This window comes from Rutilus rutilus, assembly GCF_951802725.1.
Source record: "Rutilus rutilus genome assembly, chromosome: 11".
In the NCBI taxonomy this organism is placed as follows: Eukaryota; Metazoa; Chordata; class Actinopteri; order Cypriniformes; family Leuciscidae; genus Rutilus; species Rutilus rutilus.
Genome location: NC_140216.1, coordinates 35,592,599 through 35,664,687, shown reverse-complemented (window position 1 = coordinate 35,664,687; position 72,089 = coordinate 35,592,599). Strand labels below are relative to the sequence as shown.

General features: G+C 40.8%; 4 protein-coding genes across 4 annotated transcripts; all 4 read right to left on the bottom strand.

Moving 5' to 3' along the window:
* Positions 1–4,145: 4,145 nt before the first annotated feature.
* Positions 4,146–9,148, bottom strand: LOC311299465 (E3 ubiquitin-protein ligase TRIM39-like; the record flags this gene model as incomplete). The annotated part of the gene is made up of 6 exons (XM_084423038.1): positions 4,146–4,693; positions 4,849–4,875; positions 6,857–6,995; positions 7,087–7,254; positions 8,371–8,466; positions 8,579–9,148. The coding sequence occupies 6 exons, from the start codon at positions 9,146–9,148 to the stop codon at positions 4,146–4,148; spliced, it is 1,548 nt and encodes a 515-aa protein (XP_084279164.1).
* Positions 9,149–21,183: 12,035 nt separating this feature from the next.
* On the bottom strand, positions 21,184–30,598 carry LOC311299451 (E3 ubiquitin-protein ligase TRIM39-like). The gene is made up of 8 exons (XM_084423024.1): positions 30,486–30,598; positions 29,640–29,731; positions 28,748–29,319; positions 27,352–27,447; positions 26,538–26,771; positions 26,308–26,446; positions 22,038–22,073; positions 21,184–21,890 (listed from the first exon to the last, which is right to left on the bottom strand). The coding sequence occupies exons 2-8, from the start codon at positions 29,710–29,712 to the stop codon at positions 21,343–21,345; spliced, it is 1,698 nt and encodes a 565-aa protein (XP_084279150.1). The 5' UTR covers positions 29,713–29,731; positions 30,486–30,598; the 3' UTR covers positions 21,184–21,342.
* Positions 30,599–35,494: 4,896 nt separating this feature from the next.
* LOC311299448 (E3 ubiquitin-protein ligase TRIM39-like) lies at positions 35,495–43,335 on the bottom strand. The gene is made up of 8 exons (XM_084423020.1): positions 43,218–43,335; positions 42,310–42,401; positions 41,377–41,981; positions 41,122–41,217; positions 40,308–40,541; positions 40,078–40,216; positions 36,349–36,384; positions 35,495–36,196 (listed from the first exon to the last, which is right to left on the bottom strand). Exons 2-8 carry the CDS (start codon positions 42,380–42,382, stop codon positions 35,649–35,651), a joined length of 1,731 nt encoding a protein of 576 aa, XP_084279146.1. The 5' UTR covers positions 42,383–42,401; positions 43,218–43,335; the 3' UTR covers positions 35,495–35,648.
* A 6,771-nt stretch (positions 43,336–50,106) lies between these two features.
* On the bottom strand, positions 50,107–65,003 carry LOC311299346 (E3 ubiquitin-protein ligase TRIM39-like; the record flags this gene model as incomplete). The annotated part of the gene is made up of 6 exons (XM_084422863.1): positions 50,107–50,734; positions 50,874–50,900; positions 52,963–53,101; positions 53,874–54,107; positions 54,953–55,042; positions 64,458–65,003. The coding sequence occupies 6 exons, from the start codon at positions 65,001–65,003 to the stop codon at positions 50,184–50,186; spliced, it is 1,587 nt and encodes a 528-aa protein (XP_084278989.1). The 3' UTR covers positions 50,107–50,183.
* Between the last annotated feature and the right edge of the window lie 7,086 nt (positions 65,004–72,089).

Genomic DNA, 72,089 nt, shown 5'->3' with positions numbered 1-72,089 from the left:
ATCATGTAGGGTTAATATTGGACGCAATAAAACAGAAACAACAATTAATTACAAAAAATGATGTCTTTATTCAGATGCTGTAATAACTTTAATGTAAAGCAGCAACAACAAATGATTCTCATCCTTTGAGTAAGAACACATATTTTTTGAAGCACGGGCTGCTTTCTCCTTCTCTGTGTTTCTCTGATCAACCGGGTCAATAAACGAATTATTAGTGGTGTTTGTTAAGAGAAGAATCAATGTTACTACACTACTTATACTTCACTGTATCATGTGCGATACTTTAAGTGATTAAAGCAAAAATGAATAAAAAGCAGCACGTAATCATGATTTCGATATATCGCTTTATACAGCAATTCACTAAACACAAATTTAATATTTGGTAAGTTAGTATTGACAGTTTTGTCTATTTTTGCTTTGCCAGTTTTGTAACTTCCAAACAAACTGCAGCAGAAACAACTGTTAAACATGTCTGAGCAACACATACAGGACTGTTTCCATGTTTGTTTCGCTCTTTTGTTTAAACAAGTATTAAACCAAATCAATTAAGATTTATGATTCTCTCAAAAAGATTTTCAATCAAAGATTCTCTCATCTGTCGCCACCTACTGGTGAAACGATGTAACTTGTAGAAAGAGTCACTGTAAAACACAGACTGACAGACTGTCTGGAACAAACACAGACAAGTGACGATACAAACAGTGAAAAGTCCCCTGAACTTACTGATGTAAATATTTAAGAAAACTGAATTACATAATTTAACTCACTTTTCTGACTTCTGCTGAGTGTTTGACGTCTTGAATCTTCTTGATTCTGTCCTGAATCTTCTGCTGTGTGTCTTTCTGTGTCTTCATCAGTTGAGTCTATCGACAGAGAACAACACAGACACATTTATAATAACAGAGATTTACTGTCTTCTGAGGAAATATGCACAACTGTTTTCATAACAAGTTTCATAATCACATATCAAATATGATGTGTTTCCTCTTGATTTGAGCCCTTCAAAAGCCCATTAAAAGTAGATAGTAACTTCTACCTTCTTCTCTTCACTCTCCTCTTCTAAAAAGTGTTGTGGTTCTTGTGGTCTCCGTCAGTGCAGGCCAGGCACACACATATCTGATCATCTCTACAGAACAGCTCCAGAGGTCTCTCATGTTTCTGACATATATAGTCCTCCAGATTACTCACAGGATTGATCAGTTTGTGTTTCTTTAAACCTGCCACTCTCAAATGAGGCTCCAGGTGAGTTTCACAGTAAGAGCTCTGACACACCAGACACGACTTCAGCGCTTTCAGCTTTCTTTCCTCACAGACGTCACACAGAACTTCAGCTTTTTTCTCAGGACTTTTCTTTCTACAGTGATCTACGAGCTCTCGGAGTGTGGTGTTAATCTTGAGATCAGGTCTGTGCTTGAATGTTTCTTTACAATATGGACAGTTGCAGGTCTGGCTGTTGTCCCAGCACTTATTCAGACAGGTCTTGCAGAAGTTGTGTCCACATGGAGTGCTGACTGGATCAGTGAACACGTCCAGACATATAGAGCACTGAAGCTCCTCAGTCAGTGGACCGCTGGAGGAAGACATCGCTGGAGAGAGAAGTGAAGATAAATCACCTGCACTACTCAAATATATAAGAGATTATGTACAGTCAGCTGGTTATTACTGCAAAATGAACCAGCAAAGCTGATCAGAACCCTAATGTGAAGCTCATTACACGAACACTTACTGTATCAAATAAATGAATTCGAATGATAATATTGATTTGAAACATTGATTTTAGAACAGTGAAAGTTATTCATGCACTAATTCATTCTTCTTTTTTTTGTTTTTTTATTTATTGACTTACATGGAGGTGTATACTCAATACTCCGTCTCCTGTTTTTTCTTTCTTTGGTTGATGTTGATGAAGATTCTGCCATCTGCCCCTTCTTCAAACCTTGTCAAAAAAAACAAAAAAAACATTGTATTTCACAGTGTAAGGCAGTGTATATTGGTCCAATCTCGGTTCGCCAATACACAGGGAAGGTTATCACGTGTTCTGTCCTCACTCATGCAAAGTATTGGTTGGTTAAATTTGTAATACATTGATCAAATGTATTTACTCGTTATTCATCTGACTCCATAAATTAAAGGTTTTAATAACATCTGTGCCTCACTAAAAGTGAGCGTATGTATGACTATTCCTTTTAACCATTAAATGAACAATGTCAAAATCAGTTAGAATAATCACATGTAACAATTTAATATTTCAGATATCAGAGATCAATTCCACAATCAATTCAAATATCTAGAACATGGTTATACATTGAATCTTACCCAGCTTGTACCTGAGATAGAGAGAGAGAAAGGGAAAGAAAGAGAGAGAGAGAGAGAGAGAGAGAGAGAGAGAGAGAGAGAGAGAGAGAGAGAGAGAGAGACAGAGAGAGACCTATCCCTTTCGTGTCCAGCAAAGAAGAGCCCAGAGAGAGGGCGAACACCTTCTTTTATCCTGTTTGACCAGGTGACATGGGGGATGGGGGCGACCACTCTCAAATGCAGGTGACATCATGGGGGATGGGGGAGACCACCCTCAAATGGCTCTGAACCAGTTTTCTCTAAACTTCTCTAAACCTTATTTCCTTTTATTTTATACATAATACATACACATTTGTATTCTGGATACATACACATTTATGTATCTGGATTTGTACCACTCACTTTGAGACATTTCAAATGACACCAAAAACATAACAGTCAATGATAAACATTCACATTAAACCATGTTCTTGTGTGAGTTCTTAGTTGTTGTGAGAGGAAGTGAGGTTGTATGGGGGAGGTCGAATGTTAATTAGCCAGCAGTGCCCTTTGTCTCATTAGACCAGGCCCCAACCAGTATTTTCAGTCTTACAACAGTAAATTATGAACAATGGTTTGCTCCTTGTAATATTGAGTGTTTATTTGGTCACTGACGTTTAAATTAAATTTACGTAGTCAGATTGTGGGTTACTTATTCGTATTATTTAAAAATAGATCATTTTAAGGAGCAGTATTTTCGGCTGCGGTGAGTAGTAGGTTTGTGTTCGGTCTGTCTACAGACTGCGGTCAAGCCAGCCTGCCTAACCACTTCCTGCAACCACAAGCAAACACCTGCCCCAAAACTAATTGACTTCAGAATGACAGGTGACACCCTGTCAAGGCACCGGCTGCCTCGACACCTGCTGCACCAACTCAGAGACCTGGACTTGGCTACTGTCTACATCACCTGATGGAACGACCACCGCTCCAGGAAACACAAACAACCATAGGCCACCATGGCCTTCCAGCTTTGTATGACAGAGGTGTGTCTGATCTTTCTGTACTTTCAACGTCACTCGTGGTTGTCCTTAAGAGGGACAACAACGATCGAAAGGGGGGAATCTGTAACGACTGAGACAAGTCAGACACAAGTATTTGTTATAGTTTAACAAATGATATTTAGAATTCACTCTGGGATCTGTGGCCCCATCCCCCCCAACAGGGCAAGAAGGTCTTAGTTACCATGACCACGATCAGATAAGTTGGTTTTATGACTGTTAGCAATGTGAACAGGGGCCTCTGCCACAAGACCTACAGATATTACAACAGACTCTCCTGCATTAATTTATCGATGAACTGATTAACATGAAATTAACATGCATTCCAGAACATTTTGTGAATGATTTACTGTCTTGTGTTGTGTCTTTTAATACTATTATCTTTTGATACTATTATCTCTTTGATACTATGTATTTTATTATAGAACCAACGGTCAATGTAACCTCAACAATACCATGTTTGGTCTCTATAAATTGGTACTTTGGCTAATTAATTTAGCTACCTCAAGTTAATCCAATTAACTGACCCAAATATTAATAATTAATCATAATTGATAATTATGAGTTATTATTAATATTTCCCATTTGAGCTAACTTGTTACACAGGGTTAATATTAGACATAATAAAACAGAAACAACAATTAATTAATTAAATGTACAAAAAAATATTTATTCAGATGCTAATCACTTGTAAAGCAGCAACAACAATTTTTTCTCATCCTTTGAGTAAAAACACACATATTTTTGATGTTTATAAACATTAATTAGATTAAGCATTATTTTCATCAAGTATTTCATAATAGGGGTATGAATTCATTTTTTGTATTTGACAGGTGTGATGACCAGTGGAGTTGAGTTTTTACCTCCATAGTTTAAGGATGGGCTAAAATATGGATAGAGTTTCCCAGTGAAATACTGATCAGTGAAAGAGTAGATATGAGAGCTGGACTCCACATCATAAAAGGAGACCAGACCCTCCTCATAATCCACAAACACACCGACCCGCTGCGGCTTCACTTTCACACACAGAGAGACAGCAGGATCATCACAGGCTTCATATTCATTCTCATTCCTCAGCCACACAGTCCAGTATCCATCAATGGGACTCAATGTGATCACTCCCTTCCTGTTAATGGATTCTCTGACCACTCCTAAATCCCATTCAGTCTTTCCCTTCACCTGCACCTCAAAATAAAATCTCCCTGAGGAGAATCCCTCCTTTCCCAGGACATCTGGACAATAATCAAATCTCTCTGGTTTGTCTGGGAGTTTCTGTCTAATGTCTCCATGTCTCACTTGTTTTCCATCTTTAGACAGGATGAGTTTAGGATGAGCTGTATCAGGATCCAGAGTCACATCCACTGAGAAAACAGAGAATATGAATCACAAATTCACAATACAGATATTTAGTGATGATGTTTGTAATATGTAATCAGTGTTTAATCATACTGTCGGTCAGTGATGAAGCTGTGAGTATCTGAATGTAATCTAGTGTAGTGCAGACAGCACACTGTACCTGCATACTGCTGTATCCTCTTCAGTTCTGTAGAGACTAGTGACAATAAAACATCATCAGATCTTTGACATGTTTATGTGTGAATTATAGACAACATTTAAGGTTATATTTAAAGAAATGTGTACAAGATCATGTTTTATCTGATTAATGTGTGTGTTTTTAGCACTGCTAAGCTTTTAGAGCTTCAGGCCTGATATTTCACACACATCCCTCTTCTCATGAAGATCAAATCTGCCTCTTAAACACATGATGTCTATTGATTAGATTTTCTGCCTTTGTGGTTTTGGTGAAACATTTAAAATTATTCTCTGCTAAATTGATTTGCACACAACTGTTTATGGAAACCCTTAGGAAATATATTCAAATATATTGATGGAACAACTGAAAGGACAAACAATCTCAGAGTTAATTGAATATTAATGTTTCTCTTTACAGTTTCCCCTCTTCACAGTTTATATGTTTTCTGAAATCAGAGCTGTATACAAATGTACAAATTTGTGTACAAATTATTTGTATTTTTTTTATCTAAGTCTATTTCTATGTATGCATGTAGCCTACATAAGTGTTTTAATTACTTAACTTACTTAAATGTATTATTGTGAGTTTGCATTGAACAGTTGAGCTGCGTTTTCTAAATTCTAGGTGGCAGTTGAGAGAGAAGAGTTACCATGACAACTGCAGCATCCTAACACTAACACTCGTCTCTTTCTCTCGTTTATTGTTAGTTATAAATTTCATAGCATGCTGTAACTTATATGCTTTAATCTCCAATTCATTTGTTTCAGTTGTTATCTATTTTATTAATAATTTTTTTCTTATGTCATGAAGAAGTCCATTAGTAGAGTATCGCTTTACCGAAAACCAGTCAGTATCTGGTGTGACCACCATTTGCCTCATGCTTTGCAACACATAGGAATTCAATAGGAATCTCGTCTAGGGTGCCAAAAAGGCTAGAAACGGCCCTGGGCTAGGATGCCGGGCCGCTATTCTCCTCAAGTTGTCATGGATAAAGTGGACAAGCCGCGATGCTGAAGCCGCCGCCCCTCGCGCCTCAGACCAGAGAGACACCGCCCCCTCACCTGGACCCATCCCATCTCTACACTACCCATCCTTCACGATTCCCTGGCACAACACGGACACCAGATCGGGCAGATCCCCTTTTATTTAAACACTTTAATTCCCCTGTTTTGGACATTTTATGTTTATTTCAGTTAATAAATGCCTCTCTGAGGCTTGACACCACTCCCACTGTGTCTGTCGTTTCCTCCTCCCGCCACAATATATACATGGATATATAGTAGATGTTCATTTTTCTCAAGGAAAAAATCTTTCTCAACTAATGTTGTGAACTACAAGGAACTCTGTCAGCTAGTACATTATTATTAAAGGTTATTTAACAACTGGTTTGTGTACAACTGCATTTCAGAAAGTTTTAATAAAGTTATAATATAACATTTTAGTGGTATTTGTAAAAATATAATTAATATATATAGTGCTTTTTTTGCTCCTGTCTTGAGTACATTTTCTCGCAAACTACTGGATATTGAATGGCTTTCTGAGGTAAATGTTACGTGACATAATTTGATTGAGCGTTTTAATGAGACATGATACATTTCAGTAAGTTGTACTGGTTCTTTCAACACCCTTTGATGTTCATTCATGTTTGTTTTGTACTGTAACTAGTAATAAAGAGGAAGAGATGATCGGTTCATGTGCCGCTTGAACTAAGGCGACAGCAATATATGTCACGCCAAACGGTAGGCTATTTATTGTTTGAATTTCTTAAAACTTACAATATTTGAAAGTTAAGACTTTTTTTCATATAAAAAAAGTAACCTGCTCTTTTCTTGTCTGTCCATGTCCAGTGTTTTTTCACTGTGTGAGAATATGGATGTGTGGCGTGAGAACAGTGTCAATTGTTAGTCTCACACTGAATGCCTGAGTTGTCAGCCCTGATATAAAGAAGATAAATATGTCTATCTGTACGGTGTGTTTGATATTGCTGTACCAGTTAGCGTGAGTTTCTCCTGTAGAGAGTCCTGCAGTTTAGTAAGAGCTCTCCTCAGAGTCTCCAGACTCTCATCAGTCTTCACACTGATCTCAGACCAGTTCCTGGTGTTTCTAGAGCTGCACAGGGATGAGTAAATCTACAGCAGGAGAGAGGAGAAATCCTTCAGCATGGGGAGTGTTATGGTGTCATATACTGCATTATCATTGATCAGAGAGATGTTGACTGACCTGTAGGAGGTGGAGGTGATCTTCAGTGTGTGAGAGCTGCTCCAGCTCAGTGTTTCTCATCTTTAGCTCAGTGATCTCCTGCTCCAGCTCTTCAATGAGCTCTTCCTCCTGTTTCTCTGCTGCTTTCTGCTGCTCCTCCATCATCTCCAGCAGTTCAGTATAAAATATCTAAAGCAAGAGTCAGTATTACTATTGATCATATTTCAGTGTTTTAGGGAGTGTTTTTTCCAGTTTCATCTGCACTGTTTGGACTGAATAATTCCTCAAATCATGTACCTTGTAGAGGAGAGTTGTGCTGTCACTTTAAGTGATCTGAGTAAAATCGAATGAAATGGCAGCAGGTAATCACAATTAGCGCTTTTATACAACAATTCACTAAACACAGATTTAATATTCATTTATACGTTATAGATACAATATTGACAGTTATGTATACTTCATATATTTTTGCTTTGCCAACGTAAATTGCCCCATAAGCATGCCGTCAAAAAAACGCGTCTGAAATCGGCCTGAATGGGCCTGAAATCACTGATACCACCTTTAAGTCGTGGGAACGTCATAATATCTCGTGGGCTAACATAACATCAATATGTTGAGAGAACGACATCCGTTTCTCGTGGCTAGGAGTTTTATAACATGTGGGAACTGATTCTACACACGCGACACAGGCTCTCCTTTTACCCCGGGCATAATTTCCTTTACTTTTTGTTAATTTAAGTTTTTCATAATTTGTTTTTGTTTATTGCCATAAACGGGACTTTATTTGTGACCCGAGTATTTCATTCAAGCCAGCAAATTTCCGACAAAAAAGCCCATTCAACTTAAGAATGCGCTTCAGGTGTCTTTCACTAACGTTCCCATGTCTTAATTTCAGCAATCACACTATGTATTTATATGACATTCCTTATTCAAAGTTAAATGTTATTTCATCAGTCATCTCCATCTCCGACTGCTGTATAGGCTATATGGTTAGGCTACAGTATTTACCGGTGTGGTTCCCTCAACATAACTACGAGAACTACATAACTACCTGGCACGAGAAAAATATATCGTTCCCTCAACAGATGATCTCGAGACCACGACTTACATTGCGTGGCCATGACATAATGATGTCCTTACCTCAACAATGATCTCATGGCCCCGATTTATTATCACGTTCCCACGAGTTTATGTTGTGGCCACGACAAAATTAAGTGAACCGAACATATCCCCTCCCATTGTATTAAGTCCCCTGAACTAATGAAATAAATATTTAAGAAAACTGAATTACATAATTTAACTAACTTTTCTGACTTCCGCTGAATGTTTGACGTCTTGAATCTTCTTGATTCTGTCCTGGATCATCTGCTGTGTGTCTTTCCGTGTCTTCATCAGTTGAGTCTATAGAGAGAACAACACACAATATGTTTTCCTAAATGATTCATTTATATTAAAGAACATGTGATTCCTCATGATAAGAGCCATTTAAAATCAGTTTGTCAGTAACTTTTACCTTCTTCTCTTCACTCTCCTCTTCCAAAGAAACAGTGTTGTGGTTCTTGTGGTCTCCGTCAGTGCAGGCCAGGCACACACATATCTGATCATCTCTACAGAACAGCTCCAGAGGTCTCTCATGTTTCTGACATATATAGTCCTCCAGATTTCTCACAGGATTGATCAGTTTGTGTTTCTTTAAACCTGCCACTCTCAAATGAGTCTCCAGGTGAGTTTCACAGTAAGAGCTCTGACACACCAGACACGACTTCAGAGCTTTCAGCTTTCTTTCCCCACAGACGTCACACAGAACTTCAGCTTTTTTCAGAACTTCAGCTTTTTTCTCAGGACTTTTCTTTTTGTAGTGATCTACGAGCTCTCGGAGTGTGGTGTTAATCTTGAGTTTAGGTCTGTACTTGAATGTTTCTTTGCAATATGGACAGTTGCAGGTCTGGCTGTTGTCCCAGCACTTATTCAGACAAGTCTTGCAGAAGTTGTGTCCACATGGAGTGCTGACTGGATCAGTGAACACATCCAGACATATAGAGCACTGAAGCTCCTCAGTCAGTGGACCGCTGGAGGAAGACATCGCTGGAAAGAGAAATAGTCAATAGTCACCTATTAAATAATGTTTTCCATAAGGGAAATATTTTGGAAGTCATGCAGCAATTCTTTTTTCTATTGTTAATTTACCTGGAGGTATATTTATACTCTGTCTCCTGGTCTCTCTTCCTTTTGATGATAATGATAGCGATTCTGCCATTGCTCATCCCCTATTTAAGCCTTTTCAAGACAAATCACAACAAACTAAACTAGGGAACGCTGGTTAGAAAAGAACAAATGATTAATTATCTCCTCAAAATAAACAGAGGTGTTTTATGACTTCTTGATTTATGTAAAGTGACTCTCACCTGCTTATCAGGTCTGTCTGTCTGCAGGTAGGCTAGGCTAATTTACTTACTGATTCTCTCTGGTTTTATATGTTGTGTGAAAAACACCAAACTGACACCAAATGACAGTCAAATGATTTACAATACAATTGTGATACAATTTCAGTGCAGTAAACAACTAAACTAGTTGAGTATTTGACATGCTCAAACCTGGTTCTGTTCAACTTATTCCAGTTTGACATAAACCTGCTAAACCATTAGAAACCTGTTCAGCACAATCTGTCTTATATTTCTATCTCTTACCTGTGAGGATCAGATGTGTCCACAAGACTCTTTGAACGGATCAATAAATATTCTGTTGTTTAAAGAGGTTGATCGTCCATATTGTCGTTGATCAAGTTAGTGTTGTTTTCTCTGAATTTCTCACTTAAACTACAAGGTCATAGTCCATTGTATCTGTTATCAGTTTCCAGAACAAAGGCTGCACATAAAATCATCCACTGTAGGGAAATAGACTGACATACTCTGGCTTCGTTTTACAACAGATTTGTGGATTGTGAAAATTCTAGGACCAGGACTGTTCAAAAGTTTAAGACAGTGGGTATTCCCTTTGACAGAACTATTTTGCTTTATTTGAACTGGGGGAGAGAAGAAAAAATCAACAATGGTTCATGTGGCAGAGAAATGCATTATTATACAAAGCATTTGTATGCTCATCTGCAAGCATTCGTATAGTTATTTGAGTAGAGATTCTAGATATTAATAGATTAATGAGAGATTTATAAACGCATTAAAAATATCTTTGAGTCCTTTTTATATTTTAGTCATGCATCACACAGGAAGATACGGAGCCCCTAAAGGGACGTGATGGTGAAAAAAATAAAATAAAAATAGAATGGGAGAATTTATTTTTTTCTCCAAATCTTTTGAGTTCCCTCGCAAAGATGCGTTCCCACGCAAAACCTGTTTTGAGCTCGGACAGACACTTCCTGTTTAATGTCCCGCTGGCAGTGTTTCAGAGCTCCGTACGTTAATGGAGCGTTTCATAGTGTTTGAACTTGGACTCAAATATAAAGAAATGCGGTCAATGCTTAACTAAGGAGCTCAGTGAAGTTGGCAATATTCATGTTATTGTGTGGGTATTAACACTGTTATTCTCCATTGTGCCTGCAGGTGGCACTGCCACTTGTAATTGTTAGTTGTTGAGTAAGTAGAGAATGTTATTTTAACATGGTTCACACCCAAGTGTTTTCTACATGTTGATATTGAGAGACACAACAGTTCTCTTACGAGAGATACTCTCGTACTGCGTAGAATACGCTAGGGGAAAATCCTTTTCCACGAGAATACTGAAGCCAAAAAATTATCCTTTAATTTTGTATTAATGTAAAACGCGTTGCGGCAGCATACAGACATAGGCGAGGCAGCTCGCGCGCCTATTGGCTGGTCTGCTGGCAACTGCTTAAGCCAATCGAGCGAGACCTAGAGTGACGTCAGACCCAATGAGGGCGCTTCGCGCCCTCTGCGTCACGTCCCGCCGAGACGGGCGTGGCTTAGGTCTATAAATACCGCTCGCAGGCTTCATATCTCTGATTTTTCATCCTTCAGCGAAGCAACTCACATCGCTGGATCCGAGAAGAAGCCGCGCTGTTGAAGAAGCACCTCAGCGGGACGAGTCGACGAAGCTGCTGGCCGCGCCGCCTTCATCGCCTTCCTGCTGCGCTATCCAGCGCCCATATCCTTTACTGCACTGTGTGTGTGTGTTCGCCGGCGCGACTCACACTGTCTAAAAGAGCTGCGTCTTTTTCAAGATGCCTGCTTGTGGCTCGTGCAAAGCCACACTCAGCGACGGGGACCGCCATGTCATCTGCGCTTCCTGCCTGGGTCAAGAACATGCAGCTCTCGCGCTCGCTGATGGCGGCTGCCATCACTGCGAGCTGTTGCCATTAGCGACTCTGAGGACTCGCTTGGCACTGTTCAACGAGACTGCGCCCACACCTGCTGTTGTGCCGCGCCGTAAAAAGCGCCGTGCTCAGCGAATCCCGGAGCCCTCTCTCAGCCGTCAAAGCTCGCCGGTGCGCCCGCCTGCTTCTCCGGTTTCATCAGCTTCACTTCCGGACGGACAGCGGCCGCGGTCTGCCGCCGCTTCTGTCGATGACGCTGATGAGATCGACGCGCTGCTACGAGAGGGGGATTCCTGCTCTCTCATAGCATCAGTGAGGATTGGGCGAGCTCTGAGGATCCCGCCCCCCCTGCCCGTGCTTCTACGGGAAAGAGAGCGAGCATTGAGGCGGAGCTCATGCGTGTGCTCACTCAGGCCACGGCGAGCCTCGGCCTCGAGTGGATTACGCCTGAGCAGCCTGCTCACAACCGGCTGGACGGCTACTTCCTGCCTGGGGAGCGCGTTTCACCTGCTTCCAAGCCAGCGCCTTTTCTTCCTGAGCTTCATGAAGAAGTCGCTAAGTCTTGGGGCTCCCCTTTTTCGGCCAGGACACGATCCTCTGTCTCTTTGGCGTTCTCCGCTGTTGACGACGCAAAGAACAGAGGCTACCACTCCCTACCGCCGGTCGAAGAGGCTATTGCAGCGCACTTATGCCCGCCCTCTGCTGGACGGCGTGCTAAGATGGCGCTGCCCTCAAAAGCCTGCCGCACGACGTCAGCCCTGCTCCGCCGCGCTTTCTCCGCCGCCGGGCAGGCCGCGTCAGTGTTGCACACCATGGCCACGCTCCAGATATACCAGGCCGATCTCCTCCGCCAGCTGGACGAGAGAGGACCTGACGCAATCTGCGTGCCGGACTTGAGGAGCGCTACAGACTTCGCTCTTCGCGCCACCAAGTCAGCAGCACAGGCCATTGGACGGAGCATGGCCTCGCTCACCGTGTCTGAGAGACATCTGTGGCTTACGCTCTCTGACATGACTGAGTCAGAGCGCACCGCGTTCCTCGACGCGCCGCTTTCCCCTGCCGGCCTCTTCGGAACCTCGGTCAAAGATTTCGCCGATAGGTTCGCTGAGGTGCAGAAAGCGACCCAGGCCATGAAGCACTTCCTCCCGAAGCGCTCCGGTTCTGCAGCAGGCCGTGCGAAACCGTCTGCTCAGAGCTCACAGCCTAAGCCTCCGCCCGCCGCCTCCTCTTCTTAACGCCGCCAAACCCAGAGCTCGAGACCGCGCTCTCGCTCATCCGGCCGCCGCCCTACCCCGCGTGGCCCGCGGCAGAAGATTGCGTTGAAGCCAGAGGCCCCGAAATCGTCCTAGCACGCCTAGGTAAGCGACGGTGTCCAAGTCCCGCTGCGGCCGGACTTCCACCAAAGCTTGCCGCTCGTCCAGTTCCAGGAAATGTGACTGGTCCAGCGTATTTAGCAGCCAACAAGCCGGTTCCATTGCCCGCTTGCCTGCACACAAAAGCCGTTTTTACGGCTACCCAGATAAATCCCTTAAAGAGTGTATTTTCTGGTGTCCCGGCCACGGCCGACGGTGTTTCATGTGTAGAAAAAATGCCCACTACTCAGTGCCCATTCCTACACACAAGCACAGCCCTTCACACAGGGCCCGCGCACATAAAATCGACTCAGATCGATTGCGCTTCAAATGTAGCAAAAGTGCCCACTACCCAGTGCCCACAAACGCTACTTCCCACATGTCTCACGGTCCCTGTAAATACAGGACCAGTATGCATATGCTCTGCTCACACGAGCAATGCTGTAAAGGTGGTGTATGTGCCCGCTGCTCTGCGCCCACGCCCACAGCTAAACACTGCGGAGGAGTCGAGCGCGGGCATTCTGCCCGCTGTTATCAGCGCGCCCCCTGCCTCAGATGTCATGAGCGCGACGCTTATGTCTCAGCACACAAAAGCCGCTGTATCGCGAGCCGATCAGACTACTCGCTAGCTACTCGCGCACCTGCGTGGGAAAAGCTTCCCGGGGTTTCGAGATGGGTGCTGAACATCATAAAAGAAGGCTATTCGCTGCAGTTTCGCCGACGCCCTCGCCGCTTCATGGCGCGCGTCGAGACCACGGTAGAATCGAAAGTAGCTCATCTACTTCGAGCCGAGATTTTGAAACTGTTGAGCAAAGGGGCTATAGAACCCCTATCTCAAGCTCAAAGCGAAGGGGGGCTTTACAGCAGATACTTCCTAGTGCCCAAAAAAGACGGGGGTCTCAGACCCATACTAGATCTGCGGCAGCTGAACAGAGCGCTTATGAAGCGCCAGTTCAGGATGCTCACAACCAGAAAAATCCTCGCGCACGTCCGCCAGGGGGACTGGTTTGTGTTAATAGATCTAAAGGACGCGTATTTTCAAATACAGATAGCGTCACGTCACAGGCGATTTTTGAGATTCGCCTTCGAGGGCCAGGCATATCAGTACACAGTCCTGCCTTTCGGCTTGTCCCTGGCACCCCGTACATTTACGAAGTGCATGGACGCAGTGCTCGCACCCCTCAGATTACGGGGCATCCGAGTGCTGAACTATCTGGACGACTGGCTGATTCTAGCCCAATCTCACTCAGAGCTCGTAGAGCACAGGACCATTTTACTCGATCACCTCGAGAATCTCGGTCTCGCAGTGAACTGGGAAAAGAGCTCGCTTTTCCCCAGACAGATTATATCTTTTCTGGGAATAGAGCTGAACTCGCTGCTAATGACAGCACGCCTGTCATCTCAGCGCACACTGGACATTCGGCGCGCAGCCGGCTCGTTCCGCTGCGGCGCGATAGTCCCTCTCAAAGCCTTTCAAAGGATGCTCGGTCTGATGGCCTCAGCATCTTCAGTTCTCCAGTTGGGCCTTCTGCGCATGCGCCCACTGCAGTTCTGGCTCAGAAAGAGAGTACCACGCACAGCGTGGGCCTCCGGTCGGCTTCGCGTCAAGGTCAATCAAGCATGCATTGCAGCTTTGAAACCTTGGGAGGCAAAAGACTGGTACCAATCAGGTGTAAGCCTGGGGACTTCCTCGAGAGTGATGGTGGTGTCCACGGACGCATCCACCTCGGGATGGGGAGCGCTGCTCGAGGGCAGACCGCTTTTTGGCCAATGGTCAAAGCAGGAGAAGCTCTTACATATCAACTGCCTCGAAATGTTGGCAGTGAGCAAAGCGCTCACGCGCTTTTGTCCCCTCATAAAGGTACACCACGTGCTAATACGTTCAGACAACGTCTCAGTGGTGTCCTACATAAATCGCCAGGGCGGCCTCAGGTCCCTGACTCTGTACAGGCTAACCAGGCGCCTCCTGATATGGGCCCGCAGCAACCTGCCCTCGCTGAGAGCAGCGCACGTGCCAGGGCTCCTAAATATAGGACCAGACAGACTGTCCAGGAACCAGGTTCCGACAGGAGAATGGTCTTTGCACCCACAGACAGTCCAGCTGCTGTGGAAGAAATTCGGCAGAGCGGGAGTAGACCTGTTCGCGTCTCAAGAAAACGCTCACTGTCCAGAATTTTTCTCGAAGAGCAAGGACGCGCTGACCCACGAGTGGCCTCGCCGTCCTCTCTACGCTTTTCCCCCCGTCTCCCTCCTGACTCAGGTGGTAGAACGGGTCAGGGAAGAAGGATGCTCAGTGCTGCTTGTAGCCCCACTTTGGATGAGCCAACCTTGGTTCCCAATTGTGATGCAGTTAGCAAGCACCGCCCCGTGGCCAGTGCCTCTGAGGAGGGATCTCCTCTCTCAAGCCAACGGCTCGATTTGGCATCCTCACCCAGAGCTGTGGTCCCTCCATGTGTGGGCCATCAACGGGCACCCGCTGACCTCCCACAGGGAGTGTTAAACACTATCACACAGGCCAGAGCTCCGTCTACGCGACGTCTCTATGCCTCAAAATGGTCAGTGTTCTCTAGCTGGTGCACAGCTCGTGGTGTGTCACCCCTGCATTGCGGTGTGACGGAGGTTCTCTCCTTCCTACAGGAGCTGTTGGATAAGGGCAGGTCCCCTTCCACGCTCAAAGTCTATGTAGCGGCCATAGCAGTGTTCTCTTCGACCACGCTCGGCCAGTCTATTGGAAGGAACGATTTAGTCATTCGCTTCCTTCGAGGAGCTAAGAGACTGAATCCTCCCAGACCTCCCACAGTCCCTATATGGGACCTTTCTACGGTACTGGAAGCCATGAAAGGTCATCCATTTGAGCCCTTGCAGGAGATTGATCTTAAACACCTGTCTTTCAAGACGGCGTTTCTTCTGGCTCTCGCTTCAGTGAAGCGCATAGGGGACTTACACGCGCTCTCAGTAAGCGCGACGTGCATGGAATTTGGGCCGAATGACTCTAGAGTTATACTCAAACCTAAGCACGGTTATGTTCCTAAATCCCTCAATACACCGTTCAGAGCACAGGTCATTTCTCTGTCTGCCCTGCCGGTCACTGAAGGAAATATGGACGAAAGCTCCCTTTGCCCAGTCAGGGCGTTAAGAGCTTTTGTGTCTCGCTCGTCTGTTTTCAGACAGACGGAGCAGCTCTTTGTTTCATTCAGCGGGCGTTCTAAGGGACTAGCCGCTTCGAAACAGACCCTATCCAGATGGGTAGTGGACGCAATAGCGCTAGCTTACACAACCAAGGGCATGCAGTGCCCGCTGGGTGTCAAAGCGCACTCCACGAGAAGCATGGCTTCATCGTGGGCATGGTCAAGTGGGATTGCCTTGCAAGATATTTGTAGGGCGGCAGGCTGGGCCTCTCCGTCTACATTTATAAGGTTTTACAACCTAGAGGTTCCCGCACTACAGGCCAGATACTGCGGTATGATACTCCATACTGTCGGTCTAGTATGGCCAAAATCTCATAACTGGCGCTGTCAGTTATGCAGCTATTGAGTATTGCAATCCTTGCTCTATGCTGCTATAAGGAAGATAGTGGCTAACCCCCCTCTCTTCCAGGATTCCCTGTGAGTCCCCTGGGTGATTATATACTGTATGAACTCCGGGCTGTCGCCCTTGAGTCTATGGTATCAGATCCCAGCACGCACGGCGTTTTACAGTAGGTTCCCCTAGCGTATTCTACGCAGTACGAGAGTATCTCTCGTAAGAGAACGTACTCGGTTACTAACGTAACCTCGGTTCTCTCTAGAGAGAGGAACGAGTACTGTGTATCCTGCCGTGCCTGCACGCGCTCTGGTTGCTTCGACTATGAAAAACCAGAGAAATAATGCCTGCGAGCGGTATTTATAGACCTAAAGGCCTCATTATGCTTCTGCGTCAACTCCACGGCGTAGCTACGTCGTCACTCCTACGGCGTCGTGGCTGTTTTATGGTTCTGCGTCGGGTTGCATTGCATCGCGGTGCATTTCACCGCCAGAACGCTAGGTGGGGTGTGGTTCGCGAATCTCTTTGCTAGTTTGTTTTGGTTCCGTGCGCTGGTTCCGCGCGAGCGAAAGAGAGAGAGTGTTGTTGCCCGTCTATGGTTGTTGCAGCTGGAGCTAATCGACGTTGAACAACAAATGTAAATAAACTTTTTTTCAAAACAACCATTGATCTATTAATGTGCAATGAGTAAAAAAGCACGCCAAGAACAAAGGGCAAAGGTTTAAGTATACAATAAAAAAAAAAATAAGAGTAATAGGTACAAGAAACACACAATATAAAACTGAAACACAATATAAGTTAACCGTAATATAAAACATTATCTAAGAAAATGAACTATTTACAAAAGTGCACTGAATCACGAGGATGCAAATGTTCAGTCTTGCTCTCTGCTCTCATACAACAATCACAGCCCTTGCGGTCTGCGTCGCCTCGACGCGTAGTTACAATTTTTTGGAGGTGCACGTCGAGCTACGGCGGAGGGGTTGGAGAGGGGTTCGCGGCGACGCAGAGGGGTCTGCGGGGGTACGCCGTCGATTCGACGCAGAAGCATAAAACAGGCTTAAGCCACGCCCGTCTCGGCGGGACGTGACGCAGACGTCATTGGGTCTGACGTCACTCTAGGTCTCGCTCGATAGGCTTAAGCAGTTGCCAGCAGACCAGCCAATAGGCGCGCGAGCTGCCTCGCCTATGTCTGTATGCTGCCGCAACGCGTTTTACATTAATACAAAATTAAAGGATAATTTTTTGGCTTCAGTATTCTCGTGGAAAAGGATTTTCCCCTAGCGTATTCTACGCAGTACTCGTTCCTCTCTCTAGAGAGAACCGAGGTTACGTTAGTAACCGAGTACGTTATCAGGTCATAAAGAAGAGATTTCAGCAGACTTACAAAAGCTTGATTGTTTGGTGATATGTTTGAGAGTTTCCTGGACAAATGCTGCTCAACTTACAGAACTTACTGACAATAAGAGCACAGAAATGTCAACAATTAATTCATAAAGCTTAGTAGTCTTTATTCAGACGGTGTAATTAATTTGAATTAAAACAAGCAGCAACATTTTATATGAAATTAGGGGAGAGTTGGGGTTCAGATCATTTATTTTTCCCCACATTCATTTCACACGTCTAGTACAATTATGTGTTTTTGTTTCATTTATACAGTGTATATTTGTTTTCTTGATTTACCCCGAAAGAATGGAAGTGAAATGTGACAACATACCTCACAGGTGCCCATTGTAAGATGACCATATGACAGCTTACATTTTTATCTAATTTAATAAAATGTATATATATACAATACAAACTAAATATGTTGTCAATAAAATAAATAACTTTTTCAATAATTAAAATTAAACTAATTTTTTAGTTTGACAACAAAGACACAGCTGCAGCACAGTTCAGATCATAATAATTAATAATTTCTGACCATTGACTCTCAGTCTTTATTCACCTTTGTTTCATAGTTTCTCAATAGAATTTATTTAAAGTATAGAATAGAATAGCATAGTTCTAACAGGGTTATATTGTAATGCACTGTTACAACGTTCCCCTGCTGGTTAGATCAGTTTTAAAGAACTATCTCAACTGTTAAATAACAGATATGAGATTAAAATAATATGATAACAAAAAACAGAGATGAAGAATTATCTTCAGTAAGAAATTTATTTTTGCTATGGTTAAAAAAAAAGTTCAGTGATATCTTCCAAAGATTTAAAAAAAAATTTCTCTATATGTAGTGTTGATATGACAACTATAAATACACTAAGTTTCATCATACTGGCATGTGTAGAAAGTTTTAAACCATGTCTGTTACAACTAGCCCCATGTTAGTTTGTGCCCTGCTCACCCCTATACTTTGTCAGGCGGAGAGGAGAGGAGAAAAGAGATGACTTGAGGATAATAATACTGAAACATGTAGAACATTTATATTACATTTTTAAATTTAAAACATGCAATTATAACATGTCTGAATTTATATATATATATATATATATATGCTGAGAAGTAGCAGTAGCATATTTGATTTCTTTTTTATTTTCATCATGTATTTCGTATTGTGTGTTTAATTCATTTATTGTAACTAACATGTGTGATGATCAGAGGAGTTGAGTTTTTACCTTACCTTTATTGGGACCATCACAGGCTTTATATTAATTCCCATTGCTCAGAATCACAGTCCAGTCTCCATTACTGGGTTTCAGTGCGTTCGATCCCTTCCTGTTAATGGATTCTCTGGCCACTCCTAAATCCCATTCAGTTTTTCCCTTCGCCTGCACAATCAGACAGGATGAGTTTAGGATGAGCTGTATCAGCATCCAGAGTCACATCCACTGAGAAAACAGAATATGAATCACAACTTAATACTCACATTTAGTGATGTTTGTAATATTTAATCAGTTTTTAATCATACTGTCATCTGAATGTAATCTATGGTACCATACAGTGTTGTTACGTTTTGGACATAGTAGCTACAACTAGATTATGTACATTTTCTGAAGTAAATGTAAGTGGTGCTTACCATATGCAACTACACTGCATCGAGTCAAAAAACTCACCCCATCACTGTACGATATTCTAAGAGGGTCTGGGATATGGGTGTGGATTTAACAAGATGCTAACATAATTAACATGTTTTTAGATACTAACACAATTAGCATGTTTTTAACAATATGCTAACATGATTAACATGCTTTTAACAAGATGTTAACACTATTAACAAGATGCTAGCATAATGCTAACATGATTAGCATGTTGGTAGCATGATGTTAACATGATTAGCATGATATACTAACGTGATCTTAACACGATTATCGCGTTTGCTAGCCTGTTTTTAGCAAGATGCTAAATTAATTAGCATGTTACTAGCATGATGATAATACAATTAACATGTTGTTAGCATGATGCTAACATATTTTGACTTGTTTTTATTAAAAAATGTAAACAATTGGTTAGCATTTTTAACGTTTTAGTTCTTAGCTTATCGCTATGAGCATAGCTATTCACTGCTAGCATGTGTAGCATGTTGGAAGTCCTGTTTGCTAGCATGAGTCAAAAGAGCCAAACCACATGATGTTCTGATGCAGAGATATAGGTTTTGTTAAACGGTTGCTAGGGTACTCTGTATGGTTGTTAGGGAGTGGCTTGGCAGCTGCCAATGATGATACTGTTTAGCATCTTGCTAGCATCTTGATACTGATACTGGTTTGGGTTGTTAGGGTGCTCAACAATGGTTGCTACGGCATAGCTAGGAAGTGTGGAAGGTGATTGGTGAATGGCTGCTTGCTGCCCTGAGTCAAACAAGCCCACCCTCATGTTTCTATGACGCTTCTATCCGAAGATATTTCATTCAATGGAAGTCTATGGACTTGTTGCTAGGGTGCTCTAAATGGTTGCTAGGGTGTGGCTTGATAGCTTGATGATGATCCTTAATCCTCTTAGCTTAATGAGAGACTGATTTGTTGCCTGAGTAAAATGAGCTCGCCCCCTTGTCTCTATGACACTGTGATGCAAAGTCATGTTCAATACAAAATTCCTATGCAAGTTACCATAGTAGGATATGGATCGCCTGTTTCATGGGCCGTCCTTCACCATAGTGTGTCTCTGGGCAATTTTGGGCACCTCTTACACCCCAGGCCCAGGGGTTCAACTTACACCCCATTACAAAGTATGTTCTTACAGAGCTTGTCAGCCTCTTCAAATGTGGTAACCCACACATTTCTATGAAATCCTTGCTCAGATAGATGACCCGTCAAAATTTGTCACAATGTAAAGTCTATGGGATTGTATTCGCCCACTTTTTCGCCTGCCGGACGAACACCGTTCACTCAATCGCTTATAAAAGTCATAGCTCACCTCTCCTCAATAATCCGCACGATTTGATGTCCACCTTATTCATGGGTCTCTGACAAACGGTGTGGTACGAGTTACGCACCAAAGTTTTGTACAGAAGAATAATAAATATGTGAGATAATTTTTATAGCGAGCTACAATTATATGTTGTTTGGACTTGATTTTTCTCTTATCTTTATTCTTTATCACCTTTGTAAGATTTTTTCAACTTTCTTTTGTATCTTTTTCATTCATTCCACTAACAATTCACAAATAGTTGCGTAAATTAGGCCCATTCATATTTATAAATATGCACAGGTAAACTTCTCATGTCTCGTATCTCAAGCTAACGCAGCTTTCTTTACTCTTTTACTGTAAACTGTGATTAAATATACTGTAAAAACGAAATATCTATGAATATCTACTGAATCTTATATATAAAATGTTTTAAATTTCATCTTAACATGTTTATAAAGCCACCTAAAGTGTGTGAATTGTATGTACAAATCAAACTGATGACCCTGATGTATGGTTGTGAACCTGAAATGTAAGAAACACACTCGAAAATATCTGTTACAGGAGAAGTAATCATAATATTGGACACAATAAAACAGAAACAACAAAAAAAGTACAAAGAAATGAATGTCTTTATTCAGATGCTGAATCACTTTGATGAAAAGCAGCAGATGATTCTCATCCTTTGAGTAAGAACACACATGTTTTATGTTTTTAAATATTAATTACATGAATCTTTATTTTCATCAAGTATTTTATAATAGGGGTATAAATTCATTTATTGTGTTTGACAGGTGTGATGATCAGTGGAGTTGAGTTTTTACCTCCATCATTAAGGCACGGGCTAATATGTGGATAGAGTTTCCCAGTGAAAGACTGATCAGTGAAAGAATAGAGATGAGAGCTGGACTCCACATCATAAAAGGAGACCAGACCCTCCTCATAATCCACAAACACACCGACCCGCTGCGGCTTCACTCTCACACACAGAGAGACAGGAGGATCATCACCGGCTTTATATTCATTCTCATTCCTCAGCCACACAGTCCAACATCCATCACTGGGACTCGCTGTGATCTGTCCCTTCCTGTTAATGGATTCTCTGGCCACTCCTAAATCCCATTCAGTCTTTCCCTTGACCTGCACCTCAAAATAAAATCTCCCTGAGGAGAATCCCTCCTTTCCCAGGACACATACACAGTAATCAAATCTCTCTGGTTTGTCTGGGAGTTTCTGTCTAATGTCTCCACATCTCACTTGTTTTCCATCATCAGACAGGATGAGAGCAGGATGAGCTGTATCAGGATCCAGAGTCACATCCACTGAGAAAACAGAGAATATAAATCACAATACAGATATTTAGTGATGATGTTTGTAATATGTAATCAGTGTTTAATCATACTGTCGGTCAGTGATGAAGCTGTGAGTATCTGAATGTAATCTAGTGTAGTGCAGACAGCACACTGTACCTGCATACTGCTGTATCCTCTTCAGTTCTGTAGAGACTAATGACAATAAAACATCATCAGATCTTTGACATGTTTATGTGTGAATTATAGACAAGATTTAAGGTTATATTTAAAGAATTATGTACAAGATCATGTTTAATCTGATCAATGTGTGTGTGTTTTAGAGCTTCAGGCCTTTTATTTCACACATCCCTCTTCTCATGAAGATCAAATCTGCCTCTTAAACACATGGGGGCGGTTTCCCGGACAGGGTTTAAATTAAGCCAGGAGTAGGCCTTAATCTAGAATAGTTAATCGTGTCTTAAAAAATGGGTTTCTGTAACACAGATTAAGTACGGGGTTAGTTACACCTTGACTATGGAGTCCTGAACTAAAATAAACCAGATTAATTTCAAACCAACTGTGCTAATCTGAATTAGCATGATAGAGGTTGCCTATAAAACATGGAATGGACCAAGAAAAGCTTAAAATTGCATGGAACTGAGAAGCAAATCCAAGGAAACAATGGAATCAGAAAAAGAGAAAATTATTTTAAGCAAGCTAAATAAACTACATACACCAGCTATGGAATAAAAGAAAAGAAATGCTGGAAGTCTGTTTGTAATATATATATATATACACACACACACACACATATATCTATATATATCTATATATATATATATATATATATATATATATATATATATATATATATATATATATATATATATATAATATACTATATATATAATATACTATATATATATATATATATATATATATATATATATATATATATATATATATATATATATATATATATATATATATATATACACACACACTACCATTCAAAAGTTTGGGGTCAGTAAGATTTTTTATGTTTTTAAAAGAAGTATCTTTTGCTCACCAAGGCTGCATTTATTTGATTCAAAATACAAACAAAAACAGTAATATTGTGAAATATTATTCCAATTTAAAACAGCTGTTTTCTATGTGAATACACAGTAAAGTGTCATTTATTCCTGTGATCAAAGCTGAATTTTCAGCATCATTACTCCAGTCTTCAGTGTCACATGATCCTTCAGAAATCATTCTAATATGATGATTTGATGCTCAAGAAACATTTATGATTATTATCAGTGTTGAAAACAGTTATTTACATTTTTATTTCATGATGCTATGATGAATAGAAAGTTAAAAAAACAGCATTTATCTGAAATCTAAAGCTTTTGTAACATTAAACACTACCGTTCAAAAGTTTGGGGTCAGTAAGAATTTTTATTTTATTTTTGGGGGAAAGAAATAAAATAAGTCAATACTTTTATTCATCAAGGATGAGTTAAACTGATTAAAAGTTACAGTAAAGACATTTATAATGTTAGAAAATATTCTAGTTTAAATAAATGCTGTTCTTTTGAACTTTATTCATCAAAGAAGTTTGAAAAAAAATTGTACACAACTGTTTTCAACATTGATCATAATAATGATTGTTTCTTGAGCATCAAATCATCATATTAGAATGATTTCTGAAGGATCATGTGACACTGAAGACTGGAGTAATGATGCTGAAAATTCAGCTTTGATCACAGGAATAAATGACACTTTACTATATATTCACATAGAAAACAGTCATTTTAAATTGGAATCATATTTCACAATATTACTGTTTTTGTTTGTATTTTTAATCAAATAAATGCAGCCTTGGTGAGCAAAAGATACTTCTTTTAAAAACATTAAAAATCTTACTGACCCCAAACTTTTGAACGGTATATATAGGCTATATATATGTGTGTGTGTGTGTGTGTGTGTGTGTGTGTGTGTGTGTGTGTGTGTGTGTGTGTGTGTGTGTGTGTGTCGAAGTAATACACGTGTCCACTTTGAAACACAATGTTAATCTGAAGTTAAACCTGCCTCCTGGTAGGTTTAATTTAAGCCTTGATTTAGTCCTGGAGTAACTCTAGTCTTCCTCCAGGAAATCAGCTTATTAAACTCTGGACTAAACTAAATCTAGGACTATTTAAAGCCTTGACCGAGAAAGCAGATTTCTGTTAATCTGGTTTAAAGTCCACATGAATTCAAAATTGACCATATTTACTTTGTTTGCCTAAATTGTTAGTTTTGTGGTGAACAATTCATCCGTGCAAGTCAATCCACACAAAAAATTTTTTTGGCTTTGTAATCTTTAATCAAAATCTGAAAATGCCCCTCCCCTCTGCCTTGGAGGACCTTCCCTGATGACGTATGTTTGACGGCTTGGTTTGGGAAACGCTTAACCACTCCCCTCAAACCGTTAGTCTGTAATGAGCGAGAGATGGAGAGGAGGAGCGCTAGAGTAAAAACCCTGCCCTCTGTTCAATATTCCTTTTCACTGGGAAATACGTCACAGCACTGGAGAAAAGTCGTTTGCAACTTCCGGTTCTCGCGGACTTTAAAGGGCAATTTTAATCTAGGATTAGGCTTAATCTCTGTTCGGGAAACCGCCCATGATGTCTATTCATTAGATTTTCTGCTTTTGTGGTTTTGGTGAAACATTTAAAATCATTCTCTGCTAAATTAATTTGCACACAACTTTATGGAAACCCTTAGGAAATATATTCACCAAACACATTGATGGAACAACTGAAAGGACAAACAATCTCAGAGTTAATTGAATATTAATGTTTCTCTCTACAGTTTTATATGTTTTCTGAAATTAGAGCTAAAAATGACCGGCCCTCTTCAAGAAGAACTGTGAGCTGATGATAATAATGTGAACATCGAGTTTGGGTCACAAAATATTAAATTATTTGTATTTATTACATGGCTTGGTTGAATTCTAATATAGAATGCGGTCTGTTATTTCTTGATATCAGGCCGCTGCTAAGGATAACACACCGTTGCCATGAAAAACAGAGCGTTGCTATGGACGCAGGATTCTAACCGTAGAGACGGAACGGACTATTTTCTTTAGCAGAAGCAATACAATCATTTTTAAATCAATGAACTCCTTTTTAAATCAATATTTTGTGTAAAATTATTGATTTATTTGATAGGTAGCCATGTAATAAGCGGGATAATGTAGAGCGAGGCGGTTGTTATAGCAAATACAACCCCTTCAGGCTGATTCAAGACTTGATCAGTCTGTCGGGGTTGTATTCACTATAATGACCGTCTCGCACTACATTATCCCTTACATATTTAATTTTTAATAATCTCTATTTAAATATCTCTATTAAAGTCTATTTCTCTTTATGTATATAAAACAATTCTGGGGGGCAGTTGAGAGAGTAGAGTTACCATGACAACTGCAGCATCCTCAGAAAACACAGAGGAGCGCTTGAGTAACTACTAACTCTCGTCTCCCTCTCATTTATTGTTAAGGCTAGTTAAATTCATTAAATTTCATATCAAACTGTAATTTACAATAATTAATTATTTATTATAATTAATAATTAATAATTTTAAGATGATTGTGTCATAAAGACGTCCATTAGTATATCACGTACCCAAGTTATTCTCAAGCTAACTCACTGTAAGCTAAAGGTACGCACACACACTCTCACAAATGTGGGCGGGGCTTGATTGTGTCCATAGGGAATTGATTGGATGTTTGGATGTTTGTGGTTTGCAATTGGCTGATCTCATGTGAGTGACAGGTTGCTCCGCCCTCATCATCAGAGAAGAGATGCTGCAAGAGGAACTTATTCTGATTAAAGATTATTAATGTTACCAGAGATACTTAACTGAATTCAGCCAGTTGTGTGAAAGAATCAGAGCGTTTGTGTACATATTGTTATCTTTATTTACTTATTAATTGTGATTTGATTTAAGTAGGCTATTTATATGCATCAATATTTATTTCAGTGCATTTATGAATACTGTGATTTAAAGTGTCTTAAAGACTCGAGAATACAGTATTTATCCTCAGAAAACACAGAGGAGCGCTTGAGTAACTACTAACTCTCGTCTCTCTCATTTATTGTTAGGATTTTCACTGCTTACAGTCCCTGTAACACACATGATCACACACTTCTCTTATTCAGCTTGACACAGACTCATTCTTCATTACTGATGCTTTCTACTATATAAAACAGGGCAGCAACTTTTGAGTTCAGAAAAAAGGTAATAAAAATCTGTCTGTCTTGTGTCCTCTTCGCTCCACAATCAGTTATTTTACTGTGTGAGAATATGGATGTGTGGCGTGAGAACAGTGTCAATTGTGAGTCTCAGTCTGAATGCCTGAGAGTCCTGATATTAAAAGATGATAAATATATGTATCTGTACGGTGTATTTGATATTGCTGTACCAGTTAGCGTGAGTTTCTCCTGTAGAGAGTCCTGCAGTTTAGTCAGAGCTCTCCTCAGAGTCTCCAGACTCTCATCAGTCTTCACACTGATCTCAGACCAGTTCCTGGTGTTTCTAGAGCTGCACAGGGATGAGTAAATCTACAGCAGGAGAGAGGAGAAATCCTTCAGCATGGGGAGTGTTATGGTGTCATATACTGCATTATCATTGATCAGAGAGATGTTGACTGACCTGTAGGAGGTGGAGGTGATCTTCAGTGTGTGAGAGCTGCTCCAGCTCAGTGTTTCTCATCTTTAGCTCAGTGATCTCCTGCTCCAGCTCTTCAATGAGCTCTTCCTCCTGTTTCTCTGCTGCTTTCTGCTGCTCCTCCATCATCTCCAGCAGTTCAGTCTGACATCTCTCAATGGAGCGGATGAGATCAGTGAAGAGCTCCACACGGGCTGCTTTCTCCTTCTCTGTGTTTCTCTGTTCAATAAACGAATTATTAGTGGTGTTTGTTAAGACAAGAATCAATGTTACTACTCATACTTCATTGTATCATGTGCGATACTTGAAGTGATCAAAGTAAAAATGAATAAAAAAGCAGCACGTAATCATGATTGCGATATATTACTTTTATACAGCAATTCACTAAATACAAATTTAATATTCAGTAACTTAGACACAATATTGACAGTTTTGTCTATTTTTGCTTTGCCAGTTTTGCAACTTCCAAACAAACTGCAGCAGAAACAATTGTTGAACATGTCTGAGCAACACATACAGGACTGTTTCCATGTTTGTTTCGCTCTTTTGTTTAAACAAGTATTAAACCAAATCAATTAAGATTTATGATTCTCTCAAAAAGATTTTCAATCAAAGATTCTCTCATCTGTCGCCACCTACTGGTGAAACGATGTAACTTGTAGAAAGAGTCACTGTAAAACACAGACTGACAGACTGTCTGGAACAAACACAGACAAGTGACGATACAAACAATGAAAAGTTCCCTGAACTTACTGATGTAAATATTTAAGAAAACTGAATTAAATCATTTTAGACTCACTTTTCTGACTTCTGCTGAGTGTTTGACGTCTTGAATCTTCTTGATTCTGTCCTGGATCATCTGCTGTGTGTCTTTCTGTGTCTTCATCAGTTGAGTCTATAGACAGAGAACAACACAGACACATTTAATAACAGAGATTTACTGTCTTCTGAGGAAATATGCACAACTGTTTTCATAATAAGCTTCATGATCACAGGATTAAATATTATGTGTTTCCTCTTGATTTGAGCCCTTAAAGCAACAACATGGAACTTTTCCTCTGCGGTCGCCCTACAGGTTGGAAGCGGAATTGTCCATTACCGCTGTCGTAAAATTATTTACGGTTACTGTCAACGCATTCTCATCCCCAAATCGTCACTTTCAAACATTCTTCAATATCCGACGCACAAAGCACCCTTAGCGTCAATATGAGACGCTTCGGTTATGGGTAGGTTTAGGTCTGTGGTAGGGTTATGCGTCTCATAAGGACGCTAAAGGGTGCTTTGTGCGTCAGATATTGAAGAAATTTTGAACGCGTCAGTATATGACGACTTGGGATGAGAACGGGCTGTTACTGAAGCATGCAGGTTTTTTTCATATGGGCAATGATAATATTATTAATCTTCCTCCTTTCATAATTTATACATGTTTAGTAGACTAAACATTTTAACTCAAACATTTGCGATTTGCATGTCGATTGCAATGCTCAAATCTGAACGAGAATGATAGCGATAGCATCCTAACCATCTAAAACTAGCATGTTAGTGTTTACTAGCTACCAGATTGATAATTCGCTCATCTACTAACGTTAGCTGATTCATGAAGATAAATGGAGGACCAGATAGTTTCCGTAACGTAGCCAGGCAGACAACAGATTAGAAAAACTAAAGATAGTATGCAAGCAATTTACTTAACTTACTAGTTCAACAGCATGACGGCCAAGTCAGCATCGGTCTGACGATAAGCTCACGCCAGCGAGCAAACGCTCGACCAATATTGATCCTCGTCCTGCCTTTCAGTTTATCACTCTCCCTTTTCCTTTTCCGACTCTACTCCGACAAAACCTTGGACTTCTTACGTTTCGCTGCTGCTTCAGCCATGACGAAAACAGACGCACGAAAACAAACGCGCTGGTTGGCCTGTCACGGCCGAATTTGAGGAAGTGATTGGCGAAGTGACGTATGCCGTAAAGCAGTCGAATTTTGTAGTTCTTTTTGAGCTCTGGTTACTACCCGCTCCCCGAAGTTACATAGTGCCAGTAAAAGCTTTACAGACCCCGTCAGGCTCTGGCAGACGTCTCATTCAACCTATTGTAAGTCGATGTACCATCACAAGGGTCTTGGAAATATATTATGAAGGTTGAAAAACTACATGTTGTTACTTTAAAAGCCCATTAAAAGTAGTTAGTAACTATTACCTTCTTCTCTTCACTCTCCTCTACTAAAGAAACAGTGTTGTGGTTCTTGTGATCTCCTTCAGTGCAGAACAGGCACACGATAGTCTGATCATCTCTACAGAACAGCTCCAGAGGTCTCTCATGTTTCTGACATATATAGTCCTCCAGATTACTCACAGGATTGATCAGTTTGTGTTTCTTTAAACCTGCCACTCTCAAATGAGGCTTCAGGTGAGTTTCACAGTAAGAGCTCTGACACACCAGACACGACTTCAGGGCTTTCAGCTTTCTTTCCTCACAGACGTCACACAGAACTTCAGCTTTTTTCAGAACTTCAGCTTTTTTCTCAGGACTTTTCTTTTTGTAGTGATCTACGAGCTCTCGGAGTGTGGTGTTAATCTTGAGATCAGGTCTGTGCTTGAATGTTTCTTTACAATATGGACAGTTGCAGGTCTGGCTGTTGTCCCAGCACTTATTCAGACAGGTCTTGCAGAAGTTGTGTCCACATGGAGTGCTGACTGGATCAGTGAACACGTCCAGACATATAGAGCACTGAAGCTCCTCAGTCAGTGGACCGCTGGAGGAAGACATCACTGGAGAGAGAAATGAAGAAGATAAATCACCTGCACTACTCAAATATATAAGAGATTATGTACAGTCAGCTGGTTATTACTGCTAAATGGACCCAGCAAAGCTGATCAGAACCCTAATGTGAAGCTCATTACAAGAACACTTACTGTATCAAATAAATAAATACACAAAGGAGCAATATCGATTTGAAATATTGATTTTTAATGATTTTGCTACTGTACACTCCTGAACTGCACATATTAAATATTATATGAGAAGAGTGAAAGTTATTCATGCACTAATTCATTCTTCTTGTTTTTTATTTATTTATTTATTGACTTACATGGAGGTGTATACTCAATACTCTGTCTCCTGGTTTTTCTTTCTTTGGTTGATATTGGTGAAGATTCTGCCATCCTTCCCCCTTCTACAAAGCTTGTCAAGAAAAAGAAAAAGACATTGTATTTCACTGTAAATTATGACCAATGATTTGCTCCTTGTATTGAGTGTTTATTTGGTCACTGATGTTTAAATGAAATTTACATAGTCAGATTGTGGGTTACTTATTCGTATTATTTAAAAATAGATCATTTTACGAGCAGTATTTTCGGCTGCAGAGAGTAGCCTAGGTTTGTGTTCGGTCTGTCTTCAGGATTTACTTCCCGTTTCTTTAGGGCCAGATTCAAAGTTCAGCACGAGATCTACTGACGATGTGCAAATTACAGAATACAGAAACAGCCGGACCATTTCCATAATGACCAACACAATCATTAAAATACTCTCCTCCCATAAATGTTGCGTCTGAAAGGTAAACTTTTTCACTGCGTTTCTTTAGTAAATCCTGACAATTTTTTTTAACGCCAAAAGAGGGTTTGCACGGGCGCATGCTGTTAGTAAATCTGTTTTAATCTTATGGAAACGATCTGTTCTTTAATATGCTAGTCGTCAGTAGCCTGAATCACATGCTGAATTTCCCACTTCCATCTGCGCTTTTATAGGATTTCGCTGTCAGGCTTGAACCCTTTATGTATAGGCTAGTGTGGCAAAAAATTGACAGAAACACCAAAACCTTTGCGTTACAACCAGTCTGTTCAACTTATTACAGTTTGTCTGACATAAACCTACTAAACCAGATCACTTCCATTAGAAACCTGTTCAGCACAATCTCTCTTATATTTCTATCTCTTACCTGTGAGGATCAGATGTGTCCACAAGACTCTTTGAACGGATCAATAAATATTCTGTAGTTTAAAGAGGTTGATCGTTTCAGGAGTCCATATTGTTGTTGATCAAGTTAGTTTCACTTTCTCTGAATCTCTCTGAACTACATGTCAGAGCTCCTCCTGTAGCTATTCACACATTTACATTTGTCCCTGTATTCGGTGTGTTTGGTTCATGTGTGTCTGGTTGTATTGGGACTGGTGTTACTATCAGGTCATGAAGAAAAGATTTCAGCAGACTTACAAAAGCTTGATTTTTCGGTGATATTTTTAAGAGTTTCCTGGGCGAATGCTGCTCAACTTACAGATTGACAATAAGAGCACAGAAATGTCAACAATTCATTCATAAAACTTATTAGTCTTTATTCAGATGGTGTAATTATTTATTTTTAAGTAAAACTAGCAGCAACATTTTATATGTAATTAGGGGAGAGTTGGGGTTCAGACAATTTATTTTTCCCCACATTCATTTCACACGTCTAGTAGGCATTATGTGTTTTTGTTTCATTAATAGGCTACAGTGTATATTTGTTTTCTTGATTTACCCCCAAAAGAATGGAAGTGAAATGTGACAACATACCCCACAGGTGGGGTACACTGTAACATGACCATATGACAGTTTAATGTTTTATCTGATTTAAAAAAAAAAAAAAAAAGACAACAAACACACCGCAAAACACAGCTATGCAGCACAGTTCTGAACATTGGGTGCTTCTCAATTCTTATTTGTGTATCCTCGCTTCCTTTCCTCACGTCTCAGCTCCACCCCCTGTAGGATGCGAGGGAAGGTTGCAAGGAAAAGACGCGAGGACTTACTGGAGAATGAAAGCTTTTTTATACATTGGAATGAATCCTTGATCACTCCAGCGTCACTTCATCGCGTCATCTGCAGAGCTCAGAGAATCTGCCCGTATGTTGTTGAAATTTGTTTATTTAAGAAATTCATAATAAATAATAATAAAGCAAGATACCCTGTTGAAATATGTGATATGTGTGGTTTATATAAACTGCAAAAGTAAAGTATAAATCAAAAGGCTTGTTTGAGATGCGCCTTGCCTCGCCTGAAATGTAGCCGAGAGTAGGCGGCTGCAGTGAGAGGAGGAGTGAAAAAAGAGCAGGCAAGCCGGACAGTTCTCTCTTCTCGTAGTGGATCTGACACCTGTGAGATCAAAGATGGATATCGCGGGATTCACGCTCTGCACGAGTGTTGCTAATAAACTGGATGTAGTTCGAGTTCTGATGCTTTTATATGAAAATAAATAAAATGAACAAGACACCCAACTTGTTATTTAATTCCATTCAAAATACATGTGTATCAATATTTTTTTCTTTAATACAGACATATGTGTTTTTATTTATTTTATTTTTTATAAAAATTAAATTGCATAACCCAAAGAGATCGCACTGTCAGATAGTTTGGGAATATTCACACATAACATACACATAAAACATGATATTAGAGTTTTAAAATCAAACATTTTAAAAAAGAACAATACATCACAGTTGTTTAAACCAATTAGCATTAAGCTGTGTCGTCAGCAAGTCGTTTCCCATCGTGCTTTTGATCAGCGCAGTCGGTGGAGAGCAACTGCGCTCGACTGCAGAATCCGACACCTTCGCCTAGCGCTCGCGAGAGATTTTTGACATACGTCAGCATGACATCAGAGCAAGGCGGACCGCACTCGGACACATTTCTAACCGGCATGCATCTCGCGCTGATCACCGGTGATCGATTCTGCGCAGATTTTGCTCATCTCAAACAAGCCTACCATGATTGTGACCGATGTGAAGGGGGAGGAGAATTTATACGTGCGTCACGTTTTAGTCGATACAACTCTTCCACATAGCCAGGTACCAGTGCTGCGTTCCAGTCCACTTTTAGACACGCACTTGCGAACTTCCCTAAGCACTTCCCCTTGGGGGAATCCCTGCCGCCATTTTGAAGTGCGTTCCACTTCGTGAAAGGGACGAGGGAAGTTTATATGGACAGACCCTCGTTCCCTCGATTTTGACCGAGGGAGCGAGTCTGCTTCAAATGTACACTTCAGGCACCTATATGTCCCACAATGCAGTACGATTGTGACGTCACCACATATCTCATCTAATCACCACCACAACAGACAACTCTATGATATATTAATTATATATATTTTTTGTTTAAAACAACCCAAACACACATAAACATTTGGATGCTGCATTAAACAAATTCTTAAAGGAAAAAAAAAATGTAAATAATAAATCAACTCCACAGCTGATTCCAAGTGATCAAGGGCTTAGGACGTTCCAGTTCAGCCCATTGCAGTTTCCGCCAGTAGTGGGCACTCGCAATGACGTACATCCGAGTGAACGAGACGGAGGGAAGTTTGCGAGTGAAGGGCATGACAGTTTTGGACTGGAACGCAGCACAGATACACAGATACACCTGTGTATCCTCGCTCATGACTCCTCAGGAAGCCTCCACTCCTCGATCCTCGCCTCCTCGCGTTGCAATAGGGGTTGCAACAGACTACTGCCTCCTATGGAGGCAGATTAGTCTCAAATATAAATCACGCAAAAAACATGATTCACAAATGCGTAGACAATTTCACATGCATGAAACCCAATTCACGTACACACAAAAAAAATCCACATGCGTGAAAAAAAATATATATTCACAATTCACATGGGCAAAATATAATTATATACTCATAAAATACATTTCACAAATGCAAAACACAATTCGTAGATATACAACTGTGCACAAAAACCTTTGAATGTTTAAAATGTACAAGTGTATCCTTGCATTTGAATGTGCAAATCGTCATTCACGTAGGCTACGAACCGCCTTGGATATGTGCAGAGCCCGTCTACGGAGAGCCTGCCCACTCCCTATTAAGTCCTATTGTACCGAATTTTGGTTGTAGTACCACCAGAGTTCCACTGGGGGCGCTCGCCATGAGTGCAAAATGAATGGGAGTCAATGGGGCTAGACGGCTAAATTTGTCTCTTTCACCCGATTGCCGTTGAGAAATCTCAGATCTGATTGTAGATTTTGCAAGTTCAACATGGGTTTTAGGTCGAAAGTTGAATGAACGAGTACTTATGTCCTTTCGATTTCTTACAGGTTGAGTTGTTGTTGCCCATAACACGCTAGCATTCTGCTAATGACGTCAGAATTCTGACGTCATTGACATTTTGAAAGACTTTTTAAAGCAAATAAGTGACTCTAAAAAATCTAACACCCAGCAATGTGTAATTTCTTTGCATCTCCTTTCGAATACAACATTCAAATTACTAGACAAAAAATTATATCCTGAGAAAAGTGGATTTTGAGGGGTATACCGCCATTGACCTCCATTCATTCTGCACTCGTCCTGTGAGCGCCCTCATATGGAATCAGAGTGGAACTGCAACCAGTTCAGAAGCCGGAAGTGTAGTGAGAGTGAAACTTCTCGCCATATTAGACATTCTCTGATATGTGTGTGTGTTTTTGAGACTTTCCTGGCAGCATAACACTCGTAACACAGAGCAGTCGTACTCTTTACCCAATCAGATTTAAGCTTATCAATCGACCAATCAGTATCACGTGAGGGCGGGCCTACCTACATATTACGTCATCAGCTTTCGACCAGTTCATGGCTGAGCAGAGGTAAGTGCAGTTAATCGTTCATTTCTGTGTTTAGAAGTTAGAGATCAGTTGAAGCAATAGTTTATTAACTGCTGTTAAGTCCACATGTGAATATAAACATTTATTTTTAGTATTGATGGATTTTCATGTCCTGTCCACCACACATTCAACCTATGATAATGTATGTAATGACGTGCATATATAGGAGACATGTTTTGATCTGCATAATATGTAGTTTTATTGTTTCAGATTTCCAAGACAGATGATGTATGAAGTTGCAGACAACCAGTACTGTGATCTTACCATTTACTGTAATTCTTTTAAAACAGTCATGTTGCAAGCCATCCATTTTGACAGTTGTTTCAACAAGTGGTTGAAAGTGATGCATTGTTACTGTATTAATTTGTCTCCTGCGGACTATATGTACACGCTTTAGGAATAAAGCCTTGCTATGCATGCATTATTAAATGTTCTTGTAAGAATTAAAAGATTCAGACATTGTTCAATTTGATGTACATGTTTTATTAATTTGAAAGTTTCTGAATCCTTTGGGAATAAAATATATAAAATGACTTGATCATGATTAATGTTCCTGTTACATATGAAGATCATGAACTGACAGTAAACTGTGAAGCACAATATTCAGTACAGAGAAATATACGTCTCTTCAGGAGTTGTGAGATCCAGTCAGAGTGTACTTTGCTTTTAGAGTATATAAATATAAGTGCAATACATCAAGTGAAAAGTTAAAAAATGAATTGTGTTCAGTCCGGTCATCAGTAGACCTCTCTGTTAGGACATAGGACATAGGAAAAAATTAAGTTATGTTAAGTTTTTGTTATGAAAATCTCAACTTCCGTTTCATGCCGACTTTAAGTAAAATGAACGAATCTTTTTTCAAGTCATTTCGTTAATTTCAGCAGAAATGTTAAATAGCCCAACACATCTAGTAGCCTACCTTTTAATTTTTTTTAATTTTCTTTCTATATTTGTTTTTCATTCATTCCTACAACGGGTCCACTAATAATTCACAAATAATTTCTCACACACACACACACAAAAAAAGCTGTCTCTCATCTCAAGCTAACACAGCTCTGCTTACTCTTTTACTGTTTACCATGAAAAAATATGCTGTAAAAACTAAATATCTATAAATACTGAATTATGTATGTAAAATGTCTGTTTTTAAAATGTCATATTAACATGTTTATGAGGCCACTGTCTAATTTTAATGTATACAAATCAAAATGATTACTCTGATTTATGTTTGTGAACCTAAAATGTAAGAATCATTCTCAAAGATATCTGTTTCAGGTGATGTAATCAGGGACGCAATTGGACGCAATAAAACAGAAACAACAATTAAACAATTAAAAGTTCAAAAAATTTATTCAGAAGCTGTAATAACTTTATGTAAAGCAGCAACAACAAATGATTATCATCCTTTGAGTAAGAACACATCTTTTTAAACATTAATTACATGAAGCATTATTTTAGTCAAGTATTTCATATTAGGGGTATAAATTCATTTATTGTGTTTGACAGGTGTGATGATCAGTGGAGTTGAGTTTTTACCTCCATCATTAAAGCACGGGCTAATATATGGATAGAGTTTCCCAGTGAAAGACTGATCAGTGAAAGAATAGAGATGAGAGCTGGACTCCACATCATAAAAGGAGACCAGACCCTCCTCATAATCCACAAACACACCGACCCGCTGCGGCTTCACTCTCACACACAGAGAGACAGGAGGATCATCACAGGCTTCATATTCATTCTCATTCCTCAGCCACACAATCCAGTATCCATTACTGGGAGTCAGTGTGATCTTTCCCTTCCTGTTAATGGATTCTCTGGCCACTCCTAAATCCCATTTAGTCTTTCCCTTCACCTGCACCTCAAAATAAAATCTCCCTGAGGAGAATCCCTCTTTTCCCAGGACATTTGCACTTTTATCAAATCTCTCTGGTTTGTCTGGGAGTTTCTGTCTAATGTCTCCATGTCTCACTTGTTTTCCATCATCAGACAGGATGAGTTTAGGATGAGCTGTATCAGGATCCAGAGTCACATCCACTGAGAAAACAGAGAATATGAATCACAACTTGATACAGATATTTAGTGCTGATGTTTGTAATATGTAATCAGTGTTTAATCATACTGTCGTTCAGTGATGAAGCTGTGAGTATCTGAATGTAATCTAGTGTAGTGCAGACAGCACACTGTACCTGCATACTGCTGTATCCTCTTCAGTTCTGTAGAGACTAATGACAATAAAACATCATCAGATCTTTGACATGTTTATGTGTGGATTATAGACAAGATTGAAGGTTATATTTAAAGAATTGTGTACAACATCATGTTTTATCTGATCAATGTGTGTGTGTGTTTAGCACTGCTATGCTTTTAGAGCTTCAGGCCTGATATTTCACACACATCCCTCTTCTCATGAAGATCAAATCTGCCTCTTAAACACATGATGTCTATTCATAACATTTTCTGCTTTTGTGGTTTTGGTGAAACATTTAAAATTATTCTCTGCTAAATTGATTTGTACACAAATGTTTATGGAAACCCTTAAATGTATTCACCAAATATAATGATGAAATTAAAAAAAAGGACAAACAATCTCAGAGTTCATTGAATATTAATGTTTCTCTTTACAGTTTCCCCTCTGACCCGAAGAACTGTGAACTGATAATGTGACCATTGAGTTTGGGACATAACGATATTGAATTATTTCTATATATTTTATTTTTTATCTAAGTATGTCTATTTCCAATTTATGCATGTACATAAGTGTTTTAATTACTTTAATGTATTATAATGAGTTTGCATTGACCAGTTGAGCTGCATTTTCTAAATTCTGAGTGGCAGTTGAGAGAGTAGAGTTACCATGACAACTCAGAAAACACAGAGGAGCGCTGGAGTAACTACTAACTCTCGTCTCCCTCTCATTTATTGTTAAGGTTAGTTAAATTCATTCAATTTTCACAATGTAATTTACAAGCTTTAATGTCAACAAATTTGTTTCAGTTGATTATCTATTTTATTAATAATTTTATGATTATGTCATAAAGAAGTCCATTAGTGTATCGAGTCATTTACGTGATACTTTCCTGAGTTTAGCCAGTTGTGTGAAAGAATTAGAGCATTTGTGTACATATTGTTAGATTTTATTTATTTATTTACTTATTGATTGTGTTTGTGATTTGATTAAAGTATTTATATGTATTTATATATATTTCAGTGCATTTATGAATATTGTGATTTCAATGTCTTAAAGACTCTGCAATACAATATTTATCCTCAGAAAACACAGAGGAGCGCTTGAGTAACTAACGTACTAACTCTCGTCTCTCTCTCATTTATTGTTAAGTTTTTCACTGCTTACAGTCCCTGTAACACACATGATCACACACTTCTCTTATTTCAGCTTGAATCCGACTCATTCTTCATTACTGATGCTTTTTACTATATAAAACAGGGCAGCAACTTTTGAGTTCAAATAGGAGTGAGAATTGGGGGAAGGAATTCGATTTCAATATCCATTTAATATAACGTTACCCTGGAAATCTAGAGTTCTCGCAAAAGCACAAGGTGAATTTGCTCAGCGAGTTTACTCTGGGGTCAAGTAATGATGCTCATTAAATATGCCCTTGTAGGGCTGTAGTCAAGACCACCTTTGTCGAGTCCAAGACAAGTCCAAGACCAGGACTAGTCGAGTCCAAGTCAAGACCGAGTCCAAAGAGGTTCGAGTCCGAGTCAAGACCGAGTCCAAAGAGGTTCGAGTCCGAGTCAAGACCGAGTCCAGGACAGGAAAAAAAAAAGTCTGCTAAAAAAATATAGGCTATAGCCTATAGAAATTAAATCACTATGTAATAATGAAATAATGAATAATTTTAATTTTATTTAAAATAATTGACAAATTCAAATTCAAATTCAAAAAAAAAAAAAAAAATTATATAGGCCTAAAGGAGCACACACATTCGTTTCGACTGTCTGACTCTGATCAGCCTCACATTCTGTTCCTGTCAATCATACACGCGATGTCAACCAATTAAACTGCATGAGGGAAGGCCGAGCCAACTCACAGACACACACACACACACACTAGAGATGCGGATAAACCGCGGATCGGGCGGATGACGTGACGAAAAATAATATTTGAATTAAATTCAGGCGGGTGGCGGCTGAAGCAATCAAATGAAAAAAGTTTGCCACTAAGCAAACCTGCAAGTTATGAGCTGGGTTATTTTGTTTCGATATTAGCTATATTTTAAAACAGCCAGTCATTGGAGCCTAACGTTACCACTCGTGGAATAGGCAAAGAAAGAAAGGTAAGAAAAAAAGTCGGAAACCTTTGCCCATTAATTAGATGTGCAAGGCAAGCAGGCTAGTTTTCGGGGTGTTATGGACAATCAAAAATGTGAATATTCACGTTGCACTAGCGGTGGACTTTCAGCGAGTTTATTTAAACATTTATTTTTTAAAGAGCCGTTTGTGAGTCAAAAGAGCCGGCTCTTTTCAGTGAGCTGAGTGAAACGAGCCGGCTCACGAAAAAGACCCGAAATGCCCATAGTTATTAAGTGGCCAGTGTTTCACTTTCCCTCCAATAATATTTTGTTTTAATATCGCGGCGACGTATGTGTGATTACTGGGAACATAATAAAGACTCCTGGACTCGGTCGAGACCAAAAGTCATATTTGGCAAGACCAGTGGCCGAGACCGAGACAAGTCCGAGTCCGAATACCAGCGAGTCCGAGACAAGTCCGAGACCATAGAAAAACGGTCTCGAGTCCGGACTCGAGTCCAAGACCGGACTCGAGTACTACAGCCCTATGCCCTTGTATCCGAGCTGCACCAATCACATCGGGTTATCTGATATAGGCGGGCCAGAGGCGAGCTAAACAGATGACGACAGCGCTGTGACATCGAAGTCATTAGTAAACATTGCAAGATGGCTATGGATGAACACCAGTTGTTTGAAACGGCTTTGGTCGCTACAATGAACGAGTTTGACTTTTTATCTAAAAGAGGAACAGAAGACGGCGCTCGAATCGTTCCTTTGCAAGAAGGGCGTTTTTGCTGTTTTGCGGATACGGCAAGAGTCTAATCTACCAGTTATCTCCGCTGGTAGCTAAGCGTATGGGGCTTGTTGTGATTGGTCGTAGTGTTATCTAATTGCGTGCAGTGAGATTTTCAAATGCATGCTTGGTGCCGCCCCTCGAACTGGCCGATTTTCATTAGTCGACGCCAGACCATTAATCTTTCAGTTGAAGGTCTGGATTTCCAGGCTACATTTAATATAGATATATACATGGATATATATAGTCCAGTTTCATTTCATATACAAATAAAGTTATATATAAATACAAATATAATTATTAATTAATATGTAATATAGTGCTTTTTTACTCCTCTCTGGAGTACATTTTCTTGCCAGCTATAGTTTATGGACATTGAATGGCTTTTCTGAGGTAAATGTTATGTGACATTATTTGATTGAGCGATGCATGAGACATGATCCATTTCAGTAAGTTGTACTGGTTCTTTCAACACCCTCTGATGTTCATTCATGTTTATTTTGTACTGTAACTAGTAATAAAGAGGAAGAGATGATCGGTTCATGTGGCGCTTGAACTAAGGCGACAGCAATATGTCACGCCATATTAAGAGCCAAAATGGTATTTATTGTTTGAATTTCGTAATAAAACTTATAATATTTGAAAGCTAAGACTTTGTTTCATATAAAAAAGTAACCTGCTCTTTTCTTGTCTGTTCATGTCCTCTTTGCTCCGCAATGTTTTTTCACTGTGTGAGAATATGGATGTGCGAGTAAATGCTTGAGAACAGTGTCAATTGTGTAAGTCTCACTCTGAATGCCTGAGTTGTCAGCCCTGATAAAAATATGATAAATATGTCTATCTGTACGGTGTATTTGATATTGCTGTACCAGTTAGCGTGAGTTTCTCCTGTAGAGAGTCCTGCAGTTTAGTCAGAGCTCTCCTCAGAGTCTCCAGACTCTCATCAGTCTTCACACTGATCTCAGACCAGTTCCTGGTGTTTCTAGAGCTGCACAGGGATGAGTAAATCTACAGCAGGAGAGAGGAGAAATCCTTCAGCATGGGGAGTGTTATGGTGTCATATACTGCATTATCATTGATCAGAGAGATGTTGACTGACCTGTAGGAGGTGGAGGTGATCTTCAGTGTGTGAGAGCTGCTCCAGCTCAGTGTTTCTCATCTTTAGCTCAGTGATCTCCTGCTCCAGCTCTTCAATGAGCTCTTCCTCCTGTTTCTCTGTTGCTTTCTGCTGCTCCTCCATCATCTCCAGCAGTTCAGTCTGACATCTCTCAATGGAGCGGATGAGATCAGTGAAGAGCTCCACACGGGCTGCTTTCTCCTTCTCTGTGTTTCTCTGCTCAACCAGGACAATCAACAAATTATTAGTGGAGTTTGTTAAGAGAAGAATCAATGTTACTACTTATACTTCACTGTATCATGTGCGATACTTTAAGTGATTAAAGTAAAAATTAATAAAAAAGCAGCACGTAATCATGATTTCGATATATCGCTTTATACAGCAATTCACTAAACACAAATTTAATATTTGGTAAGTTAGTATTGACAGTTTTGTCTATTTTTGCTTTGCCAGTTTTGTAACTTCCAAACAAACTGCAGCAGAAACAATTGTTGAACATGTCTGAGCAACACATACAGGACTGTTTCCATGTTTGTTTCGCTCTTTTGTTTAAACAAGTATTAAACCAAATCAATTAAGATTTATGATTCTCTCAAAAAGATTTTCAATCAAAGATTCTCCCATCTGTCGCCACCTACTGGTGAAACGATGTAACTTGTAGAAAGAGTAACTGTAAAACACAGACTGACAGACTGTCTGGAACAAACACAGACAAGTGACGATACAAACAGTGAAAAGTCCCCTGAACTTACTGATGTAAATATTTAAGAAAACTGAATTACATAATTTAACTCACTTTTCTGACTTCTGCTGAGTGTTTGACGTCTTGAATCTTCTTGATTCTGTCCTGGATCATCTGCTGTGTGTCTTTCTGTGTCTTCATCAGTTGAGTCTATCGACAGAGAACAACACAGACACATTTAATAACAGAGATTTACTGTCTTCTGAGGAAATATGCACCATTGTTTTCATAATAAGCTTTTATTTCACAGGATTAAATAATATGTGTTTTCTCTTGATTTGAACCCTTAAAGTGGCTAGTAACTTTTACCTTCTTCTCTTCACTCTCCTCTTCTAAAGAAACAGTGTAGTGGTTCTTGTGATCTCCGTCAGTGCAGGACAGACACACAATGGTCTCACACATATATATCTGATCATGTCTACAGAACAGCTCCAGAGGTCTGTCATGTTTCTGGCATATATACTTCTGCAGATTCCTCACAGGATTGATCAGTTTGTGTTTCTTTAAACCTGCCACTCTCAAATGAGGCTTCAGATGAGTTTCACAGTAAGAGCTCTGACACACCAGACACGACTTCAGGGCTTTCAGCTTTCTTTCCCCACAGACGTCACACAGAACTTCAGCTTTTTTCAGAACTTCAGCTTTTTTCAGAACTTCAGCTTTTTTCTCAGGACTTTTCTTTTTATAGTGATCTACGAGCTCTCGGAGTGTGGTGTTAATCTTGAGATCAGGTCTGTGCTTGAATGTTTCTTTGCAATATGGACAGTTGCAGGTCTGGCTGTTGTCCCAGCTCTTATTCAGACAGGTCTTGCAGAAGTTGTGTCCACATGGAGTGCTGACTGGATCAGTGAACACGTCCAGACATATAGAGCACTGAAGCTCATCAGTCTGTGGACCGCTGGAGGAAGACATCGCTGGAAAGAGAAATGAAGAAGATAAATCACCTGCACTACTCAAATATGTAAGATATCATACAGTCAGATGGTCATTACTGCTAAATGAACCCAGCAAAGCTGATCAGAACCCTAATGTGAACCTCATTACACGAACACTTACTGTACCAAATAAATAAATACACGAAGGAGCAATATTGATTTGAAACATTGATTTTAATAATGATAATAATGATAATGATTTTGCTGCACACTCCTGAACTGTACATATTAAATATGAGAAGAGTGAAAGTTATTCATGAACTGATTCATTCTTCTTGTGTTTTTTTATTTATTATTATTTATTTACTTGGAGGTGTTTCCCCAATACGCTGTCTCCTGGTTTTGCTTGCTTTTGTTGATGTTGATGAAGATTCTGCCATCCTTTCCCCTTCTTCAAACCTTGTCAAAAAAAAAAAAACGTATTTCACAGTAAATTATGACCAATGATTTGCTCCTTGTAATATTGAGTGTTTATTTGGTCACTGATGTTTAAATGAAATTTACATAGTCAGATTTTGGGTTACTTATTTGTCTAATTTAAAAATAGATAATTTTACGAGCAGTATTTTCGGCTGCAGTGAGTAGGTTTGTGTTCGGTCTGTCTACAGGATTTACTTCCTGTTTCTTTACGGCCAGATTCAAAGTTCAGCACGAGATCTACTGACGATGTGCAAATTACAGAATACAGAAACAGCCGGACCATTTCCATAATGACCAACAAAATCATTTAAATACTCTCCTCCCATAAATTTTGCATCTGAAAGGGAAACTTTATCACTGCGTGTCTTTAGTAAATCCTGACAATATTTTGCACGGGCGCATGCTGTTAGTAAATCTGTTTTAGTCTTATGGAAATGATTTGTTCTTTAAAATGGTCGTCGTCAGTAGCCAAGAATCACATGCAGAATTTCCCACTTGTATCTGCGCTTTTATGGGATTGCGCTCTCAAACTAGAACTCCCAATCTGGCCCTTAAACAGTGACAAATTGACAGAAACACCAACCTTTGCGTTACAACCAGTCAAATGACATAAATACAATTCTAAAAGGTCTACCATTTCAGTGCAGTAAACAACTAAAATAGTTGAATATTATATAGGCTATGCTTAAACCTGGTTCTGTTCAACTTATTCCAGTTTGACAAAAACCTACTAAACCAGATCACTTCCATTAGAAACCTGTTCAGCACAATCTCTCTTATATTTCTATCTCTTACCTGTGAGGATCAGATGTGTCCACAAGACTCTTTGAACGGATCAATAAATATTCTGTTGTTTAAAGAGGTTGATCGTCCATATTGTCGTTGATCAAGTTAGTGTTGTTTTCTCTGAATCTCTAAATAAGGTCATAGTCCAATGTATCTGCAGTTTCCAGAACAAAGGTTGCACATAAAATCATCTGCTAGAGAAATACACTGATATACTCTGGCTTATTGTTTTACAACAGATATGTGGATTGTGAAACTTAGGACCTAGGACTGTTCAAAGTATCTATAAATGGTTCATGTGGCAATGCCAGAGAAATGCATTATTATACAAAACATTTGCATGCACATCTGAGTATCTGCAAGCTATTGTAGAAAATATAGCCTATATTAAAAATTAATATATTAAAAATATGACCTTTGAGTCCTTTCTATATTTTAGTCTTGCATCACACAGAAAGAAGCAGTCATCTCCAAAAGTCTCCAGTAGAGGCCGCCATTCTTTCACAGTGACTGCTGTGATCAGTGTTATTGTTATGTGTGGGTGTTAATACTGTTATTCCCCATTGTGCCTGCAGGTGGCACTGCCACTTGTAATTGCTAGTTGTTGAGTAAGTAGAGAATGTTGGCTGTTATTTTAACATGGTTTACACCCAAGTGTTTTCTACATGTTGATAAATTTGAGAGACATAACAGTTATGTCAGATGTGCTGCAATCACACCTGGACTGGTGATTGTCTGGGTTTCTTGTTTTTATTTTTTAAATAGCCTACATAATTTTATATTTTTTCTTTGAAATAAAAAGTAGTTATTTGTAGTTTAGTACACACAGAGTTTGGCAAATAATAATTATTCTGATTTGCTTTATGAATATCCAGTAAGTTGTTAAATTGGCAAATGGTTAGTCCACTTTTTCCTTTAAAAATAGTCTTGATAATAGATTAAAAAAAACACACACACACAAAAAAAAAAACATTTGCGTATCCACCATAGACTGTGGTATCCACCTATGATGTCCACACTATTGATTTTCTGCATCATCCTGTGGCTTGAAACATTCTGAACGCTGGATTTGTCAATAGAGGAGAGCAGGGCACAAAGTAACGTTTTTTGACTTTCTCAGTTTGTGTAAGTCTACTTATGGTTCAGAGTATTTATTTTTTCCCACATTAATTTCCCACATGTCTAGTACAATTATGTGGTTTTGTTTTATTAATACAGTATATACTTTTTTTTCTGGATATACCCCGAAAGAATGGAAGTGAAATGTGACAACATGCCCCATAGGTGTGGTACATCGTAACATGACATATGACAGCTTAAAATGTTATCTGATCTAATAAAAAAAATATACAGGACAAACTAAAATATTTTCTAAATAAAATACAATTAAAAAACTTTTTCATATAAAATAATGGCAATTTTTAATAATTAAATATAAACTCATTTTTGAGTTTTGACTACGAACACAGGAAAACACAGCTATACAACATAGTTCAAAACAAATAAATAATTAGTAATTTCTGAACATTGACTCTCAGTCTTTATTCACCTTTTTCTCACGTTTTCTCAATAAAATTAATAAAAGTATAGAATATAATAGCATATTTCTAATAGGGGCACATTGTAAAGCAGTGTTACAACATGCCCCCGCCTGCACAACTGGGGTTTAAACCCGGCTAGTGTCTTCTGCTAGTTAGCGAAGCATTAAAGAACTATCTCAACTGTTAAATAACATATTGGAGATTAAAATAATATCAGATTTGTCTAATTTTAAATAAACACAAAAAAATAGAAAATGAAAAATTAACTTAAGTAAGAAATTTACTTTTGCTATGGTTAAATAAATGTCTATGGATATCTTCCAAAAAAAATTTTCTAGATTGTGTTGATATGGCAACTAGTAAATGCACCAAGTTTCGTCATCCTAGCATGTGCGGAAGTATTTAAAACAAGTGTGTTACAACCTTACAACTAGCCCCGTGTTACGTTGTGCCCCGCGCTCCCCCATATAGGCCTACGTTTTTGTTCCCTGTAAGATTTCACTAATATTTGTCACTAGGAAGTTTGTATTCTGTAGTTTATTCTTAGATTTTTTATATTTTGAATATTTTATCATTTAAAGTAGTGTACACTAGGATTTGTTCATTCAGGTCAATCCTTCATAGCCGCTAATGTTTAGCTAATGAATCACAAATCTGAGCTTCTGACATAGGCTAATCTTTCACATCTCTGTGCGCCTGAAAATGGCTGAATGACTTTGTATTGTAGGCTATGTGATTCAGTCATCAGTTTGTTTGGTGAGCTTACTTGCATCCATATGCGGAAAATAAAGTCATGACTCATGAGTCGATATTTGAGTCACATCAGGCCATCCTGAAGGCCAGTGAGAGCACAGGGTAGATACACATCTAATGATTGTGATGACGTGCAGTCGGTGCAGATAGTGAATATGTCCTGGTTTGATACTGAAGATGCAGTCTTTCCAGATGTGTGACACTGACAATGTACTGTGCATGAGTGTTTACCGAGATTTTACAGAAGAAGAAAAAAACGTTCAAAACGTGCAAAATTCCAATGACAGAGATAAGAGATGAGAAACCATGTTTAAAAAATTCTCTACACCACAGCATTTCTGATTACTGAAAATTACTGTGATTAGGATCAATATTATCTGCAGGGGAAACTTCGGTACATCCCCTTCATAGTGAGCTCAGGAAGATAAGCATGCTGTGCTAGAACAATAATGTCTAAGACTGTAAATGTAGGTGTTGTTACTGGCTCTTAGACCAAAAGACTGATATTTACTGTTTGATATTTGACCATTTTACATGAGTTTTGACTTGCAGGATATGTAGAGTCACAAAAACTGAGTAAATGAAAGCAATTAGCCTAATATGCATTTACACAGAACACTAATACTTAATTCGCAAAACAGTAGTTTAGACTAGCTAAAGTGTGGGACATTTTATAAGGTAGCAGACAGTTCGGTTCAATACCACTGTGGTATTTTTTTTTTAAATCATATTTGAGAGTCCTGTCTGTCAGCGCATGAGCCTAATAGTAAACCAAAAAATATTGAAGATGGATTTCATAGTTTTGGGGAAGTCCAATGACCATGTGCACTAGAGACATGATCTCTCTCATGACTCCTCTGTCTGAACCACTGAAACTCTTGAAAAATGATGGATCATTACTCCAGTGCATGACGGCTGTCACTCCTGAAAGAAGCACATCACATGATAATCATAATAAAGTATGCTAAATGAAGTCTGGAAAATGACTCACATACGCTGTTTTCCCTCTCGTGAAAGCTCTAGTTCCTCTGAAATCCTCTTTCACCTCCCCCAAAAGGCCACTTCCTCTGATAAAATGTATCTATTAAGGACATCTACAGCTCTTCTCGTATGTGCTCTTTTCTGACGCCTATGCTGCTGTGTGGTGTGGTTTGTATTTTTCCAATTAAAATAAAAAATTATTCTTCAATAAACACCATTAAAAAGACATCCTCCTTTAGCCTAACATGTTTGTTTTTCTAATTGGCAATTTTCCCCTTCATCTGTTATACGACCTTTACAGTGTTATTTTATTTATATACTTTACGTTATATTTCTATATTAGTGCAAGGTCTAACATGTATGCAAAAAAGTAATAACATAGATATTTTAAAAGACTGTTTGTCCCTTTATTTCATGTCACAGGTTTTATCAGGATTTCAGCTTTCAGAAGTCAAAGTTCAGAGGAATAAGAAGCTTTTCAATGTGCATGAAGGTGATTGAAGACAGTTATTAATTTATCATTAAATATGTTTCACTTATTTAATGTTACAACATTTAATCTTTGTCTGAAAGATTTATACCAAAAATTTGACAATATAATAATATTTGTTTTAGTCTGATCAGTGAGGCTTGACACCATCTTTCATGCGAATGTTTCTGGATTACAACCATCTCTTGATTCGTGAAATGTAGTAAAATAAACAAGTCAAGTTGTCCTTTATGATTAAGGAATAGTCAGTAATATTACTAATGTTAAGAAATTCCACCAGCTTTTCTGTGAAAAGGAACATTTCCTCTTTAAATATAAACTCTCATGCATGCAAGTGAAAAGTTTTGGCAAACTCAAGAACATTAGATCTTGTGTCAAATACAAAGTTCTTTGATGAAACTCTAGATGGCGCAGGCTGAGGTCCTTAACTCAACCTGCTTGCAATCACAGCGTCCTCTATAGGGCACAGCTGATTGGTTCCTGCTGTATCAGTAGCCAATGAGCTCAACCTTCATATACTTGGTTAGCATTTGCACTTTTGCAGCGAGCTTCCAGAAATCCTCCATTTTCCCCAGCTCCACCTGTATAGATCTGCTATGGGTAATTCATGTATGCTATATTGTACAGCAGCAGCATGTCTTACTAGCTCACAGCAGTGTGTTGTGTGTGTGTATTGGCCGTCCTGTACTTGCTCTACATCAGCAGCAGCAGCGTAGCAGATCTATTCCACCAAGACCAAACATATCAACATTGTAATATCCATTACCATGCTAAACACTCCAAGAGTCATCATGACAGAAACAACATTATTCTCTAGGCATCTATGCAATTACTAAGCTATTATCATTGAGGTAAAATGGTTAGCATGTGGTTTCTTTGCTTAGGTGGTGTGAAACTATCTGTCCTGTCTGTGTTATATATATAGCATTTAAATATAGGTGGTTTCTTAGAAGGGAACAGTGATTTAAGTGAATGCATCCTTCACAGATAAAGCCATCGCCTGCAGCGCAAATGCTTCTAAAGGTCAGGTCTGATGTAGCTGGTTATAAAGTATGTTTGTTCACACAATCACACAGAGGAACAACACGTAAGACATTCACGTCATGGGACTGTGCCATCGACCTGCTACCTGGGGCCACAATTCCCCATAAGATTTACCCTTTGTCCATCCCAGAGCAGAAGTCCATTGAGGAATACATCAAGGAGGTGTTGCAACAATAGTTCATAAGACCTTCAACCTCACCCACCGCTTCCAGCTTCTTCTTCTTTTTCGCCCAAAAGGACAGAGGCTTGAGGCCATGCATCGGTAAAATTCAGTTATCCTCTTCCTCTGGTCCCCTCTGCCCTGGAACAGCTGCGTGGATCCTGCATCTTCTCAAAGCTGGACCTGAGGAGCACTTATAACCTGGTGCACATCAGAAAAGGGGACGAGTGGAAAACAGCCTTCATCACCCCTTCTGGACACTAATATCAGGTGATGCCATATGGCCTGTCCAACTCACCTTCAGTCTTCCAAAACTTCATGAATGATGTCCTCCATGAATTCCTCAAGTTCGTCGTTGTCTATATTGATGATATGATCTACTCTAGTAATCCCTCGGAAAATCGCCACCAGGTCCTCCAGCGCCTGAGAGAACATCACCTCTAACTCAAGCTCGAGAAGTGCGAGTTCCAAACTACCTCTGTCCCATTCCTGGGTTAAGTCATCGACCCTCAGGGCATTACAATGGACCAGAGGAAGGCAAGGTTTTTTCTGGGTCAAAATTGGTCTTCGGTGGTGGCCGACGGACACTGTCATCCTTTTTTTTTTTTTTGCTATGATTTTACCACTGGATTTCATAGCTTTTTAACATAAAATCCTTCTTTGCTAGAACTAATAATTATTTTGGTATATAATCATATCAATTTCAAAAAGCAGAATAAAAAAAGTAGCATTAAAAAGTGTATTTGAACTAATAGTCTAATTTTCTACCATATACAATTGAATACAATTAGCAGCTAGCTAACAAGAACTTGATTTGCATTTTTTTTCCTGGTTTCACCTGGTTTCAAGTCTAAACTAAAAAGTTTTTTACACCAAGCCCAAGCGGACATCCGAAGAACCAAGAACCAATACCATCCAGGGCAGCGGGTGTGGTTGTCAACCCGGGACATCGTCTACGACTGCCGCCTTACCATAAGTCAAGTCCCCGCTACATAGGTTCATATACCATCCAGAGGCAGATCAATGAAGTCACCTACCGGTTAAATCTACCCCCTAATCTCCGCATTTCTCCATCATTCCATGTGTCCCTTCTTGAGCCTTTCATTGACCCTGTGTTACCTTCCTCCACAGATTCAGGTGAAGAAATGGTGCCTCCTCCTCCAGAGCTTGTCGAAGAAGAACCCATCTATCATTCCTGATTCCCTCGGGATGATGTACTCGACCCCACTCTTCTCACATCGTACTACCTCGAACATCCCGACTGTCCCACTCCCAGAGGCCGAGGTCGTCCCCGTCATTGCCACCTTCGGTCATCAGGAGTTGGTTCACAGACCCTTTGCTACTCACAGAGAGTTCAACTACCTGCCCTTCAAGTACTCACCGGAATATCGGGTCTTCGTCTGTTCTTTTATCCGGATCCTCTTCTGTTTCTGTTTCTGTCAAGTCTGCCGTTTGTCTTCTTCCATCCCCGACCAGCGTCGTCCACTGTCATCACCAGCCCGGATCCCCTCCACCATCACCAGCATGGATAAGTCCTATTCACACATACTGGTTGAACTGCCTACCTTTTCTACGATCCGCTCCTGTATATATTACATCCTGCAAATAAATGGTGTTTATTGTTGTAATCCTTGTCTGCTTTTATCAGTGAGTGTGACACGTAACATTTTTTAAAAGCCACCTAGAGTGTGTTAATTTTATTTACAAACCAAACTGATGACTCTGATTTATTGTTGTGAACCTGAAATGTAAGAATCACACTCAAAAATATCTGTTTCAGGTGAGGTAATCATGTAGGATTAATATTGGACACCATAAAACAGAAACATTAATAGTTACAAAGAAAATGTATGTCTTTATTCAGATGCTGTAATTACTTTGATGTAAAGCAGCAACAACAAATCATTCTCATCCTTTGAGTAAGTACACATACATTTATGATGTTTTTAAACATTAATTACAGGAAGCATTATTTTAATCAAGTAGTTCATATTAGGGGTGTAAATTCATTTTTTGTAATTGACAGGTGTGATGATCAGTGGGTTTGAGTTTTTACCTTTATAGTTTAGATATGGGCTAAAATATGGATAGAGTTTCCCAGTGAAAGACTGATCAGTGAAAGAGTAGAGATGAGAGCTGGACTCCACATCATAAAAGGAGACAAGACCCTCCTCATAATCCACAAACACACCGACCCGCTGCGGCTTCACTCTCACACACAGAGAGACATCAGTGGGATCATCAAAGGCCCAATATTCATTCCCGTTCCTCAGAGCCACAGTCCACCATCCATTACTGGGTCTCGGTGTGAATTCTCCCTTCCTGTTAATGGATTCTCTGGCCACTCCTAAATCCCATCCAGTCTTTCCCTTCACCTGCACCTCAAAATAAAATCTACTTGAGGAGAATCCCTCCTTTCCTAGGACATTTACACATGGATCAAATCTTTCTGGTTTGTCTGGGAGTGTCTGTCTAATGTCTCCATGTCTCACTTGTTTTCCATCATCAGACAGGATGAGGTTTGGATGAGCTGTATCAGGATCCAGAGTCACATCCACTGAGAAATATATGAATCACAAATTCAGATATTTTGTGATGTTTTTATTATGTAATCAGTGTTTAATCATACTGTCGGTCAGTGATGAAGCTGTGAGTATCTGAATGTAATCTAGTGTAGTGCAGACAGCACACTGTACCTGCATACTGCTGTATCCTCTTCACTTCTGTAGAGACACATGACAATAAAACATCAGCAGATCTGTGACATGTTTATGAGTGGAATTATAGACATGAAAAGAATTGTGTACAAGATTATGTTTTATCTGTTCAATGTGTGTGTCTTTTTTAGCTCTGCTAAGCTGTTGGAGCTTCAGGCCTGATACACATCCCTCTTCTCATGAAGATAAAATCTGCCTCTTAAACGTGGTTTTGGTGAAACATTTTCAAATGATCCTCTGCTAAATTTATTTGCAGAACTGTTTATGGAAATCCCCTAGGAAATGTATTCACCAATTTTTTTTTTTTTTTATTGATGGAATGGAAATATTGAAAGGAAAAATAATCTCAATGTTAATTGAATATTAATGTTTCTCTTTACAGTTTCCCCTCTATACAGTTATATATTTTTTCTGAAATCAGAGATGAAAATGACCAGCCCTTTTCAAGAAAAACTGAGCTGATAATGTGACCATCGAAAAATATTAAATATTAAATTATTACAAAAATATTACCATACATTTTTTTTAATTATTTGTATATATATATATATATATATATATATAAAATACACATATTTATATTTATGTATGTATCGATTCTAAGTTTTTTAATTACTTTAATGTATTATAATGAGTTTGTATTGAAGAGTTGAGCTGCATTCCCTAAATTCTGAGTGGCAGTTGAGAGAGAACAGTTACCATGACAACTGCAGCATCCTCAGAAAACACAGAGGAGCGCTTGAGTAACTACTAACTCTTGTCGCTCTCTCATTTATTGTTAAGTTTTTCACTGCAACACACATGATCACATACTTCTCTTATTTCAGCTTGAATCAAACTCATTCCTCATTACTGATGGCTTTTTACTATATAAAACAGGGCAGCAACTTTTGATTTCAGCTAGGAGTGAGAATTTGGGGGGATGTGGTATTGACACAAAAATCTGAATCTGGATTTCGATCTCAATATAATATTGATTCATTTAGGTATATACATGGATAGCATGTTAATTTTTCTCAAGGAAAAATATCTTTCTCAACTAATGGTGTGAACTATACAGAACACCCTGTCAGATAGTACATTATTAAAGGTTAATTAACAACTGATTTGTATACAATAATAAAGTTATAATAAAAACTTGCGTATTAGAGTAAAAATATAATTAATATGTAATGTAGTGCTTTTTTACTCCTCTCTGGAGTAAATTTTCTTGCCACGTATAATTTATGGACATTGAATGGCTTTTCTGAGGTAAATGTTACATTACATTATTTGATTGAGCGATAACATGAGACATGATACATTTCAGTATTTGTACTGGTTCTTTCAACACCCTCTGATTATTCATGTTTGTTTTGTACTGAAACGAGTAGTGAAGAGGAAGAGATTACCGGTTCACGGCCGCTTGAACTGAGGCTACAGCAATATGTCACGCCATTTTAAGAGCCAAAACTATTTATTGTTTGAATTTTTATAATAAAACGTACAAAATTTGAAAGCTTAGACTTTGTTTCATATAAAAAAGTAACCTGCTCTGTCTTGTGTCGGTGTCCTCTTTGCTCCGGGATGTTTTTTTTACTGTGTGAGAAAATGGACGTGTGAGTGATTATGCGTGAAAGTTGTCAGCCCTGATAAAAAGATGATGAATATGTATCCGTCCCTTATTGTGACTTTTATTCTAAAGTGCATTTTATGTTCCTATTGTTTCTGTGTTCACTTCCTGTGTTTAGTTCCTGTTTTCCATTGTTGCATTATCTACCTTGCTTGTTTCCATAGTTACCCTCATTTGGTTCCATGACTACTAATCACCTACACCTGTCCCTCGTCAGTCCCTTGTTATCCTGTTAGCCTTTGTGTATTTATACCCCAGTGTTTCTGATGTTCTTTGTTGCACCTTGTTCCTACATGGATGTTATGGTTGGTGCACTCATTCTTTTCCTGGCTCGCTGGTCTTTGTGTTTGATTTGTTTGTTTATTTTTGTCAATAAGAACTCACAGCATTTGGGATCCAGCTCTCCTTTGTTTTTGAGTTCACCCTATGTAACAGGTGTATTTTATATTGCCGTACCAGTTTGTGTGAGTTTCTCCTGTAGAGTGTCCTGCAGTTGAATCAAAGCTATCCTCAGAGTCTCCAGACTCTCATCAGTCTTCACACTGATCTCAGACCAGTTCCTGGTGTTTCTAGAGCTGCCCCGGGATGAGTAAATCTACAGCAGGAGAGAGGAGAAATCCTTCAGCATGGGGAGTGTTATGGTGTCATAAGCTGTGTCTCAAACCGCTCTCTCGTTCACTCATTCACTAATCCCTACATAGTGAATGGCAGTTGAGTGCACTACATCAGCAAAGAGTGAACGAAAATGAGTGAGCGAATTCGGACGCTGACATAATTATCACGTGCCAGAGAGCTCGGACAATTTGTCATAAACATTACCTACCCATATTTCCTTTTTTTGGCTGTATGAATTGTATGTAACAATTGTATGTATTTTTCACGTTTATTGCGTTATTTGATAAAAAAAAAAAAACACTTGCTTGTCATATTTATTTACTTTTTACATTTATATGTGAAAATAAAAGAGAACAAAACACTACACAACACATTTGTTTATTCAAATATAGATATAACGGTATATATAAATAACCAGGCGTCTGGTCTTATTAAATTATTGTTTTCTATCTCGCGTGTGCCGTTGCCATTGTGACATTTTTGTTTATTTTTCATTCACGCTCTATCACCTTATCGTGTTGGATTGTGGGAAATAGTGTCTCAGCAAGTGTACATCGGATGTACACTCGAATTCAGAGAGGATTGTGGGTAAAAGTAGTGAACGAATGTAGGGAATGATGTCGTTCACTCAGAATTCGGACACCACTACAAAATGGCCGACACCCTAAATAGTGCACTATATAGTGGATAGGGAGCGATTACAGACACAGCTATATACTGCATTATCATTGATCAGAGAGATGTTGACTGACCTGTAGGAGGTGGAGGTGATCTTCAGTGTGTGAGAGCTGCTCCAGCTCAGTGTTTATCATCTTTAGCTCAGTGATCTCCTGCTCCAACTCTTCAATGACCTCTTTCTCCTGTTTCTCTGCTGCTTTCTGCTGCTCCTCCATCATCTCCAGCAGTTCAGTCTGACATCTCTCAATGGAGCGGATGAGATCAGTGAAGAGCTCCACACGGGCTGCTTTCCCCTTCTCTGTGTTAATCTAGGGGCCAAAGTAATCAACAAATTATTAGTTATTAAATATTGTTAATCGGGTCAAAGCATGTAGATGATACGGTAATACATATGTAACGAAACTAGCAAAAACTTACATTTATTTATTATAGCACAAAATTATCTTTGTAAGAATCATCCACAAGATTTGGTACACAGCCTCGTTTTGACACTATGCATTGTATGAATGTGTTAATTTTTGTATTTGTTGGGCATTCTGATTTGAAGTTATAGCTTCTGAAATTTGATTGGTTGTTGGCAATCATGTTTGTTGAATTGCCCAAGTAATATCTGAAGAATATGTTAGCATTTGATCCAAAGAAGAAGAATAGACACAGAACAAAATTATTAACGCAACGCTTTTGTTTTTGCCCCCATTTTTCATGAGCTGAACTTAAAGATCTAAGACTTGTTCTATGTACACAAAAGGCCTATTTCTCTCAAATATTGTTCACAAATCTCTCTAAATCTGTGTTAGTGAGCACTTCTCTTTTGCCTAGATAATCCAGCCACCTCACAGGTGTGGCATATCAAGATGCTGATTAGACAGCATGATTATTGCACAGGTGTGCCTTAGGCTGGCCACAATAAAAGGCCAATCTAAAATGTGCAGTTTTACTGTATGTGGGGGGTCAGATAACCAGTCAGTATCTGGTGTGACCACCATTTGCCTCACGCAGTGCAACACATCTCCTTCGAGTTGATCAGGTTGTTGATTATGCCAAATTCTGCAGACTCCTTCAAAACTTGCGACATCTGTGGCATTGTGCTGTGTGATAAAACTGCACATTTTAGACCCCCACAACCCCCTGGAAACCAACCACAATCACTTACTTTTCTGAATTCTGCTGAATGTTTGATGTCTTGAATTTTCTTGATTCTGTCCTGGATCATCTGCTGTGTGTCTTGGATCATCAACTGAGTCTATAGAGAACAACACAGGTACATTTATCATAACAGTGATTTTCTGTCTTCTATTTTGTATTCTTAAATGTTAATGGCCAATCACATGTAAAAGGAGTAACAGCACTTTTTTGCACTGACACTCATGCTGTAGATTTGTGGTCTGGTTTAGTAGAGCAGCCTCAAACTTTAAATAACAGCCTCTTTTCAAAGCTGCATCACTGTATCAGTTTCATAAAACGTCTTGGGTTACGACTGTAACCCTTGTTCCCTGTGAACATGGAAAAAGACACTGCATCCTGATGCACTTTGGAGAACGCCTCAGCGTGACTGGTATCTGAAGCAGGGGGGCAGGGTTTCATATTATTTTGAAGCTTCCCCGGGCGCCGCCATTGATTAGCGGACCCCCACCTGCTGTTAGCATTCCATTGACTCCCATTCATTTTGGCGTCACTTTGACAGCGAATAACTTTACATCTGAGGCGTTTAAAGACTCCATTTGTCCATTTTTTATTTCTAAAGAAACACGAAAATGTATAAAAGGCTCCATTACCTTGTAGCTTACGTTATGGCCCTGTAGAAGCAATTTTTGTAAAAATAGGCTAACGATTGCGTCATAACCACGCAACTCTCTGTCGCACAGTAGAGAGATTACCGTATGGACAGGAGGAGAAGCTCCACGCAATCGGGTGGACGTGGAGGCAAAATGACAAAATAATTAATCAGAATACTTAGCAAAAGTTTCTCCTGCTCCTAGCTCATGGACACCTCCCACTCACGATCTCCGTCTCTGCAAGTTTCGGAAGGGAATGATTCAGATTTCTCTTGGCACAGCTACTAGAAGACAGACGGGTTGCTCACGTCACATCTACGTCGTCAAGCTCAGTTTGAGTCTGTGCAGTACGCTCGACCCCCAGGAAGTGAGAGCTTCTAATTGACTTCACTTGTCTCCGTTGAATCCAAAGGGGTCGCTGTGTCCAGTTTATATACTGTCTATGATCTGAAGCAACTGTCAAATCATGGCAATCGTATTGGCCAGCGACAGCCTATGACATCATACTAGTGCGACCAGGAAGTATATGAAGGCGCCTAGAGCAGCGGTCCCCAACCTTTTTTACACCACGGACCGGTTTAATATCAGACAATATTTTCACGGACCGGCCTTTAAGGTGTGTCAGATAAATACAACAAAATAAAATGATACGAACAGCATAAAAACTGGGGTATTTTTTTAATATTATAATAAACGTGAATCCAATGTGTAGGCCTACTCGCAACTTTATTAGCAGCGTCCTTGTAACATCGCGCCAACAACATAACATGAGTAACATCCTCTCTGCCCCCTAACGCTCTCTGGTCGCTATGGTAACGTTTAAACATGCCTTCAAAATAAGATACAACACAAAAACAAATATAAAAGGCATGAAAAATACAACTCACTATAACGCTGAATCAGTGGGAGCCCTGAGCCTGTTTCTCTGTAACGAGACGGTCCCATCTAGGGCTAATGGGAGACAAGGACACCCGAAGTGTGTTGCTTATGTCCAGTCTACTCCGTAGTTTTGTTTTGGTTGCTGTCACTGCCGAAAACCCCGCTTCACACAGATAGGATGTCGGAAATGGCAACAGGGTTTTCAGTGCTGTTGTGGCGATCTCAGGGTATTCTGCCATGACTTTTATCCAGAACACCGGCAGAGTTGTTGTCTCGAACATACTTTTAAGGCCGCCGTCATTTGCGATCTCCAGCAGTTGATCTTCTTCTTGCACAGACATGCTGGATTCACCTGATTTGTTGACAAATGGGTCACGAATCCATTCCTTGGCAGTTTGTGGGTCTTTTGTGGTTGGGAAGTAGCACTCAAACTCTTTTAAAAGCGAAGACAGGTGATCGTGCACCAGCTGGGAGAATGAAGGCTCGGGCTCAGTCTCTTCCAAAATCCCCGCCAATGTTGAAAACATGTCAAATATACCTCTGTTCACGCGACGTCCCCACAAATCCAGTTTGGCTTTAAATACAGCTACTTTATCAGCCAACTTGAAGACTGTTGTCGTTTTCCCCTGAAGTGACAAATTGAGTTCATTGAGCAGGTTGAATATGTCGCATAAGTAAGCGAGTTTTGAGACCCATTCCTCGTCACTGAAATGTGCTGCCAGCGGTGACTTTTTTTCTGAGAGAAATCTCTGCAGCGGCTCTCGTAATTCAAACACTCTGGCCAGCGATCTCCCTCGGGATAACCATCTTATTTCTGTGTATAAGAGAAGGCGTCTGTGCTCCGCGTCCATCTCCTCACAAAGCTGCTCGAACAGACGCGAGTTAAGGGCGTGTGCTTTGATGTGGTTAATAACTTTAACAACATCATTCAATACACTGTTAAGTTCCGGTGGCATTTTTCGGCTAGCCAGCATTTCCCTGTGAATGACACAATGTGTAGACTCACATTCAGGTGCAACCTCTTTAATCCGAGCAGTTAAACCAGACAGCCGTCCAGTCATGGCAGCAGCTCCGTCTGTGCATATGCCAACACAAAATGACCATTTCAGTTTTCCTGATATATAGTCTTCCAGTGACTTGAATAATTCTGCGGCTGTGGTTTTGGTTGGCAACGATAGTGCACATAACATATCCTCATGCACATCCTCCTGATAAAGATATCGCACATAAACAAGTAGTATTGCCTTGTTGTCAATATCTGTAGACTTGTCAACCTGGAGTGCGTACCACGGTGATGTATTTATCCTCTCCAACAATTGTGTTTCAATGTCCTCTGCTATTTCGTCAATGCACCGAGTGACGGTGCTAGCCGAAAGAGGCACCTGTGCTATCTTTTTAACCGCAGCGTCTCCTAGAAGTTCAAGGCAAATGTCTTTTGTGGCAGGAAGGATCAATTCTTCACCAATAGTGAATGCCTTCTTAGCCTTAGCAATACGGTTAGCCACCAAGTATGATGCTCTCAGTGCACTCGCATTTATTGATGTGGTGGCCCTCAGTAATTGCTTCTGGCCTTCTTGTTCACACTTTTTTCTTTCAAAATACTCAAAAGGCTTGACTTTTAATGCGGGGTGCTTGGTCTCCAAGTGGTGAAGCAGTTTTGAAGGCTTCATTGCCTCATTAGAGAGCTGGTTGCCACATAATATGCAGAGCGGGCTTGGTGCATGTAAATCACCTGTTGTGATAAATCCATATTTCAAGTAGGACTCCTGGTATTGTCTGTTAAATCCAGCTTTCTTTTTCTTGGAAGTCGTAGGCTCTTCTTCTGTCTCCTCACTGGGCCGTTTCCCCTCCGCAAAGAAACTTTCCAGAGACGTTTGTTTTTTACTCATTTTGCTAGCTTGTGGGTTTATTTTTAGCGGTAACGTATCACGTGACCGAGACAAGCGTCTTGCTATGTGCCAAGAGTGAGTCATAGACAGATGTAACAGAGAGAATTTGAAGTTGACGATGCTGACTCGTGATCTTCGCAGTAGTGAACGCGCCAGAGAGAAATGCACATTTCATACGGATTACCTAAGCAGAGAACAGTCAGTTTTCTTTCGTTTTGAATTTTTCTGTTTAAAAGTAGACATTTCAAGCTTTCTATATATGTCTCAGGCCTGTGAGGCAAGTAGGCTACCTACTTCACGCACCGGCGCCTCCATGTCATGATTATCTATTTTCTACTACATTTACTACTTATTTATTAAATCCAGGCAATTGACCGTTCGCAAAACCCCGCCCTCGAACGGTCCTCGTCCAATCCTAGCTCAGCAACTGTAACTAAGGAGAAGGACCCCGTCAAACATTGCGATTTCAGCAACATGGTGAAACGATGCGCCTATGGCACCTGCAAGTCTGACACCAGGTACCCCAAAAGTTCAGAGGGAGGGGTCGTTTTTTTCGCCTTTCCAAAGCCCAAGACCCAAGTGGGAAGATGCCGACAATGGATTAAGCAGTGTGGGAGACCTCACTCACAGCTAAATGCCTCGAAGATTAATAAGCATACATATGTCTGCTCTAAGGTAAGTAAAGCTAGCGAGCTAACTTAGCATATCAATTATTAATAAGTAGTTTAAGTTGCTAATAGGGGTGTAACGATACATGTATTTGTATTGAACCGTTCGGTACGAGGCTTTAGGTTCGGTTTTCGGTACGCATTTTCAAACCGAACGGTTCGTTGGACCATTTTTCCTGCCGACCAAAATTTCGTTATTTCAAATGTAGGCGCGTTGCACGTGGCAAGCGCGCTCATAATGTAAGAGACGCCGGCACCACCACAACATTGCCCAACATCAAATGGCAAACGTAATGCAAGCGGAACGAAACTGCTCGTTATTGTGTGGTTGACAGACCGTTTATCAGTTTGAACCAAAGCAGCGCGAGCCGATTTTGATCAAGCGGAACAAAATACCTTTGGGGAACAAAATACCCATGCTGAGGGGAGTTCATGCCAAAACAATGGCTGAGACTATAGCCCAATAATGTCAGCTTCCAGCAAAAGTACCAAAAAAAACACTCACCCCTTCTGGTCACACATAGACTGTCAGTGACAATACTCCCTATAGCCACTGCGCGAGCTATCATGCACCATGAGCTCAGTAGAGTGGTGGCTTCAGCTTAGAGAAACTCTCTAGAAAGAGGGAGCCAACTCACCCACTACTCTGATTATCAAGGCGACAAATCACTATCTGGCTCAGATAAGCGAAGGCCTTATCATTCAAAGGCGAACCAACATCTTCACTGGGAAAGGATTCCTTTAAGGGAGTGTGGCCAGGGGCCTACAGGAACCCTGGCTAGTCACTTTTAGGGGGATATTTGTCAGCACTGTGGAGGCTGGGTACTCTACATAGGGTCCCTACTCGCCTAAGGGACGACCCTCTCGAACAAGGGACTACCTAACAGCCTAATAATTTGATCTCTCAGGGAGGTCTCATGAGAGTCCTTTGACCTTCTGACCAGACTTCAGGAGTGGAGTACTCTACAGAACAACCCTCTCACATGAGGGGAGTACTACCATGCTCAACCGGGAAAAGCATTGACCAGGCTCTAGGTAATAACAAAGAGGCTCCGTAGGAGCCTGCAACATGATGTAACTCTAGAGAGTTAGGACACAGATTTAGCTGAAGTGCTAAACAATCTAGCTCGACCCAGAGGATCACCTTCAAGGTGGCCTGTTTGAGAGCCAACTACTTGGTAACGAATCTAGAACTCTAGGGCTAATGCCAGAAGCCTGCAACCTGACCTCAGTCTGCGCCATACCAGGGAGTCAGGGCCATAGCTGTCAACCCTCCCGTTTTTTCCGGGTTTCTCACGTATTTTAACTCTTTTCCCGCTGTCTTCCCGTTTTAGTATTTTCCCGTAAAATATCCCGTATTTTTAAAAGTCTTAAAAACGGCCAGATTTTCATCCTAGGTCTTAAATTTCATTTAGTCAGGTGACAGGTCTAAAAAAGTGTTTACCCTCGTTCATTTCCAGAAACGCTGGCCGCAGAAAGTTATTACAAAGTAGCAAAAAAGTATGGAGTTGTAGCCTACAAACCGGAGCGCTAGATCAGGGGTCTCCAACTCGTCGCTCGCGTGCTACCAGTCGCTCGTGGCTTGATATGAGCTAGCTTGCCAGAGGCCGTTCATATATCGCGTCTTTTGCGCGCTCAAGTTTGTTCAAATGTAGGCGCGCGGCAAGCGCGCTCGTAATTGAAGCGACGAGCAAATTTTTTTACCAGGCGCAACGAGATGAAAAAAATCTAAACTTTTCAGAATGCCGCAAACGCACCGCAGGTCATGTCAACCAATCACCCCTTTCCATAACAACATTTAAAGCTCAGTCAACATGAAGGATGGGGGTACACCCAAACACTACTAATAAATATAAGCTATAATGTGTAAATGTCAGTAATTTATCTTTTTTGACTCATTCTTTTTATAAAAAAATATTTAAAGGCTGAAATATGAGGTTTATCTTTGTATAAAACCTTTTTTGTAAAACTTTATTTGAACTTGTTTACGTAAACAAAAAGTGCATATTGATGCTAATCAATTTGTTTTTTGCTGTTTTTCGACATAAAACTTGTTGAATTGACTTCATTCTGTAGTATTAGTACTTTTTTGAACAGGATTCTGTGATAACCGTGATAATTTTGGTCACTTTAATCATCTCATCATTTCCTCTAGTTATGATCAACTAAAACAACCAGAATGACACGGGTATGCGCTCAGGGCAAGTGTTTGAGCTCTAAGGGAGCGTACCTGGAGTGCGGGGGTCTCATGTTAATCTTGAGTACCTATAGAGTAGTATTGCATCCTTCATATCTCCAAAAAGTCTTTAGTTTTATTATATTTATAAAAGAAAGATAGGCTGTACCGAGTCTTTCCGGAAAAAAACGAGCGGCTGGAGGCGTGCCGTGTGGGCGGAGCTAAAGAATCACGAGCCCGAATCACACACACACCATACATCGCATGCTCCATAGATACATTAACTATACGTGATCATGTTGTTTACTTGCTGTGCTGGTAAGGGAGCGTACTCAACAACAACTTAGCTGGAGGGAGTACTAAATCGGCTCGACCTGAGCATCATCGATGCAGGGGACAAGCGGCTTCAGAGCTCTGGGAGCAAACTTTAGAAAACCCTTGCTCTTTATTCAAGGGGGGTTAATATCAGCCTGACCCAAGATAAGCACTCAAGAGCAGAGACCTGAACAATTAGTTGACTCTAGCTTCAGGACATGTAGCTGTCTGAGCTAAGCTTTGAAGGAGCAGAGGCCTCAGCAGGAAGAAATTCCACAGAAGAGGCTTAATCACTCAACCCCACGACTTGATAGTTAAAATCAAGGAGCTTTCACAGGAGAGTCTGTTCTAAGGACCACAGGCTAGATGATGCTACTACCAAAAGCTCTAGACTAGACAGTGGTGGCTTCAGCATAGCACTTGTGACTCTCTAGGCGAGAGGAAGCCTGACAACACTCATTTGACAACACAGGGGATACCTTCCGAGGAAATAGCCTGCCATGCCTGGCTATTTGTCTGTGCCAAACACCGCTAGGGAAATGTAACTCAGCATATTGCTTCTACTCTAGTATCAAAAAGGAGTCAGCTCCTACAACTCACATTATTAGCCCAATGCAGATGGCGGGCCCTTGCCGGGCGACTCTTACAATGAGAGGAGGCTTGTCAGAATCACTAGCTGCCAGTCTTGAGCTTGGAGGCTCTCCTTCAGGAGCAGCCTACTCTGAGCTACTGCAAACTAGGAGGCGGAGATGCAGTAGCAAACAATCGCCCTCTGTCTAAGGGCCTGTTTACACCTGGTCACTTCATGAGTTTTTACTGTTCAGATAGCTATCTGATTTATCAAAACAATTTCATTTACACCTGGTCACATAAATGTGTTTTCGCAAAACAGATATAAATCTGATCTTCAATTCCTGCGCTATATGCAGATTTATTGGAGTTCACACCACCAAAAGCAACAGGTGACTTGATTGCAATTGCATTTTATTGATCATCAGCTAATTTCAAAATCAAAGACCACAATAGGAGAGAACAGCAACAGCACTGTATAGTACTTTTAATGAAGATGATTGTGTGTTAAGCCTCTGCGACTTTCACTTTGATTTGCGATAATTTGCGCGTTGGCTTGATGAATAGATGCTCAGCTGCGGTGATGTGTGCTGCAGTAGCGCCATCATATCTGGCTATAACATGACATATTGCCTATAACACGCTCTCACATGTTTATTTTTTAGCATTGTTGGGAGGAGTAAAATTTACTTATGTGGTTTCAACAACCAGATGAATTTACAATTGTCCAGTTTTGTCTGCAATGTGGCCCAGACCATCTCCGGATGTGGTTTGTGCGATCAGATTTAAATCCGTCTCGAATGCGTTTCAGAGGGCATTTACACCTGGTCTTTTCACGATCAGATAGCTATTTATGACCTACATGGAGTGGTGGCTTCAACATAACGACTCTCTAAGCGAGAGGAGGTCAACTCACTCAATACAGGGGAACTAAGTACCTGGAGTTCAGTGGAGTGGTGGCTTCAGCATAATGACTCTCTTTTTGAGTGAGAGGAAACCAGCTTCACTCACTACAAGGAAATGATCAAGGTACCACAGGTCACTTACCACAGGCCTCCAGTTGAAAACATAATCTACCTGGAACTCAGTGGAGCGATGGCTTTAACCTTCTGACTCTCTGAAGAGAGAGGAGGTCGACACACTCAGTACAGGGTGATTATCAAGGCGACCCACAGAGGACCGCACTTGAAGTCATGATTTATCTGGAGCTCTTGGGAGCGGAGACTTCAGCGTAGTGCCCTTTACTCTCTTTGTGAGAGGAAACCACTTAACTTAACCTAGGTTGGTTAAACAAGGAAGCCTCTCTGGAAGACACACACTTGAAATCGTGATCTTGCATGGACCTCAATAAGGCGGTGGCTATTTTCCAAAATAACTCTCTAGACAAGAGGAAGCCAACACACTTGCAGAGGGCGAGGAATGCAGCCCCCCCCCCCCCCCCCCCCCCTCCACCGGAAAATGACTCTCTAATTGAGAAGAGGCCAAGTCACTTAGTACAGGTGATAAGAACATCATAAACCAACTCTTAGTTGGAGGACACATATAGTAATGGTGTCACGATAACCTTCCCTGACAATGGGAGCTCCAGGGCCATATAGTCAAATTTCCCAATTTTTTGAAAAATCTTTGATAAAACATCCCCTTATTTTCCCTTCTATAGGGAGCTGAGGTTACTATAATCTTTCACAGTGAAGTGACCTGCAAAGCTCAAACTGTGACTGAAGAGTGGAGGCCTTTAAATGTAAAAGAGGCCTGCCATACTCTTACAGCCTGAAAGGTTGCACTCACTACCAAGCCCTGCGCTGGGCCTACAGACGGGTTCCAAATGATGGAGCACACTCTTCATTACCACATCCTCACTCTGGAATAAATCAATCAAATGTTCCCAAATGAGCCAAGAAATGATGTGGAATAATTTTTATGATGTGCCATCAAAATGCATGCAGTAGAGGGTTAAGAAAAAGAATATCTATTCAACTTCCTTGTGCGTTTATTTATTCAGTTGTCTGACGGCAGAAAGAAGTTCAAAATTACAGGACTTTTAAGGCCAATTCACACCACACCGACAGACGCCGACAGACACTTCGTTGGGTTTCGTTAGATCGTGTTACCCCTATCGGAGTCTGTTGGTGTCTGTCAGAGCTTGTTTTCACTGATTGAATATGCTGAATCAGAATTAGATTGTTTGAGAAGTGACGTGCTGTAATCTGGTGACTGTTGGCGTTGGTCTGCGTCTGTCGGTGAAGTGTGGATTGACCTTTAAAGTACATCAAGATCATTTATCCCAAGAACAAAATTTGATTGATGGAATAACATAAGGGTAAGTAATGATAGTATTTTAATTTATGGGTGTAATATTGTTTTATTGTTAATATTTAATACACACCTTATCTAAAGAAACAGTGTTGTGCTTCTTGTGATCAGTGCAGGACAGACACACGATAGTTTGATCATCTCTACAGAACAGCTCCAGAGGTCTCCCATGTTTCTGACATATATAGTCCTCCAGATTACTCACAGGATTGATCAGTTTGTGTTTCTGTAAACCTGCCACTATCAAATGAGGCTCCAGGTGAGTTTCACAGTAAGAGCTCTGACACACCACACACGACATCAGGGCTTTCAGCTTTCTTTCCTCACAGAAGTCACACAGAACTTCAGCTTTTTTCAGAACTTCAGCTTTTTTCTCAGGACTTTTCTTTTTATAGTGATCTACAACTTCTCGTAGTGTGGTATTAATCTTGAGATCAGGTCTGTGCTTGAATGTTTCTTTACAATATGGGCAGTTGCAGGTCCGGCTGTTGTCCCAGCTCTTATTCAGACAGGTCTTGCAGAAGCTGTGTCCACATGGAGTGCTGACTGGATCAGTGAACACATCCAGACATATAGAGCACTGAAGCTCCTTAGTCAGTGGACCGCTGGGGGAAGACATCCCTGGAGAGAGAAATGATGAAGATAAATCACCTACATAGTGTGAAAATCTTATTGAACAGCAGGTGGCTACTTTCAAGAAGATAAAATAAAAGAGATTTGATTGTGTTATTGACTCACATGGAGGATCATCTATACTCCCTCTCCTGGTTTCTCTTGTTTTCTGTGATGTTGAGGAAGATTCTGCCATTGTTCTTCCTCTCTTGATGCCTTTTTAAGGAATTGCAAAACAATCTGAACTAGGAACTGCTTTTCATATTAAAGGGAAAGTACAGATAACCTTCCCCCTCAAAATTAAGAGATATAGGCCTATTGTATGAATTGGTGTAGGCTAGTTCTCTTACGAGAGTACTCTCGTGTTGCGTAAGTTTAGCTTACGCTACAGGAAAAACTCCTTTTTCTCGAGTATACTGAAGCAGAAAATTATCCTTAATTTTTATTAATTTAAAATGCATTTGCTACAACTGCAGACCTAGGCGAGGCAGCTCGCACGCCCATAGGCTGCTCTGCGGCAACTGCTGCAACCTATCAGTGCGCCTGCCATGACTTCAGCGCCAATGGGAAGCTTTCCCTGCGCTACGTCATGGCCCGCCAATATGGGTGTGGCTTAAGCCTATAAATACCCATCGCTCAGGTTGCACTATGATTTCGTCTCCTTTCAGCGTGTGTTCCACATCGCTGGATCTTCTTGAGAAGAAGAAGCCGTTGAAAAGCATCTCAGCGGGACGAGCTCGAGTTTGAGAACGCCGGCTTTCTTATCGCCGCTTTCACTCACCGTGCCTGCTGCGCTATCCGGCACCTATATCCTTTTCTCGCTCCGTGTGTGTTCACCGCCGCGACACACGTTTTCTTCTGAAAGAGCCGGCATTTTTCAATGCCCACCATGTCCTGCGGCTCGTGTCGAGCCACGCTCAGCGACGGGGACCGCCACGTGCTGTGCGTTTCCTGCCTGGGCCAGGAACACGCAGACCACGTGCTCGCTTACGGCGGCTGCCATGAGTGCGAAGCACTGCCTCTCTCGACACTGTGGGCTTGATTCTCCGCCGAGAATCTTTGTTCTCTGCTTTGTTCTCCGCCGAGTCCGCTTCTCAGATGCCTCCTGCTGGACCACGCCGTAAGAAGCGCCGTTCGCAGAGGCCACCCGAAACTTCGGTGAAAGAGCTCTCGCTGGCAGCTTCCCTGCGAGCCTCTCTCTCGGAGTCCCCCGTCTCCTTCATCGATGGACAGCGCCCCGCTCCGAAGGCGCTTGACGAGATGGACGGGGGTGTCATGGAGGATGACAGCTGCTCACTCATCGCGTCCGGGAGCGAGGAATGGTTGGGATCTGTCCTGGACCCCACCCCGTCGACATGTGAGTCCAGCGTCAGGGTTTCGGTTGACGCTGAGCTTCTCCGCCTCCTCACGAAGGCCGTGGAGGACCTCGGCCTTGAGTGGACCGCGCCCCAGGAGCCCGTGCCCAACAGGCTGGATGGCTGCTTTCTGCCTGGACGCTGCTCTTTACTTGTTCTAAGGCCTCCCTGAACTGCACGACGAGCTCTCCAGGTCGTGGGGAGTTCTGTATTCGGCTAGGCTGAGATCCTCTGTTTCCTCGGCATTCTCTGCGGTTGACGGCGCCAAAGAAAGAGGATATCTCTCCGTTCCTCCGGTCGAGGAAGCAGTAGCGACTCACTTGTTTCCGCCCTCTGCGGGATGGCGGTCCAAGTCTAGCCTACCTACTAAAGCCTGCCGGACCACCTCGGCGTTGATCGGCCACGCTTATGCTGCCGATCTTGCAAATACTAAGGTATTTTCTGTACAAAGGCCGTTCTGTATAGACGTCTCAGGCCATGAGACTTTTTTTTCTGCCGCGGCGTTCCAGTTCTGCAGCGGGTCGCGCAAAGAAGCAGCCGCCCGCTCGGAAAACAGTGCCCCCACCGCCTCCGCCGCCTGCCGCACAGCATCGCCAGGCTCGGGAGGAACGTCAGCGTTCGCGCTCCACTAGCCGACGCAGACCGCTTCCTGCCCGAGACCCCAGGCCCAAGATCGCGCCTAACTTTGACCCTCCTAAGTCTTCCTAGCCCCCCTAGGAAGGCGCCGATGGCTAAGTCCCGCTGCGGCCGGACCGCCATCCAAATCGGCACGACCCGCTCTCTCAATCCCCTCAACAGAGGCGATTCGAGGAGTGTATTCAGCAGTCAACGAGACGGTTCTTCAGCTCGCTCGCCTGCACACAAATGCCGTTCTCACGGCGACCCACATAAATCTCAAAAAGAGCCACACTCATGTGTCACACTCATCCAGGGTCAAATACAGTAAAGCTGGCTCACGCCACTTGACCGTTAAGTGTAGGAAAAGTGCCCACTGCCCAGTGTTCACCCCTACACATAAGCACTACCCACGCAGTGTCTCACACCACCCCGGGGTCCATATCAGTCAAACCGGCTTGTGCCATTCATATTTCACGTGTAGGGAATGTGACCGATGTACAGTGCTCACCCCTACCTATGAAAACGACTGTATCTGTGTTACCAAGCACCCCGTGCCACGAGCTCACACAGCCTCGTCTGTAATACAGCTCCTTCCCGGTTCTGCGGCCCGGAAGTTAGCTACGACTGCCCCACTGAACATGACTTGATGAACAGAGTATTTCATCATGGCCGGGTTCCCGAGTCTCTGAATACCAGCGACCGGAGCCCAGATTTCATTCTAACCCTGGCTATTCACGCGAAAGCGTGGGAATCGATTCCAGGGGTCTCAAAGTGGGTGCTAGAGATAGTAAAACGGGGCTATTCGCTGCAATTCGCTCGCAGACCGCCGCGCTTCATAGCACAGGTCGAAACCTCTGTGAATCAGGAAGTAGCACACCTACATCTGCGGCGAGATAGCGAATTTGCTAAGGAAAGGAGCGGTGGAGACCGTTCCCTTGGCAGAGAGCGAGTCGTGGTTTTACAGCCGCTACTTCTTAGTCCCGAAGAAGGACGGCGGGCTCCGCCCCATACAAGATCTCAGGCGTTTGAACAAAGCTCTTATGATACGCTCGTTCAAAATGCTCACAACCAGACAAGTCCTTGCTCGAATCCGACCGGGGGACTGGTTTATATCAGTGGATCTGAAATATGCCTACTTTCAGATTCAAATAGCAGCCCGTCACAGGCCATTCTTGAGATTCGCCTTCGAGGGCCAGGCTTATCAGTACACCGTCCTTCGGTTCGGCCTGTCTTTAGCACCTCGTACATTTACGAAATGCATGGACACAGCGCTCGCGCCCCTCAGACGAAGGGGCGTGAGAATTCTAAACTATTTGGACGACTGGCTGAGTTTAGCACAGTCAAGGGAGGAATTGGTGTTGCACAGAGCGCTATTGCTGGACCATCTGAAACGGTTGAGTCTCAGAGTCAACTGGGCCAAAAGCACAGAGCAGCTGAGAGCAGCGCATGTTCCGGGCGTCCTGAACGTGGGCCCATATAAGCTTCCCATATAATGGTCCCTGCATCCCCTGGTGGTACAAAGCATCTGGGACATCTTCGGCAGAGCGGAGGTAGACCTATTCGCGTCACAGACCAACGCTCATTGCCCAATGTTCTTTTCAAAAGAAAGGGACGCGCTGGCCCTAGACTGGCCCAGATGCCCTCTTTATGCATTTCCCCCAGTCGCCTTGTTACCACAGGTAATCAAGCGAATCAGGGAGTGCAAATTCTCAATAATTCTGGTAACCCTCTGGTAACCAGTTTTCTCAGGGGTGCTAGGAGGCTGAATCCTCCTCGACCCCCCTCGGTTCCAGTGTGGGACCTTTCTACGGTCCTAGAGGCCATGAAAGGTGGCCCGTTTGAACCCTTACATGCGGTAGAGCTAAAATACCTTTCCTTCAAAACCACTTTTCTGCTGGCAATGGTCTCAGTAAAACGGGTTGGCGACCTACACGCACTCTCAGTGAGTGCTACGTGTCTGGAATTTGGGCCTCATGACTCTATTAAGGTCATCCTCAAACCAAGACATGGTTATGTCCCGAAGGTGCTTGCGACTCCATTTAGAGCGCAAGTCATTTCCCTGTCAGCCCTCCCTGCACCTGACAGTGAGGATGGGGTTAATTTCCTTTGCCCAGTTAGGGCCTTGAGGATTATGTAGAACGTTAAACTGCCTTCAGGCAGACAGAGCAGCTTTTCGTTTCTTTCGGTGGCTGCGTTAAAGGGCTAGCCACCGCGAAACAAACCCTGTCCAGATGTATAGTCGATGCTATTGTGTCAGTTTATGCCTCAAGGGCCTGGATTGTCCCTTGGGCGTTAGAGCCCACTCAGCCAGAGGCATGGCCTCGTCGTGGGCATGGACAAGCGGGGTTTCACTTCAAGATATTTGTATGGCAGCAGGCTGGGCCTCCCTGTCTACATTTATTAGGTTTTACAACCTAGAAGTGCCTGCCCTACAGGCCAGGCTGTTCTCAGTCTGATTATGCTATATTAACTATGTCTACCCAACCCAGTTCGCTTAGACTGTTGATATATTCCAATGTCCTGTGGGCCTATGCAGTTTCAAGGCTGATATATTGTCTTAACTGTATATTTGTGTAAGTTTCTTCATAATACCGAGTCGTCCCACCCCGTGTGGCCACTATGCGTCTATTCGACTTATACATGAGCCCCGGGCAAACTGCCCTTGGGAGATTGGTTTTGGAATCTTAGCACGCACGGCGTTTTACATTGGGTTCCCGTAGCGTAAGCTAAACTTACGCAACACGAGAGTACTCTCGTAAGAGAACAACACTCGGTTACTAACATAACCTCGGTTCTCTCTAGAGAGGGAACGAGTGTTGCGTAACCTGCCGTGCTTGTACTGCGTTATGGTTTCGCTTCCAGTCGACTGAAATCATAGTGCAACCTGAGCGATGGGTATTTATAGGCTTAAGCCACACCCATATTGGCGGGCCATGACGTAGCGCAGGGAAAGCTTCCCATTGGCGCTGAAGTCATGGCAGACGCACTGATAGGTTGCAGCAGTTGCCGCAGAGCAGCCTATGGGCGCGTAAGCTGCCTCGCCTAGGGGCACTTATTTAAAAAAATTATTTTTAAATAATTTAAAATGCATTTTAAATTATTAAAAATGAAGGATAATTTACCGCTTCAGTATTCTCGAGAAAAAGGAGTTTTTCCTGTGGCGTAAGCTAAACTTACGCAACACTCGTTCCCTCTCTAGAGAGAACCGAGGTTACGTTAGTAACCGAGTGTCGTTTTTAAAATCCTCTTAATATAAATGTGATTTTCATCTGCAGTTTAGCAGGTTTGTGTTCAGTTTTTTTTTTTTTTTTTACAAATTTTATTAATATTTTGTTACAATACAATTTTAACACATATACGAAATTGAATCAATATACAGCTTCATATATCTGATCTTAACAAGGTGAACAAAATAAGAGACAGGAAAAGATCCGATAATAATCCGAAAAGAAAGAAAGAAGAAAAAAAAATTGAAATAAAATAACAAAACACATAGATATATAAATGAAAAACACTTAGGTCTGCTTATGCATTAAAGTTAAAATAATGAAATAATTTGATTGTTTTGTTTAATTTGTTGTTTTTTGTTTGTTTTGTTTTTAATGCTGTTCCAATATTTTTTAAGGTCTGTAATTTTGAAATTGTAAAAGGAGGGTTTGCTTCTTTGCCAAATCATTTTGTGCAGATAATATTTAGCTAAAATAATAATTAAATTAATTACATATTTTTCATTGGCTGATAAATATGGCTCAGTGACTATAATAAGTATTTCAAATTTGCTTAGAGAAATATTCTTTTTTATCTTTTGGGAAATAAATCTTTGTAAATGGGACCAAAAGGAAGCTACAAGGGGACAACCAACAAAAACATGCTCAATGGTTTCTCCTTCACAGCCACAGAATGTACAAATGTTACACACAGTTGGAAAAAAAGTACAGATGTTTGCTTTTGAAGGGTAATACCTGTGAACAATTTTGAATAAAACTTCTTTGATTTTATTTACAATAATATACTGATGAGGTAGCAGGAAGATCATGTTCCATAGTTTCTTGTCCAGTAAAGTCCATCGGTGTTTACATATAGGAGTACTGGCAGGATCAAGTATGTTTCTAATAAAAGTATTGTTACATCTCTTATCTGTAAGTGGAATGCCAGAAATAGCAGGAGAACCGACTGTTACAGATAGAGAAGTATCTGTCTGTATGCTCTGCGCTAAAGTAACAAGACTAACAGGAATAGACTCAATCACCATTTCGAATTCTTCTTGAGATGTATCAATACCATATTTTTCCATGAAGTGCTCATAAGAATAAAATATTTTTTTTGTATTTAGCAGATTGTTTACTGTATTCAGATTACTTATAAACCACTCATTCAGAAAGAGTGTTTTGTTTTTGTGTAGTACATATGCATTGTTCCAAAGAATACAGTTGTGAGGGGAGAAATTGTGTTTAAAGATAAGATTCCAACATAACAAGGTTTGTTTATGAAAATTGCTTAATTTCACGGGGAGTTTTCCTACCGAAAAAGGACATATCAATAGAAAGTTAAGACCACCAAAAGTTTCAAATAAGCTGTTTGGAATAATATTCCACATACTATTTGGACACTTGAGGAATCTTTTAATCCAGTTGATTTTTATAATTTGGTTAAATTAAGTAAATGTCAGTACATTCAGACCACCTTCAGCCAGAAGGTTTGAGAGAACAGACCTTTTAACCTTGTCAGGCTTATTCTTCCATATAAATTTGAAGAGAATTTTATCAAATTGGGAAGGTTTGTGTTCAGTCTGCAGGTCATTTACTTCCTGTTTCTTTAGTCTTTCTGTCATGTGACAAAATGACAGAAACACCAAACTTTGCTTTACAGTCAATCATTTGGCATATTTTAATACAATTCTGATACAATTTCAGTGCAGTAAACACCTAAAATAGAGTATTTGACATGATTAAACCTGTTTCCTTATCAACTTATTCCTGTTTGACATAAACCTACTAAACCAGATCACTTCCATTAGAAACCTGTTCAGCACAATCTCTCTTATATTTCTATCTCTTACCTGTGAGGATCAGATGTGTCCACAAGACTCTTTAAACGAATCAATAAATGTAGTTTAAAGA

Excerpts from the sequence above, each read along its gene's own strand:
- LOC311299451 (XM_084423024.1), bottom strand. The coding sequence starts at position 29,712 with ATGGCAGAATCTTCACCAATATCAACCAAAGAAAGAAAAACCAGGAGA. Across the intron at positions 26,772-27,351 it reads ACTCAGCAGAAGTCAGAAAA|AGAAACACAGAGAAGGAGAA; the intron begins GTGAGTCTAAAA and ends TTTATTGAACAG. Across the intron at positions 26,447-26,537 it reads ATCACCTCCACCTCCTACAG|ATTTACTCATCCCTGTGCAG; the intron begins GTCAGTCAACAT and ends CTCCTGCTGTAG.
- LOC311299448 (XM_084423020.1), bottom strand. The coding sequence starts at position 42,382 with ATGGCAGAATCTTCATCAACATCAACAAAAGCAAGCAAAACCAGGAGA. Across the intron at positions 40,217-40,307 it reads ATCACCTCCACCTCCTACAG|ATTTACTCATCCCTGTGCAG; the intron begins GTCAGTCAACAT and ends CTCCTGCTGTAG. Across the intron at positions 36,385-40,077 it reads GGAGAAACTCACGCTAACTG|TCTCTACAGAACTGAAGAGG; the intron begins GTACAGCAATAT and ends TATTGTCATTAG.